At 47.8% G+C, this 71,675-nt stretch overlaps 1 protein-coding gene across 1 annotated transcript; it reads left to right on the top strand.

Moving 5' to 3' along the window:
* The first annotated feature begins 29,199 nt into the window (after positions 1-29,199).
* Positions 29,200-67,345, top strand: LOC309326731 (polyunsaturated fatty acid lipoxygenase ALOX15B-like). The gene is made up of 14 exons (XM_081835686.1): positions 29,200-29,629; positions 45,729-45,933; positions 47,655-47,736; positions 51,505-51,627; positions 53,973-54,076; positions 54,810-54,982; positions 55,851-55,994; positions 56,347-56,550; positions 58,475-58,561; positions 60,973-61,142; positions 61,947-62,068; positions 63,828-63,928; positions 65,131-65,301; positions 66,952-67,345. The coding sequence occupies exons 1-14, from the start codon at positions 29,333-29,335 to the stop codon at positions 67,129-67,131; spliced, it is 2,163 nt and encodes a 720-aa protein (XP_081691812.1). The 5' UTR covers positions 29,200-29,332; the 3' UTR covers positions 67,132-67,345.
* The last annotated feature ends 4,330 nt before the right edge of the window (positions 67,346-71,675 follow it).

Raw genomic sequence — 71,675 nt, 5'->3', positions numbered from 1 at the left:
GTCTGTTCTTAACCTGAAACTGTTCTTAACCTGAAGCACCACTTTAGCTAATGGGGCCTCCTGCTCCTGCCGCGCCTCCGCTGCACGATTTCTGTTCTCATCCTAAAGCAAAGTTCTTAACCCGAGGTAATATTTCTGGGTTAGCGGAGTCTGTAACCTGAAGCGTCTGTAAACTGAAGCATCTGTAACCTGAAGCGTATGTAACCCGAGGTACCACTGTACCACTAAACATTTTTTTAGGAAAAAAAGCACTGCATGTTGCTATGTAGCTGCATTGTTTTTTACTTCCTGGACCTCCCACAATCGTGTCATAAAGTAGTTGTGTTCTCTTATAAATCAAGCACCGCTGCCGTTTGTTGCTTCTTCTTGTTTTCCAACGGATCAGTAGAAAATTCAATTGCGGCGTGAGCAAATTTTTATTTAGAAAGTGCGGCCCAGAGAAAAAAGATTGAGAGCCACTGAGTTAAAGGTGCAGGGAATGTGGATGGCCCTCACACTACTTATCATAACCCCATGCAAACATCTCTTCTGCAAGCCGAGTTGCACCCAAACTTCCAAGAAGCATAGCCATTGAATTTTCAAATTACAGTGGTACCTCAGGTTACAGACGCTTCAGGTTACAGACTCCGTTAACCCAGAAATAGTACCTCGGATTAAGAATTTTACTTCAGGATGAGAACAGAAATCGCGCGGTGGCAGCAGCAGGAGGCCCCATTAGCTAAAGTGGTGCTTCAGGTTAAGAACAGTTTGAGGTTGAGAACGGACCCCCGGAATGAATTAAGTACTTAACCTGAGGTACCACTGTATAACAACAAATTTTCCACAAATCTTAACTGAACAGTTTATATATCCATATTTCTCCCCCTTTCCCCTCTTTGGCTTCCCCCGTATTTCCGTACTGATTTATTAAACAAATTCTATACCCTGCTGATTTTACCTCTTATATAGCTGTGAAAGTTTAGTCAAAACCTGCCAATGGGTCCAAATCGTTATACTGCCTTTTTATAGTTTATAAATGGTTCCCACTCCTTTTTGAAATCAACGTTGTCTCGCTCATGTATCCTTTCTGTCAGCTTAGCCAGTTCCGCGTAGTCCATAAGCTTGGCTTGCCATTTTTCCTTTGTTGGTGTTTTCTCTGTTTTCCATGCTATTCTTGCTGCTGTTAAATAAACAACCTCCAATTTCCCTCTCTTATATCGTGATCCAAAATTCAGAGCAGGAAAGATTCTGGTTTTTTAACAAGGGTTTTTTTTCCAACATTTTTTTCAATTCATTATATATCATTTCCCAATATTCTTTAGCCTTCTTGCATTTCTGTCACCTCTTTCCACCCCCCACCCTGGCAAACCCCAGACCTGTTTTGAATCCAGATTGTGGATCTGTAACCACCTACTGACGACCGCCCCACTAGCAATGCGATCAGAGCCCGAAATAAATCAATAAGAAAGAACTACCACAGCTTAATTTACATTTGTTTATTATTATTAACAACTTGCACATCATGTGCTTTCCCGCGAAGGTAAAGGGGACCGACGGTTGCCAGAGGATTTGTACACGAGGGGATCCACTCTGGGGGAAATTCCTACTAAGAAAATATAGCTGTGATGGCCGGAAGGGGGTTAAGTCCTGGGTTCAGATCCTGCTCACCTCCTTCTTATAGTCCAGAGGGAGGTAAACCTTCTCACCTGTCAGCACCTAAGTGTGAAGCTTTGGATTGGGGCGTTTAGCACAGAGGAGCCTTGTGTGTTTGCAAACGCACATCTCCCTCTCGCACACTTGGCACATGCTGTGTGAATTAAATCAACTGGGCAGGGTGTGTGTGAGAGAGATAATGGATTCCATTCTTCTTATCGTGGGGGAAGACCCTGTTGCAACAGTTTAATAAAGATCAGGCTTACTAGCTGCTTTGCTTCTCAATATTCTCTGGCTGGCCTCTGTTATTTTCTCCTACCGATAGGGAACCCACGTAAGGAGTCTATAAGGGCTCTTGGATACCCCATAAGGGGAAAAGGGCAGATTTTGTTTACAACAGATGTGGGGATGAGGGAGACAGGAACTGGAACAGTTTAATCCCACCTGGAAGGGGAGTGTCAGCCAGCAGAGTGAAGAAATTCACGGCCAGAGATCTTGTGGGTGCAAAAGGACAGCTAGTCCTACAAATCTAATGCTAATGGGATTTGACGACTGTTTCTTATCTACCGTCCTGGAGAGAGGGAGATTGGGAAAGTCGGGTGTTGGCAAAAGGGGCACAAATAATCCCCACCTTCCTCTTTGTAAACTGGTAAAACAGTATCCTGCCTCCACAATTCTTGCAAGAAGAAGCGGTAAATCCAGAAAGCCATTTTGCATTAATAATAATAATAATAATAATAGTAACAACAACAACGTAACTGCAACTACCCACACATATATCAAAGAGCAAATGTTTCTGTAAGGGCTGCTATTCTGACAGAATCCTAATTCAGGAAGACCCTAGAAAAGAAAAGGTGTGTTTATGTGGGATACAGATCCAGCCCACTCCCTCTTTTAGGAGAAATTGCACCTGTGACGACAGCATCAGCCTTGTGATTTTCCACTTCCCTGCTCTCCTGGGGTGCGTGGCTAGGGACCCAAGGCGAGCCGAATTCCACACAGTGTATTGGCAAGAGTTCTGGGAACTCCCCTTTCCAGGAGGAAGAGAGGGAAACACAAGAACAGTTTGCATTAGCAACACAACATGGAATCAGAAATGGACCCATACACACACAAGGATGAACCTGCAGCTCTTCAGATGTTGGTGGACTCCATCTCCCATCCGACACCCACCAACGTGTCTGACGGTCAGGGATGATGGGAGTTGTAGTCAAGGACCGTTTGGAGTGCGACGGGCTCCTCACACCATTTGGGACTGAAAACTGAGCTCCTGGAAGGTCAAATCCACACAACACGGGTTGCTGTATTTTCTGGAGACGTCAATATTTTGGTCTCCATGGGGTTTGCTATTTCTACAGAGGGACCCCCAAAGGCTCGGCAAGGACCAGTTCACCCAACCATTCTGGCGACAGAGGAACTGTCACCTTTCCCAGAGGAACAAAGATCCTATAAAATGCAAGCTGGCAATCAGTTAATTGTGCATCTGGGGGTGAACCTTTGCCACACAAGTAATGTTTTCAGGAGGTGGCAAACGGTGACTTCATCCCTGGCGGGCAAGCTTTCGGAAAACTAATTTCCCCCACATGGATATCAAGGGAGGAAAGTCAACCTCACCCAAACCTTTCTCACATTTTATGCTAAAATTAGCCGGGAGGCTCTCTAAGCAACCCTATACATGTCTCCTCAGAAGTTGGGTCCAACGGGGCTTCATCCCAGGTGGCCAGGCCAAGGATGGAGACCTTCGTAGGCCTCAGGAGCGAAGATTCCTTCCACCCCTCAAAATGGCTGCCAGAACGTTCTCCCATTCTCCCATCCCCTTCATGCCATGTTGGCAATGTAGGCGCAGAGGGCATCTCGGACCCTCTCGGACCTGGCTGCTGGCTTGATGCGGGTGTCTGGTCTCTGGAGAGGTTGCTCAAAAGTGGCGGCCAGCTGCTTGGCCTCGGCCTCCCACGTCTCCTCGTAGGCCTCGCCTTTCTCCTCACAGATGTTGTGCAGGACGCAGCAGGCCGAGATGAGGCGGGGCAGGTTCTCCACCGCGCAGTCGTTGCGGCCCGTCAGGCACCGCCAACGGCCCTTCAGCCGGTTGAAGGCCTCCTCCAAGGGCTCCTGGCACCGGCTCAAGGTGGCGTTGAAGGCCTCCTTGGCGCCGTCCAGGTCTTCTGTGTAGGGCACCATCAGCCACGGGAGGAGAGGGTAGGCCGGTCCGCCCAAGATGACCCTGGGCACAGAGACTCCATTGATGTCCGTGGGGCCCAGGGCAAAGAGGGTCCCTTCCTGGCCTTTGCTGAACAAGGTGGACTTGTTGAAGATCTTGGCTTCATGCGTCTTCCCTGGCCAGCCAGCACTCAGGTGGGTGAATTTGCCCTGGTGGTCCACCAACGCCTGCAAGGCCATGGAATAGTACCCCTTGGAGTTGACGTACTCCGCTGCCTGGTGCGGCGGGCACAGGATGGGCATGTGTGTGGTGCCCACCACCCCGGCGCAGTTGGGGAAGCCCATCTCCTCAAACCCAGCCATGATGGCCGCCAGGCTGCCGCCCACGGTCACCGTGGCGCGCATCAGAACCCTCTGGATGGCGCGGCACACTTCCAGCACCACCGAGCCAGCGGTGGACCGGCCCACGCCAAACTGGTTCCCCACGTCGCGGTAGCAGACAGAGGTGGCCAGTTTCCACAGGGCGATGGCCACCCTCTTCTCCACACTCAACGGAACCCGCATCCGCGTCTTCTGGCGCTGCAGGGCGGGCGAGAGGCGGGCGCACAGCTCCAGGAAGGTCGCCTTGCGCATGCGGAAGTTCTGCAGCCACTGGCTGTCGTCCCACGTCTGCAGGACCGTATGGTCCCACCACTCGGTGCTGCGTGGTCGGGCCCAGAAACGCCTTTCCACTGAGCGGAGGCGCCCGCCACGGCGAAACCCGGCGCTGGCGGCTTGCCGGGGCAGCAAGACCTCTTCCTCTCCTCCTTCCTCCTCTTCCTCTTCTTCTTCCTCCTCCTCCGACTCTTCCTCCTCTTCTTCCTCGCCCCCTCGCTGCCCCAGAGAGTGTAGGAACGCCCAGCGGCGCCGGGAGGCGGCTGCGGACGACGCTTCTCCGCTGGCTCTCAGGTACTCCATCATCAGCGCGCCCGACTGCACCACGCACAAGATGGCGGCTTCTTTCTGGGTGGAATCCATGCTTAAAATTAGGAGAGAGGGAAAGGTGGGTGGACGAGGGGCGAGGGGCCAGCTTCCGGGTTGGCAACAAAGGCACAGAGATTTCTGGCAAGGACAGAGAGAGGTACTCAATCATAAGGAGGAACCCCAGTCCCTCCCTCGGACCTGCGTGAAGGATCCCACAATCCTCAGTGCCGAAAGGCTCCCCCAAAAATGTAGCTGGGCCCCGGGGAGGAAAAGTAATAATAATAATAATAATAATAATAATAATAATAATAATAATAATAATAATAATAATAATATAATAATAATAATAATAATAATAATAATAATAATAATAATAATAATAATAATAATAATATAATAATTATAATAATAATACTAATGTTTTATTTATACCCCGCCCTCCCCAGCCAAGGCCGGGCTCAGGACGGCTAACAAGCAATAATAAAAACAAGTTGAATGAATACAACTTAAAAACAAAATTAAAATACAACATTAAAATATTGAAACATTAAAATATTAAAATGCAGCCTCATCGCAGGAGGAGAAAGGAAAAAGAAAAAAGAAAGAGGGGGAGGGAATCAAATTGGCTCCAAGCCAAAGGCCAGGCGGAACAACTCTGTCTTACAGGCCCTGCGGAAAGAAATCAGATCCTGCAGGGCCCTGGTCTAATGAGGCAGAGCGTTCCACCAGGCCGGAGCCAGTGCTGAAAAGGCCCTGGCTCTGGTTGAGGCTAATCTATTATTATTATTATTATTATTATTATTATTATTATTATTATTATTTATTTGTACCCTGCCCATCTGGCTGGGTTTCCCCAGCCACTCCGGGCGGCTTCCAACAAAGATGAAAAATACACTAAAATGTCACATATTAAAAACTTCCCTGAACACGGCTGCCTTCAGATGTCTTCTGAATGTCAGGTAGTTGTTTATCGCTTTGACATCTGATGGGAGGGCGTTCCACAGGGCAGGCGCCACCACCGAGAAGGCCCTCTCCTGGTTCCCTGTAACTTGGCTTCTCGCAGGGAGGGAACCGCCAGAAGGCCCTCGGCGCTGGACCTCAGTGTCTGGGCAGAACGATGGGGGTGGAGATGCTCCTTCAGGTATACTGGGCCTTTGAGGCTGTTTAGGGCTTTCAAGGTCAGCACCAACACTTTGAATTGTGCTCGGAAACTTCCTTAGAGCCTGGGACCTCTAGGGTGTTGCTATTTATGGACCTTGAGGCTCTCCGTGGGGCATACCGGGATATATAATGGAAATAAAAACACAGAAAAGCAAAACAGGCCAAATGTAAGTGATGTCGTTGTGCCCTCCTGTGGGCGGTGGCTGGATGCGCAGCTTGTCGATGGACAAGTCAAACTTCCAGTTGGAAAAGCAAGTTTGTTTGCTCGACAGGGTTTTTCCCAGCTAACCATGTAAGGAAAAACTGTCCCTCTGTGCCAGGGGTCAGCAAACTTTTTCAGCAGGGGGCCGGTGCACCAGCCCTCAGACCATGTGGGGGGATGGACTATATTCCGGTGGAGTACAGGATAAGGTTTAAGGTGCTGGTTTTAACCTTCAAAGCCCTATACGGCCTAGGACCCTCGTACCTACGGGACCGCCTCTCCTGGTATGCCCCACAGAGGAACTTACAGTCTTCAAACAAAAACATCTTGGAGGTCGCAGGCGACAGGGAGGTTAGGCTGGCCTCAACCAGAGCCAGGGCTTTTTTGGCTGTGGCCCCGATCTGGTGGAACGCTCTGCCACAAGAGATTAGGGCCCTGCGGGACTTGACGTCTTTCCGCAGGGCCTGCAAGACAGAGCTGTTCCACCAGGCCTTTGGCCAGGGCACAGCCTGACTCCCTCCTTTGGCAATCTTCATGGAACTCTAGCCCAATGGTTGCCATTAATCTGATTTGAATTAATTTCATAATGAAATGATTTTAGAATGTTTTATCATTTTACTGTTGTTAGCCACTCTGAGCCCGGCTGCGGGGGGCGGGGGCGGGATATAAATAAATTTATTATTATTATTATTATTATTATTATTATTATTATTATTATTATTATTATATTTTGGAGAGGAAAAAAATGAACAAATTCCTATGCCCCACAAATAACCCAGAGATGCATTTTAAATAAAAGGACACATTCTACTCATGTAAAAACACGCTGATTCCTGGACCATCCGCGGGCCGGATTTAGAAGGCGATTGGGCTGGATCCGGCCCCCGGGCCTTAGGCTGCTTACCCCTGCTCTGTGTGTTCCATCACAGAGCCTCCTTCCTCTAAAGCATCAGAATTTTGGGGGAAGAGGGGATGGTTCCCGTACTTTAAATCTAAGGGTTCCTGTACAGAAGTTGCTGGACTACAAATCCCATCGTGCCTGACCGTTCTCCAGCCTCGCTTGGAGCGATGGGATCCAGACACCGCAGGATCTAGTGGGCCACAGGCTGACCACCCCGGCTTTACACTGCATGCAGAAAAGATTTCAGAAGGAGCAGCTTCTCTCTGTGTGAATGGCAAGCAGGAGGAGAGGGCTATCGATGGCTACTAGCCAGGGTGGCTACTCTCTGCCTCTACAGTCATGCTTCCCAGTTGCTGGAAATTGGAGGGGAGAGGGCTCTGGCGCTTGGATTCTAATTGTTGGGTTCCCATTGGGGCACCTGGTTGGCCACTGCGGGAACAGAATGCTGGACCAGGCGAGTCATTGGCTTGGTCCAGCAGAGGTTTCCTTATGAACGGGATGGGAGCCTCATCCTCACCTCTGGTCAACATCAGGATGGCCAAAGGTGGTTCCCTCCCTCCGAGAAGCCAAGTTACAGGGAACCAGGCAGAGGGCCTTCTCGGTGGTGGCACCCGCCCTGTGGAACGCCCTCCCACCAGATGTCAAAGAGAACAACAACTACCAGACTTTTAGAAGACATCTGAAGGCAGCCCTGTTTAGGGAAGCTTTTAAAGTTTGATGCATTAAGGTAAAGGTAAAGGGACCCCTGACCATTAGGTCCAGTCGTGTCCGACTGTGGGGTTGCGGCGCTCATCTCGCTTTACTGGCCGAGGGAGCCAGCATACAGCTTCTGGGTCATGTGGCCAGCAGGACTAAGCCGCTTCTGGCGAACCAGAGCAGTGCACGGAAACACCACTGGAGTGGTACCTATTTATCTACTTGCACTTGATGTGCTTTCGAACTGCTAGGTTGGCAGGAGCAGGGACCGAGCAACAGGAGCTCACCCTGTCGTGGGGATTCGAACCGCCGACCTTCTGATTGGCAAGTCCTAGGCTCTGTGGTTTAACCCACAGCACCACCTGCGTCCCACAAAAGTCAAGTTGCATTGGCTGGGAATTGAACTCGGGCCTCCCGCGTGGCAGGCGAGAATTCTACCACTGAACCACCAATGCTTCCTTGTTTGATGCATTACTGTATTTTAATATTTTGTTGGAAGCTTCCCAGAGTGGCTGGGGAAGCCCAGCCAGATGGGCGGGGTATAAATAATAAATTATTGTTATTATTATTATTACCCTAACAGAGGGGTGGGGAACCTCTAGCTTTCCAGCTCCTGTTGTCATTAACCATCAGCCATGTTGGCTGGGCGGATGGGAGTTGTTGTCCAACATTATCTAGAGCAGGCATCCCCAACCTTCGGCCCTCCAGATGTTTTGGACTACAATTCCCATCATCCCTGACCACTGGTCCTGTTAGCTGGGGATCATGGGAGTTGTAGGCCAAAACATCTGGAGGGCCAAAGGTTGGGGAAGCCTGATCTAGAGGCTCTCCATTGCCATCCTAACACGGTTCTTTCTTGAATGCAGAGGTTCCTTAAGATCTGATTGGTTTCCCCATTTGGAATGCTGTCATCCCCACGTCCTTGTCTAATAACCTCCCTCCTCTAGGTTCCCCTCACCGTCTTGTAGGTAGGTACACACACGGTAAGATTCACCTATATGAGCAATCTAGAGATCTTTGTTCCTGTGCAGAAGTGTATGGTATTGGCACTGACTCTTTGCTCGTGACAGACTTGCAGTCTGGACTCGGACAGTAAGGCAATTGCTCCTGGCCACTGGTAAATTATCTTACACAACGTGTAAGCCCCTTGGAAATTCCATCATTCTAGGATGGTGGTTACCAAACTTTATGGACCTCCTGAAAATTAGCTGAGGGTCTGGGTAAAAAGGTAAAGGTATCCCTGCCCGTACAGGCCAGTCGTGTCCGACTCTAGGGTTGCGCGCTCATCTCGCTCTAGAGGCCGTGAGCCGGCGCCGTCCAAAGACACTTCCGGGTCACGTGGCCAGCGTGACGAAGCTGCAGCTGGCGAGCCAGCACCAGTGCCGCACACGGAAATGCCGTTTACCTTCCCGCTATAAAGCGGTCCCTATTTATCTACTTGCGCTTTGACGTGCTTTCGAACTGCAAGGTGGGCAGGAGCTGGGACTGAGCAACGGGAGCGCACCCCGCCGCGGGGATTCGAACCGCCGACCATACGATCAGCAAGTCCTAGGCACTGAGGTTTTACTCACAGCGCCACCCGCGTCCCTTGAGGGTCTGGGTAGGACCACTTAATATTTTTCCTGTCTGCTGTGGAAGGTATAACGCCTGTTGCTAGTTTGCTGTAGGATTTTTAATTCCATTTTTAATGCTTCTCTCATTTCTTACAGCATATTTTATTGCACCAGACCCTGAAATTAGGACACAAAAAAATACCATATGAGAAATAAGAGAAGCAATAAAAATGGAATTAAAAATAAATACAATCATTTAATGCGGACACGCCGTGGACCATCGGAACGAAGCTTGTGGACCACTGGTGGCCTACAGACCATTTTGGTAACCCATGTTCTGTTCTTTGTATATACTGTGCCATCCTGGCAACATTGCAGGGGACGGACACTCTCCTCTTGGCCCTCGTCTCCACCTGCAATGCAGGCAGTGTGGAATTTATGTATACGCTAAACAAGCTATAGCTTAGGGACCCACTCTCTTGGGGGTCCCCCCAAAAATTAAAGAAAAAAACCTGGATGTACATTTCCAAAATATAAGATAAAAAACAAATAAATTAAAACCTACATACAGCAACAGTGTTTTGTGTTGTGTTGTACTATTAGGTCCATAAATTAGTATATGGCATATATTCCAACACAAAAAACAGTGACAATTTGTTGTTGGCAAAGGACCGCTGGACATCTAAAGGGCTCCATTATCTTCAGTAGCTGAGGGCCTCATCAAACCTATATCTGGCCCTGAATGCAGGGGAACAATCATACTGACCTTCCTTACAGGGGTGTTGTGAAGGGCCTTGGAGACTGCAAAGCGCTATATTTACAGATACTGTTTGCAGCTGTCCTACTTATAATCAATATTATTATCACCCTCCTATAATAATTGCAGTGACTTTTTTTTTTTGGCAACACGGTTTAAAAAATAAAACAAAACAAAACCTGGTTCTACTACGGTTCAAAGCCCCTTCTTTCTCTCCCCCCGCCTCGCCTGCCCTTTCCATCACCCTCCCTCCCGCAAATTTCCAGTAATGGTTACAAAGCATTTGAACAAACCTGCTTTTTGGTTTTCCCCCTGCTGTCGCTGAGTCGATCGGCTTGCAAGCGGGGCTGATGATTTGGGGGCACAGAAGGGGCGGGGAGATAAGAGGCAGCGGAAATGGAGGAGGGAAGCTGAACGTTGGGGGGGGGGGAATTAAAAAGCGCCGGCAACTAGAGGGTTAACGCGACCCTTTACAATAACAACAGAATGAAGCATAAAGGAAAGGCGTGGGAGTAGAGGGAGTGCAAAGGGTTGGAACGTTCAGTTTCCCTCCCGGCCAATCAGCTTCGCCAGCCCCGCGCGAGTCTTTTCTTTTGTTCTCTGAATGGGGCCTTGCTTACAAAATGAGGAGGCGGAAATGCAAAGCAGGAGCCGAACGACGCGACACCATTGGCCGGCGGAGTCCCCGCCTTCCCTCTCCGACGAGCAGAGAACGAATAGCGTTCGACTGTCCCGCAAGCCGAGGTTCCATGGTGTAATGGTTAGCACTCTGGACTCTGAATCCAGCGATCCGAGTTCAAATCTCGGTGGGACCTTTCACTTTTTCTTCCGTCATTTCATATTAATCCCCTGCCTGAAAGTTACAAAGAAAACATTTAAGAGGGTTTTTAAAAAAAGAAGGTAAGGAGAGCCTGGATGGACCAGCAAACTGAAGGTCCTTCTAATCCACGATACTGTAGAATGATGGGTTGATTTTTATTACAATTCCTTTCTTGAACCGCAAAGGGCACTTATAATGGATCACAAACAGGTCAAACCAACCTTGTTGTTGTTGTTTAGTTGTTTAGTCGTGTCCGCCTCTTCGTGACCCCTGGACCAGAGCACACCAGGCCCTCCTGTCTTCCACTGCCTCCCGCAGTTTGGTCAAACTCATGTTTGTAGCTTCGAAAACACTGTCCCACCATCTCGTCCTCCGTCGTCCCCTTCTCCTTGTGCCCTCCATCTTTCCCAACACCAGGGTCTTTTCCGGGGAGTCTTCTCTTCTCATGAGGGGGCCAAAGTCTTGGAGCCTCAGCTTCAGGATCTGTCCTTCCAGTGAGCACTCAGGGCTGATTTCCTTCAGAATGGAGAGGTTTGATCTTCTTGCAGTCCATGGGACTCTCAAGAGTCTCCTCCAGCACCAGAATTCAAAAGCATCCATTCTTCGGCGATCAGCCTTCTTTATGGTCCAGCTCTCACTTCCATACATCACTACTGGGAAAACCAGAGCTTTAACTATACGGACCTTTGTTGGCAAGGTGATGTCTCTACTTTTTAAGATGCTGTCTAAGTTTGTCATTGCTTTTCTCCCAAGTAGCAGGCGTCTTATAATTTCGTGACTGCTGTCACCAGCTGCATTGATCATGGAGCCCAAGAAAGTAAAATCTCTCACTGCCTCCATTTCTTTCCCTTCTATTTGCCAGGAGGTGATGGGACCAGTGGCCATGATCTTCATTTTTTGATGTTGAGCTTCAGACCATATTTTGCGCTCTCCTCTTTCACCCTCATTAAAAGGTTCTTTAATTCCTCCTCACTTTCTGCCACCAAGGTTGTGTCATCTGCATATCTGAGCCTTTCCAATCTTTTGGACTCCCAGAAGCAGCAGCGAGCGCAGGTGGGGTGGAAGGAGAATGGGGGCTGATGGGAGGTTGGAGATAAATTAAATAAATAACGATTGCTGGTGCCCATTTTGGTTATGCATTTCTTTATTGATTGATGGTGCACACACTTCTCCCCTTTCCCAATGAATTCCCCCGTCCAACGACCCTGTGAGGTAGTTTAGGCTGAGAGGCAGCGACTGGACAGTGTCACCCAGTGAGCTTCATGGCATAACTGTCAACTGTCCCTTATTTGGTGGGAAACTCCCTTATCCCAGCGCTGTGTCCCGCTGCTGTCCCTTTTTGATGATGTCCCTTAAATTTCCCGGGTTTCAAAGGAAGCAGCTCCTCTCCCTCTCTCCCTGCCGGCCAGGGAGGAGGGAGGCTCCAACTGTGTTGCTTGGCTGCTTTGCTCACCCAATAAGGAGTCTAAGAACGACTGGGGGGTGGAGCTTGCATGCCTTGTGCCGATCAAATCGGCCACCTTGCCTGGGGACTCGCCTTTGCTCAGCGCTTCCCAGCGGAGAGGGGACGGTGGTTTCCCTTCCTGCATCCCCTTTGCCAGGTTGCTGCGCTGTGGGAACCACCGCTTGAGGCTTCGTTTGGCTGCTGGCTGGGCTTTCTGCCTTTGGCTCGGAGGGGCTCAGAAGTTGAACATACCTGTGCTCTGAAAATCCCTTATTTTGGCTGCTGATCCCTTATTTTTGAGGCTGCTGGTCCCTTATTTTCAAATCTGTAAGTTGACAGCTATGCTTCATGGCCGAGTACTCAAATTCTGGTCTCCCAGGGCCTGTAGTTGGATGCTCTAACCACTACACCACACTGTCTCTAGTGGGGTGCAAAGGGAGGAGACCAACACTAGGTGGAGCCAGAGCCAATGACAAGACCAACCAGGGCCAATGGCAGGCAGAGCCAACCGTCTGCTAGTTTTGTCCCGCATCCTCATCCCTTCTTGAGTTATGCAAGGGCAGCATCATTGAGGCTGTATTACTTTTATTGTTGTTTGACGCTCTGAGCCCGGCTTCGGTTGGGGAGGGCAGGATGTAAATAAAATTTTATTATTATTTATTAAGGAGGAGGGAGCAGGCAGGTAGACGATCTTTGGGGTGCATATAGGTAAGGTTAGGCAGGCAGCTTAACCTGTTCTTAACCTGAAGCACCGCTTTAGCTAATGGGGCCTCCTGCTGCCACCGCGCCGCCGGAGCATGATTTCTGTTCTCATCCTGAAGCAAAGTAGAGACATCACCTTGCCAACAAAGGTCCGTATAGTTAAAGCTCTGGTTTTCCCAGTAGTGATGTATGGAAGTGAGAGCTGGACCATAAAGAAGGCTGATAGCCGAAGAATTGATGCTTTTGAATTTTGGTGCTGGAGGAGACTCTTGAGAGTCCCATGGACTGCAAGAAGATCAAACCAATCCATTCTGAAGGAAATCAGCCCTGAATGCTCACTGGAAGGACAGATCCTGAAGCTGAGGCTCCAAGACTTTGGCCACCTCATGAGAAGAGAAGACTCCCTGGAAAAGACCCTGATGTTGGGAAACATGGAGGGCACAATGAGAAGGGGACGACAGAGGACAAGATGGTGGGTCAGTGTTCTCGAAGCTACAAACATGAGTTTGACCAAACTGCGGGAGGCAGTGGAAGAAAGGAGTGCCTGGCGTGTTCTGGTCCAGGGGGTCACGAAGAGTCGGACACGACTAAACGACTAAACAACAACAAGGCAGGCAGCTGGGGGCAGGCTGAGGCTGGTGGGGCAGAAGCCTCATTTTCCCCATTGGGGAAGTCTCCAGTGCCTTGCAAGTTCACTGGGCAAGGAGGAAGAGGGAGAGAGGTATTGGGGTGAGGGGACAAGAGAAGGAAGTGGCGGAGGAAGGAAAAGCTTCAGGGAAGAGTGTCACTCTCTGTTCTACCTCACAGGGTTGTTGTGGCGATTAAATGAAGAAGGGCATCAAAATAAAACAGACCACTCTGCAGGAACTGGCACATTTAGGCCACTGCGTTTCCAGGAGAAAAATTAGCAGAGAGATCCAGTCACAGCAGGTCTCTCATAGACACTTGATCACCATGAGAAAATGCGAGGGAGGAGTGTCTCCTGCGGGCAGGGAAGAGCAGCACATGCCAGCTTCTGAAATTTCAGTGGACTTCAATAAATAAACTGGAGCGGATTTAAGGTGCGATCAAGATAAGGCGAAGCCTGTTCAGCAAAGGGCAGATATGTGCAAACGCAGGAAACTGTGGTTTAAGTCTTCTCTCGGCAGGAGATTAAGATGGCAAGGCGATTGCTAAGCAAAGTGGGGTTCAAGCTGGGACTTGATGGAAGGAAGAACAATGGTGGCCTGCCAGGGCCGGATTTAGGTTTGATGTGGCCCTAAGCTACTGAAGGTAATGGGGCCCTTTATATGTCCAGCTGTCCTTTGTCAACAACAAATTGTTGCTGTTTTTTGGGTTGAATATATGCTAGAAAGTGGTACCTCAGGTTACATATGCTTCAGGTTACAGACGCTTCAGGTTACAGACTCTGCTAACTCAGAAATAGTACCTCGGGTTAAGAACTTTGCTTCAAGATGAGAACAGAAATCATGCTCTGGCGGCGCGGCGGCAGCGGGAGGCCCCATTAGCTAAAGTGGTGCTTCAGGTTAAGAACGGACCTCTGGAACGAATTAAGTACTTAACCCGAGGTACCACTGTATGGTCATTTATGGACCTCATAGGTATCTAAAGCCATTTGCCCATGTTGCCATGTAACCAGTCCATACAGGATATAGGCACCCTATATATAAAAAGGTAAAGGACCTCTGATAGTTAAGTCCAGTCGCGAACGACTCTGGGGTTGCGGTGCTCATCTCGCTTTACTGGCTGAGGGAGCCAATGTTTGTCCGAAGACAGTTTTTCCGGGTCATGTGGCCAGCATGACTAAGCCGTTTCTGGCGAAACCAGAGCAGCGCACGGAAACGCCGTTTACCTTCCCACCTGAGCGGGACAAAAAATGTTCTTGATGCTCTTCAGTGGAGTTCTATGAACATCTGGAATTCCAGGTTGGGTTTGACTTTGCCAGGCTCCTTCTGTGTCACGTTCCTCTTGCACGTTCCGGTATTTCCAAACAACACCTTTGTTTCCATTTCACAATGTTCTTTGGAAACCCAAGGTAGCTGGATTCTATTGTCTTCTCCTCCCAAACAAACAAGAGCTTATAGTCCGTGGTGAATGTGTCTCATCCACAGTGATTTTTCAAACCACCGGCTTTCAAATATAGGAACATAAGAGCCTGCAGGATCAGGCCAATGGCCCATCTAGTCCATCATCCTGTTCTCACAGTGGCAACCAGAGGCCTGTGGGAAACCTGCAAGCAGGATTCGAACTCAAGACCTTCCCCCCTCCTCCTCTGGTTTCCCAGCAACTGATACTCAAAAGCTTCGCTGCCTCGAACTCCAGAGGCAGAGCTGTAGCCATGGGCATAGTTGTCAACGTTTCCCTTTTTTTAAGGGAAATTCCCTTATTCTGAATAGGATTCCTCGCAAGAAAAGGGAAAAGTTGACAGCTATGGCTATGGGATCTGAAGATCATATATGTTAAAAGGGAACAGACAGTGTCGTTTCCCGCCACGAATGACGCAGCAATAGCATCTGAGGCTTAATGGACCCCTAGCCATTATGGTCAGTTTTGCAACAGATGACGATGAAATATTAGTAATATTAGTAATATTTGTTCCGGCCGTCAGGGAGATAGCAGAGCAGGCGCTTGCAAGCAAACCTCTGGGTGTGTGGCGAGTCCCCCCCCCCCCCATGGAAATAATGACACAGAACACAATTATTAAGGTTAATGGGCTAAATAAGGCCACAACTTTATTGATTACAGGTAATGAGCGGTATTGGCTTAGGCATTGGTCCTAACCGACCATATCCGACTTCAGCCCGTCTGCTTGAAGTCCGGGAAGGGTTAACCACCAGTAGGGGGAGTCCTGCTGATGCACATCAACTAGGAACTCCTCCAGGTTCACTGATAGGGGGCGTGCCTTAGGCCCTCACCTCCCCAGGCTTCGGACAGGGCCCCCCCCCCGGAATCTTTTATCGGACTACCCTTCAATATGCGGGGCAGGTGATGGCGCTACCTCCCCTCTTCCATCTACAGAACTATTCCAATGCCTAACCGCCAATACCCAGAAAGTTGTGACAATTTGCTATGAGGCAGGCGAAAACCAGGTAAAGGTAAAGGGACCCCTGACCATTAGGTGCAGTCGTGGGCGACTCTGGGGTTGCGGCGCTCATCTCCCTTTACTGGCCGAGGGAGCCGGAGTACAGCTTCCAGGTTATGTGGCGAGCAGGACTAAGTTGCTTCTGGCGAACCAGAGCAGCACACGGAAACACCATTTACCTTCCCGCAGAGCAGTACCTATTTATCTACTTGCACTTTGACGTGCTTTTGAACTGCTAGGTTGGCAGGAGCAGGGACCGAGCAACGGGAGCTCACCCCATCACGGGGATTCAAACCGCCGACCTTCTGATCAGCAAGTCCTAGGCCCTGTGGTTTAACCCACAGCGCCACCTGCGTCCCGAACACCAAGTGGCAGGTGCCAGTTTGCCAAGTGGAAAAATTCCTACCAGGCCAACCTCAATGGCGACCAACCAAGGTCCATAGCACAGTCAAGGAACGAAAACTTTATCCGGCGGGGAAAGCAGGAACAGCTGGCAGGCGGCAAAGAGGGAGATCCCCGGCCATGTCCCGCTTTAAATAAGGCAGGCCACACCCCCAGAGCTGGCTGATTGGCTGGCCAGGAGGAGACGTGGCCTGGGTTCTGGCCGCCGCGGGCATGGTGGGGCCGTGAAGCCTGCAACCCCCCCTCCTCCATAGGGCGCAAGTGGCTTTTCTTGACCCAAAATGCAGCGCCAAGAACTGAGGAGATTTCACCCCTCCCATATCCAAGAATCTGCTGATGTTCTCTGCTGATTCTCCAGAGAGGAGGGGGCGGTTTCTGCTCTCTACTTATTCCGCTCCAGCCTCACATCAAAGTGTTGGGGAGAGAGAGAGAGAGACTGAGTGTTAGAGAGAGATCGTGTGTGTAGATAAGGTTGCTGCTAAGAGCAGCTGCAGACACTCAGTGCAGTTCTGCATTTTTCGTTTAGACCTCATTTAGCTCTGTATATAGTTGTGTATTATAGTTGTAGGTAGAATAAAGAAGATATTCTACAGAGCTGCTCTCTGAGTCGTTTATACTCTGCTATACTCTGCTGTGCGACGACTGTCTTCTTGTGGGAGTGAATCCGGTGCTCACAACTCTAAGCTGTGAGTCCACAGCACTTTGACCTGTTTCTGTGCAGAAGGTGGTCTCTGGAAGTGCTACCCAGCTCGCCCAGCCCAGTCGGGGCTGAAGTGGATGAGTCCAGTTGGTGGCACTGGCTCAAGGGCGATGCTGACAAGGACAGCAGAGAAGTCCAGGTGATCTGCTGGAGACCTCAGCAAAGCTGGTACACCTTCCAGATGTTTTGGGTATGACTCCCATCCAGTTCCAGCATCTGGAGGGCAGCAGGTTGCTACTTTCCTGCTGCGTCACGCTTTTGTTCTCCATCTGCTGGGCCGGTGAGTCACGCAGCTTGGGCAGCTGGAGTGTGAAGAAATGCCCGGAGCCATCTGCATTTCACGTGTCCTTGGGTGGGGAAGGAATTGAGCAAGAGGAGGCCTCTGGGATCCGAGCTACGTTGGTGCAACCAGGCAACGTGTCTTTTTCCGAGCCGAACATCCGCAGGTTAAAGGCGACGAATTGAACGACCTCCTTCCCCGGGAATAATAATAATAATAATAATAATAATAATAATAATAATAATAATTTTTTATTTGTACCCCGCCCATCTGGCTGGGTTTCCCCAGCCACTCTGGGCGGCTTCCACAGAGACCAAAAATACACTAAAATGTCACAAATTAAAAACTTCCCTGAACAGGGCTGCCTTCAGATGTCTTCTGAATGTCAGGTAGTTGTTTATCGCTTTGACATCTGGTGGGAGGGCATTCCACAGGGCAGGCGCCACTACCGAGAAGGCCCTCTGCCTGGTTCCCTGTAGCTTTGCTTCTCGCAATGAGGGACCTGCCAGAAGACCCTCGGCGCTGGACCTCAGAATGTCTTGCGCCGAATCTGCTCCCCTTTGCACCAGCTTCGGAAACGTAGGTGTTATGTACTGAGTTGAATAGGATCCAAAAGCATAGCTGTCAACTGTCCCTTATTTGGCGGGAAAGTCCCTTATCCCAGCGCTGTGTCCCGCTGCTGTCCCTTATTGATGATGTCCCTTAATTTCCCGGGTTTCAAAGGAAGCAGCTCCTCTCCCTCTCTCCCTGCCGGCCAGGGAGGAGGGAGGCTCCAACTGTGTTGCTTGGCTGCGTTGCTCACCCAATAAGGAGTCTGAGAACGTCTGGGGGGTGGAGCTTGCATGCCTTGTGCCGATCAAGTCGGCCGCGTTGCCTGGGGACTCGCCTTTGCTCAGCGCTTCCCAGTGGAGAGGTGACAGTGGTTTCCCTTCCTGCATCCCCTTTGCCAGGTTGCTGTGCTGTGGGAACCACCGCTTGAGGCTTCGTTTGGCTGCTGGCTGGGCTCTCTGCCTTTGGCTCGGAGGGGCTCAGAAGTTGAACATACCAGTGCCCGGAAAATCCCTTATTTTGGCTGCTGATCCCTTATTTTTGAGGCTGCTGGTCCCTTATTTTCAAATCTGTAAGTTGACAGCTATGTCCAAAATGCAGCAGTCTGATTGGTCCTAGAACAACAGGATCCAAAATGCAGCAGCCTGATTGGTCCTAGAAGAATAGGATTCAGAATGCAGCAGTTTGATTGGTTCTAGAACAATGCAGCAGTATGATTGGTCCACAAGAGCCACCCAATCCAGCTCCAGGTGGAAGTGAATCCGCAACCTGATTGGCCTACAGGTGAATCCCGGAATTAGCCAATCACGTGGGGCCCATTGTGTAAATAATGTATATAAAGCAGATATTTTGGGGGGAACTTTCATTCCTCACTACTATGAGCTGAATAAAGAGCATGAAATCCACACTCAACTCTGAGTATATTTCAGTAGGAATCATCCAGTATGATGTCCTGAGAAGCTGAAGGTTGGGAGATTTGGGACAGAAGGGGAAAAAACCTTCTTCACCCAGCAAATAGTTCAACTGTGGAACTCACTGCCTCAGGAGGCTGTGATGGCAATGCTCCACCTCCACAGACAGGCAGCGACGCTTCTGAATACCAGTTGCTGGAAACCGCATCTTTACCTTCACCTTTTTAGTATAGCATGAGAAAGCTTGATTGCAATTTTCTTTCAAGATCAAACCAGTATTATTTTGATCCGTTGTTGGGGTGCGGCCCTAGAAGGCGTGGGGCCCATAGGCTGGCTTCTTCTCTTCCTATTTGATAATCCGGCATGGTGAACAAGACTGGAGCAGGGAGGGATGTGGCCTGGGGCAGGATCCAAGGGCCAGGTGGAGAGTCCTCAGGGGCCGCGTTTAGCCCTCTCAACAAAGCTAGGTGGCATAGCTGTCAACTGTCCCTTATTTGGCGGGACAGTCCCTTATCCCAGCGCCGTGTCCCGTTGCTGTCCCTTATTGATGATGTCCCTTAAATTTCCCGGGTTTCAAAGGAAGCAGCTCCTCTCCCTCCCTCCCTCCCTGCTGGCCAGGGAGGAGGGCGGCTCCAACTGTGTTGCTTGGCTGCCCAGCCCACCCCCCTCCGGCCTCCTCTCACCAGCCTCGGCCCCCGGGAGCCCCTCCCTGCTGGGATTGGCGGGAGCCTCGGGCCCTTCCGCCGCCATCCTCCTCACGGCCACCAAACCGAGCATCTCTGCCTGGGGCCTCCCCTCTGCCCGTCGCCCCTGTTCCCGATAGGCCATACTGTGGCTGTGCTGCCGAAGGACCCGGATGAGATGGGCAGCCTGGCATGGCCTATGAATTGCTGAGGAGCCTTGAGAGGAGAGCGAGGGCAACCATAGAGAAAGCAGTTCAGAGAGAGGAGGAGGAAGCGGAGGCAGAGGCGGAGGCGGAGGCGTGGGCCGGTGTTCCAAGGGCTACAAGGGAAGGACCGCAAGCGCTTCTCCCATAGATTTGTAGTGGTAGACTAGCATAGATGGTCTGATCTGCGGGTTTACTTCAGGCGCTATTTTCCCCCCCCTTCCTCCCGCCCCGTCTGATGGAACTGAGAGCTGCAGATGGAGCACGAGAGAAAAGATACAGAACTGCAGCAGCATCTTCGTAGCTTGGACTTCATTTTGCACGAAAAGTGGTTGCTGCTTGTAGTTATTTAATTGCAGTGTTTAATCGGCTGGTGTCTTGAGCAGCAACCTCTGGAAACGAAGGGCTAAAAACCAGTGCTGCTCTCCAAAATTATCTGGTCCCTTTTAACTTCGTATTTCAGCTGGTTGACTAAAATCCCTTATTTTGGCTGCTGGTCCCTTATTTTCGAGGCTGCTGGTCTCTTTATTTTCACAACTGTAAGTTGACAGCTATGCTAGGTGGACAAGTGATCTGACTCAAACTGGCTTCTCGCAGGTGGTCAGGCGAGCAGAGGGCAAACAGAGGCGAGCAGCTTTTGCCAACCTGGTCTTACTGGATATTCTGGACCATTTGTGGTTATTTCCTCATGTTGAGAAGACTTTTCAGGCCCTATATCCTCAATTATAATTATATTTAAGCAGAGTAGTCATAATACCGCACTCTCCTCCTGCAGGTCCTTCAGCACGGAGGCAAATCAGTTTGTCTGGTGGCAGAGGGCACAACCGTCCTGGCTACAGATCATCCACAGCACTCTCCTTCTCCATGAATCTGCCCAATCCTAAAGCATACCAGGTTGGCGGCCATCCTTGGCCCCTGTGGCAATGAGTTCCATAGTTGAACTGCGCAAAGAAGTACTTTCTTTTATCCTCCCTTATACCCGAAAGCGCCTGGGCACCACCCCATTGCAATTTGCACAGAAATGAACAGCTGCTAATGTAAATCCATAGGTGCAAATTCAGGGTCGGAGGGGAAACCACCGTAGGAGCAAAGCAATAAAAATTATAATTTTTTTGTTTGAAGAAAGCAGAGATCTAAGAGCTAGGATCAAAGCCCTGAAGCTCATGGGGCACACGACCAGGCCACACAACACAGCACCACCCCTGTAGCATGGAATTTAAATTCAAAAGAGTTTGTGTACTTCACAAACATGATGATGAGTCATGAGAACATAGCATTAAGGATCAGAAGGTGCGTTAAATTGGATTTCCCGGAGAACCACACTAGTGGGAAACTCCTGCCATAGTCTTATGCATGCAGCCAAACCAGTGGATCGGGGATAATCCATTATGGGCTTTACCCGATCTGCGCCCACTTGGACATTTAGATTTATGGAACTGACACCTCTGCAAGTGCTGCATAGTGTTTGTTCCACTCTTGCAAGAGATGGGATTTTCAATGTGGCAGCGCTGGACTTTGGAACTCCCTGCTTATGGGTGCAAACCAGCACATTCACTCTACTGCTAAGAACATAAAAAGGGATTGCTGGATCCGGCCGGCAGCCCACCTGGTCCAGCATTCTGTTCCCGCTGTGGCCAACCAGATGCTTGTTAGGCTGGCCTCAACCAGAGCCAGGGCTTTTTGGGTTGTGGCCCTGATCTGGTGGAACGCTCTGTCCCAAGAGACTAGGGCCCTGCGGGACTTGACATCTTTCCGCAGGGCCTGCAAGATGGAGCTGTTCCACCAGGCCTTTGGCCAAGGCACAATCTGACCCCCTCCTTCGGTAATCCTCACAGAACTCTAGCCCAATGGTTGCCATTAATTTGATTTTGAACTGATTTTAAAATGAATTGATTTTAGAATGCTGTGTTACTTTTATTGTGGATAGCCGCTCTGAGCCCGGCTTCAGCTGGGGAGGGTGGGATATAAATAAAATATTATTATTATTATTATTATTATTATTATTATTATTATTATTATTAACCCGCAAGCGGGATCCGAGTTCAAGAGCCCTCTCTCTTCCTGCGTTTTCCAGCAACTGGCAGTCAGGAGGATTCCTGTGTTTTCCAGCTGAGGAGGCAGAACAGAGCCATCCTGGCTAAGGTAAAGGGTAAAGGGACCCCTGACCATTAGGTCCAGTTGTGGCCGACTCTGGGGTTGCGGCGCTTATCTCGCTTTACTGGCCGAGGGAGCCGGCGTACAGCTTCCGGGTCATGTAGCCAGCATGGCTAAGCTGCTTCTGGCGAACCAGAGCATCGTACGGAAACGCCGTTTACCTTCCCACCGGAGCGGTACCTGTTTATCTACTTGCATTTGACGTGCTTTTGAACTGCTAGGTTGGCAGGAGCAGGGACCGAGCAACGGGAGCTCACCCCGTCACGGGGATTCGAACCGCCAACCTTCTGATTGGCAAGTCCTAGGCTCTGGTTTAACCCACAGCGCCGCCCGCGTCCCTGAGCTTAATACTATACTGCACTAAATATTTAAATGTTGCTTTGATTGTCCGTGGCTCTTCCTGCCACACTTGCTACACCCTTTGAGAACCACGGCTTCAACCCATCAGCTAACTTTTGTATCTCTCCGATGTGTAGACTGATATTCTCAGATTGTGGGTTTAACTGTCCAGGGGTCAGAATAGAAGTGGATTTTTTTAAATATTATTTTTTGCCCTGCCCTTTTGGTGACATTTCAGTGATTTCTTTATAATGTTTCTGGGTCACTTCTAAGCTTGGCGTAATGCAAATATACAGTCACACACATACTGAACGTGCATAAATTTGGTGGGGCTGCCTGTATTATGAGGGTGCTAGGCTGGCAGGAGCAGGGACCGAGCAACGGGAACTCACCCCGTCGCGGGGATTCGAACCACCGACCTTCTAATCGGCAAGCCCAAGAGGCTCAGTGGTTTAGACCACAGCGCCACCTGCGTCCCTTAATTGAGGCGTAGACAACCTTTTATCTGCATTCCCTACTGGGCAACTCCCTATAGAGTGGGTGGACCCCATAGGTGCCAACTCCCTGGGTGCCCGAGCGCCCACAGATTTCCCCGTGAAGCGGCTGGGTACCCAGAAATTTTGATGCCTCGGTCATGCATCCTGCATGACACCCATGAACCCGGGCACCCACAGTCACGGGGCCAAGTTAGCACTCCTGATGGGTCCAAACTAGCTGTGAAAGAGAAATGATCCCCAAACTGACAGTGCCACCCCACTCCCCCTTAGCCCAGGGAAGAAATACAATGCTCAGGAACGGATCACTCACAAGGAGTTTTTGAACTCAATCTACGGAGCACATGAAATTAGACCACATTTCCACATACAGTAGTACCTCAGGTTAAGTACTTAATTCGTTCTGGAGGTCCGTTCTTAACCTGAAACTGTTCTTAACCTGAAGAACAACTTTAGCTAATGGGGCCTCCTGCTGCCGCCGCGCCGCCGGAGCACGATTTCTGTTCTCATCCTGAAGCAAAGTTCTTAACCTGAAGCACTATTTCTGGGTTAGCGGAGTCTGTAACCTGAAGTGTATGTAACCTGAAGCGTATGTAACCCGAGGTACCACAGTAATGTGGTTTGAGGCATAGAAACCAGTATTCTGAGAATCTCGGCTTTCTTTAAAAAGCGAAACAAAACCAGCCTCTTGCCTTTACACTGGCCCAGCAGGTTTCAAAGTGTTCAACCCACACTTGGAAAAATATTGATCACCAAACGGCTTTATTGTTGTTGCCTCTCAGTAGGTCTTGTGGAAGAGGAACAAATTATTTAAAAAAGCAAATATATGCCAGAGCTATTTGCACAAACGTTTTGGATTCATCCTAGCAACAAACAACGGTCAGATTAACCGTTAAGCAAATTAAGCCCTTGTTTAGGGCGTTAAGGGAAGGGTGACGCCAAAGAAATTTTCCATTGCCAGATTTTTAGCATTAAGGGTCACAAATTGCCCAGCTGAGTGTTCATTTTCTCAGTTGAAGTATATTAAAAATCCCAGCAGAATAACAAGGCAGGCTAGCTGGGTGCCTTATCTCTAAGTTTAGAAGCCGATGTGTTGCATAAGATGAGTTTTGAGGACCTGATCAAAGACTTTGCAATTAGAAAAAGTAGCAGAATTTTTTTCAAATAGAAATAAACCAAAAATAATCATGGTTTTCCATCTGTTTCATTTTGAAAGATAATGATAATGATAATGATAATGATAATTTATTTATACCCCGCCCATCTGGCTGGGTTTCCCCAGCCACTCTGGGTGGCTTCCAACAAAATATTAAAATAAAATATTCTATTAAACATTAAAAGCTTCCCTAAAACTTCATCTTACAGTTTATTGTTGTTTATGTTTTGAATTAGATATATACGGGGGGGCCCCAAAATCTTTTAAGGGCTTAATCCGGCCCTGTGTCAGATAAGGCATAGTTGTCAACTTTTTCCTTTTTTGAAGGGAAATTCCCTTATTCCAAATAGGATTCCTCGCAAGAAATGGGAAAGTTGACAGCTATGCAAATAAGGACGCCCAGCTTCTCGGAGATCAGCCCAGCCACGGAATAGCTCCAGAGGCGACTCACACAAGCAAGCCAAGCCGCATACTTCGTGTCACCTCAGACAATAACAAAAATCCCTAAGCACTTAGAGCCCTTGGCCAATGTGATGAGTAGCTGACAAAATCCCTTCCCTATTCTAAATATGCAAACGACTCAGAACTCCTCCTGGATTGCGATGGGAAGTTACCCACTGAGTCATCCCGAGGGAAATTTAAGTGGATCTGCACCACGGGTCAACATCCTGCCCTGGTTTAGTTGGTTCCCGGTTTTCCAGAGGAAGCAGGTGGCAGGTGGAGGGAGACATGCTGAGGAGAGTGGCTGTGGGTTAACAGGACAAATAAATGGGTTAACAGGACACTGGAAGAGGAAACGGGGATTTTGGCTGTGCCCTGGGAGTAACTGCTCTTGCCTTCTAGAATCATAGAATCATAGAATCCTAGAGTTGGAAGAGACCACAAGGGCCATCAAGTCCAACCCCCTGCCAAGCAGGAAACACCATCAGAGCACTCCTGACATATGGTTGTCAAGCCTCTGCTTAAAGACCTCCAAAGAAGGAGACTCCACCACACTCCTTGGCAGCAAATTCCACTGTCGAACAGCTCTTACTGTCAGGAAGTTCTTCCTAATGTTTAGGTGGAATCTTCTTTCTTGTAGTTTGGATCCATTGCTCCGTGTCCGCTTCTCTGGAGCAGCAGAAAACAACCTTTCTCCCTCCTCTATGTGACATCCTTTTCTATATTTGAACATGGCTATCATATCACCCCTTAACCTCCTCTTCTCCAGGCTAAACATGCCCAGCTCCCTTAGCCGTTCCTCATAAGGCATTGTTTCCAGGCCTTTGGCCATTTTGGTTGCCCTCCTCTGGACACGTTCCACTTTGTCAGTGTCCTTCTTGAACTGTGGTGCCCAGAACTGGACACAGTACTCCAGGTGAGGTCTGACCAGAGCAGAATATAGTGGCACTGTTACTTCCCTTGATCTAGATGCTATACTCCTATTGATGCAGCCCAGAATTGCATTGGCTTTTTTAGCTGCCGCGTCACACTGTTGGCTCATGTCAAGTTTGTGGTCAACCAAGACTCCTAGATCCTTTTCACATGTACTGCCCTCAAGCCAGGTGTCACCCATCTTGCATTTGTGCCTCTCATTTTTTTTGCCCAAGTGCAATACTTTACATTTCTCCCTGTTAAAATTCATCTTGTTTGTTTTGGCCCAGTTCTCTAATCTGTCAAGGTCGTTTTGAAGTGTGATCCTGTCTTCTGGGGTGTTAGCCACCCCTCCCAGTTTGGTGTCATCTGCAAATTTGTTCAGGATGCCTTTGAGTCCATCTTCCAAGTAGTTGATAAAGATGTTGAATAAGACCGGGCCCAAGACAGAACCCTGTGGCACCCCACTAGTCACTCTTCTCCAGGATGAAGAGGAACCATTGATGAGCACCCTTTGGGTTCGGTCAGTCAGCCAGTTACAAATCCACTGAGTGGTAGCATAGTCAAGTCCGCATTTTACCAGCTTCTTTACAAGAATATCATGGGGCACCTTGTCAAATGCCTTGCTGAAATCAAGGTAGGCTACATCCACTGGGTTCCCTTCATCTAATCTCCTGATATTTCAAGAATGTTAGAGGAGGCCAACTGCTCCCAGCTAATTCAGGATCTTGTCCTCACAGCAACCACCCAGATCAGGGACGGATTTTAACAACAACAACAACAACAACAACAACAACAACAACAACAACAACAACAACAAATTTTTATTTATACCCCACCCTTCCCGGTTCAAAAACCGGGCTCAGGGCAGCTAACTTTGGTAATTTTTGGGTAGTCTGGGGCTCTGAACGAGGCCAATATCTGGTGCCCCCAAATGGGTCTTCTCTCTCTCTCTTTTAATACTATTTTATTAATTTTAACAATAATAACAAAAAAAACATAAAAATAACCGTACCTTAATCCTTAGATCAGGGACGCGGGTGGTGCTGTGGGTTAAACCACAGAGCCTAGGACTTGCCGATCTGAAGGTCGGCGGTTCGAATCCCCGCGACGGGGTGAGCTCCCGTTGCTCGGTCCCTGCTCCTGCCAACCTAGCAGTTCGAAAGCCCGCCAGTGCAAGTAGATAAATAGGTACTGCTCCAGTGGGAAGGTAAACGGCGTTTCCGTGCGCTGCTCTGGTTCGCCAGAAGCGGCTTAGTCATGCTGGCCACATGACCCGGAAGCTGTACGCCACTCCCTCGGCCAATAAAGCGAGATGAGAGCCGCAACCCCAGAGTCGGCCACGACTGGACCTAATGGTCAGGGGTCCCTTTACCTTTAATCCTTAGATCAACTATGTATACAATCCATAACAATTCCCAAAAATGGGATTTCTAGAATCCTTGGACTCCCCTCCCCTCCCCTTCTTGGTTCTTTTGTTTTACATCTAATCATGCATGTCCATGATCTCTTCAATTCGCAATACTTTCCAGTTTTATACATTCTTCATCATATTACAAGTGTTTTTCGAAGTCCTGCTAATGTATAATATGGTACATCATGCTTTGAAAGTATGCAAGAACAATTTTCCATTTTCCAAATTATTGTCCGCTTATTTTCTTGAGTTTCTAATTAATTGATTATTACTGCATGGTCCATTAATTAATCTCCTTTATCTTCTTTGGCAGAGATGTCTTCCTTTTGAAATTCTGGGATGATCGTGGCCAAGTATCTGCTATCATATACAGGGGGAGATTATTTTTTCTCTTTGAAAACATTCAGTCCTGTAGAACCCAACGTCAAGTCTTCCGTTTTTTTAACAAAGGTTATTTAAAGCATTTTCTTCAAATCATTATATATCATTATCCAAGCTTTTTTTAATAACCTGACATTGCCACCACATATAGTACCCTCTCAAATGGGTCCGGAATGGGTTTTCTCAAAATGATGGGTCTTCTCAATTTTGCGGCCCCCTCGACTCAGCAGGGGAACCACTCACACCCCGTGAAAGAATATGATCAAATTCAAGTATATAAATTGAATTGATCATCATCATCATTGTCCTGGGACGATGAATTTGAAAGATTGTGCCTGCCATGAATTCACATTCATTCATTTATGATTACATTTGCTGCTCACCTTTCATATCAGGGGTGAGGAGACTTTGGGGCTCCATGGGTCAAGGTGTTTATGAGGACCCAGCCTTGTGGGCCAATTTTGACCGCTGGGCAGGGCCGCTCGCCTGTCAATCACCTGACGTCTCATGGTCACCTCATGGTGACGTCTGGTGATTAGGCGCTTGGAAGTGTGCTTACTAAAAATATAGTAGGTCATAACGATATATGTAGTGCCTTTTTTTCTGGGGGGACACATACCCCTAAACATTTTGTGAATCTAATGGGAGAAGAAACTATTTTTTTAAAAAAATAGTTTCTTCTCTAGCATGGTGACTCGTCTGTTCCGTTGCTACCCCCGATGGCGGCCTTTTGTCCATTTACTGTATTTATTTTTCCCAGTTTGAACTATAAAATGGTGATTTTCTTGAGTCAAAATGAGAGTAGCCTTAAACATTTTTTTTTAGGGGGAAAAAGCACTGCATATACGTATTTGGATAATAATAACACTTATATATTGATGTACTGTGGTACCTCGGGTTAAGAACGGCCCTGTTTACAAACTATTCGGTATAAGAACTCTTCAAAACCGGAAGTAGTGTTTCGGTTAGTGAACTTTACCTCGGTCTACGAATGGAAGCCGAACAGTGGAAGGGCACTGGCGGCGGGAGGCCTCGTTAAGGAAAGCACGCCTCAGTTTAAGAACGGTTTTGGTTTAAGAACGGACTTCCGGAACTGATTAAGTTCGTAAAGCGAGGTACCACTGTGCTAGACAAACATGTGGAATTGTAGTTGTTTGCATATACAGTGGTACCTCGGGTTACAGACACTTCAGGTTACAGACACTTCAGGTTACAGACTCCGCTAACCCAGAAATAGTACCTCGGGTTAAGAACTTTGCTTCAGGATGAGAACAGAAATCGTGCTCTGGCGGCAGCAGGAGGCCCCATTTGCTAAAGTGGTGCTTCAGGTCAAGAACAGTTTCAGGTTAAGAATGGACCTCCGGAACGAATTAAGTGCTTAACCCGAGGTAACCACTGTATAGTGATATAATATACCTTTTACTTTTTATTCCATTCTTAATTTATATATTTCATTCGCTTTTTATTTCCATTTTACTTTGTTCAGTTGAAATATTCTGTAACAACAACAACAACAACAACAAATATACCAAAAAGGGGATGGCAATGGGAAGTCAAGGACTCGCTCCCATTAACCTCCATCTTCGGGGCTCTGCCTCGTGGCACTGCCAGTCGGGCTGCCCCTAGATTTGGGACCTGGGATGCTCCTGACCTGGCAACGCTAGCAACCAGGTAAACAGAGAGGGGCACTGAATCCCCCAAACTCCCCCCCCCTCCAATTGCTCTGGAAGGAGTTTGTGGAGCTGGGCTTCAGCTTGGGGACAGAACACCTCCTTTGCCTCCAAAAGGTCGCAGGTTCGATCCCCGGGATCTCCAGATAGGGCTGGAAAAAGGCTCTGGACATAGTCCTGAACCCTTGTCTAATTTCCATCGGTGAAACCCCCCCTTTCTCTCTGGCTATCTTCCCATCTGCTTTGCTCCATCCACCTGCCTTCCAGTCCTGCCATCGCCCTCATCCCTCCCTGCTGAGATGCACCTGCCACGATGGGAGGTCGCCACCCACGATGGAGAGATGGGTGGTCCATTTCCAGGTGCAGCTTGGCTTTCACCTTTGTACGCGGGGAGGATGGAGGAGAAGGCCTGTGTGTGGACGTATATATATAAATGATCGCCTGTGCTGCAGGAGGTTACCTGTGTGAGTCGAGGCAGCGAGAGTGGGTGGGAAGACTTGGACTGAGCCCTGTCGCTTGGAGGCACCTGGGCGTAGCTCAGCCAAAAGGGAGACGAGCCGGTTCCTGGAGCAGATGTTTGCCTCGCCTGCGCACCACACTTATAAGCCAGGCTCCCGGGTTCTTCCCGAAGCTTTTTCTGGCTTCTCTTCACCCCGATCTCCGCAGGGTCCAAACGTGGGCAAGATGGAACAAGTGGGGATCTTCTCCTCCAAGCCGGCCGAACCAGTTATCTACAAAGTCAAAGTGACGACCGGGCAAGGTCTCCTAACTGGGACCTTTGACTCCATTTCCATCACCTTGGTGGGGACCAACGGAGAGAGCGCCAAGCAACTTCTGAACCAGGTCGGAACCAGTTGTGCCAAGGGATCGGTAAGCTCTGGGGTTTGGCGGTTCGGGGAGAGGGTGGTCCGCCAACTGCCCATAACAAATAGCATCTCCTTTTGCAAATGTCTTTTGGATGACCTTAAGGGAACTTTCATCTCTAAGCAGCTATGATTAAACAAACGACAATAAAACAAATTGCTTCTAAGTTTTTAATTCGCACGCGATTGACGATAAGCCACAAATGACAGCTCCGGGACCCAAACGAATTTGCAGGAGAGCTCAAATTAATACCCGGGTATCCTTTTGAGTCTGACGTTTCGCAACGTTTAGCTTTCGAATCCTGATCGGAAAACTCTCCTGATCGAAAGAACTCTCTCGTTTCGCTCTACACATAGCAGCCGGAAAGGTCTGTGCTGAACGCCGGGTTTTTGGGGTGAAAAACGGGGGGACGATCTCTGGGTAGCTGCTTAATTTTGCGTTTCATATGCAAGGAGTCTGCCCAAAAATGTTGAAGGCCTTTAAATCTAAATTGATCCAGCCTCGCTTGTGGTTACTGAGACTCGGAGCGGTGGCCATCAGACATGGGGACCTAGGAGGCTGAATTATACTGAGCCAGACCCGTGGTCCATCTAGCCCAGTATTGTTTACACTGGCTGGCAACAGCTCTCTAAGATTTCAGATGGGACCTCTCCCAGCCTTACCTGGAGAGGCTGAGGATTAAATCAGGGACTTTCTGCATGCTTTCTCCTCCTCTGATATTTTCACACGAATCAGTAGGAACCTTTTACACCCTCTTGTGCTAGTGTGAATGTTGTTAAGCAGAAGAGAAAGAGAGAGAGATTTGTAAATGGATGTATATTCTCGCCAATAAGGGACGTGGGGGGCGTTTCCATGCGCTGCTCTGGTTTGCCAGAGGCGGCTTAGTTATGCCGGCCACATGACCCGGAAGCTGTACGCCGGCTCCCTCGGCCAATAAAGCGAGATGAGCGCTGCAACCCCAGATTCGGCCACGACTGGACCTAATGGTCAGGGGTCCCTTTACCTTTAACTATTCTCTCCAATATAGATAAATAAAACCTATCAAAGTCAATGGGCCTAAGTTAACCGCAAGGACCATGAATTCCAACAGGGTCTACCCTGCGTGGAACTGATACAGTCCAGGAACTGATACAGTCCAGGAACTGCAAACTTGCCATACCACTTATTTATTTATATTATTGGTTGCGTTTAAAATTGTAGAGTTGGAAGGGACCGTGAGGGTCATCTAGTCCAATGCAGGAATCTTTTGCCCCACGTGGGACTCGAACCCACAACCCTGAGCTTAAGAACCTCATGCTCTGCTGACTGAGCTATCCGGTGGGCTGTATCCCACCTTTATCTCTGAGGAGCTCAGTTGCGGCCTCAGTTGTGAAATGCAACTAACCATGGGCAATATCATCTGCTCAACTGGATTGGAAGCGCAGACGGCACAGGACAAGGGTCTGCTAGCAAGGTTGAGATACATTGACAAAGGGTAAGTCTAGGACTTGCTGATCGAAAGGCTGGTGGTTCGAATCCCTGCAACGGGGTGAGTTCCCGTTGTTGGGTCCCAGCTCCTGCCCACCTAGCAGTTCGAAAGCACCTCGAAGTGCGAGTAGATAAATAGGGACCGCTCTCCAGCGGGAAGGTAAACGCCGTTTCCGTGTGTGGCGCTGGTGCTGGCTCGCCAGCTGCGGCTTAGTCACACTGTCCACGTGACCCGGAAGCTGTCTTTGGACAAGCGCTGGCTCCCGGCCTCTTGAGCGAGATGAGCGCGCAACCCCAGAGTCGGTCACGACTGGACCTGTTGGTCAGGGGTACCTTTACGTTTACCTTTAAGTCTAACTCTGCCACCCGAGGCAGTTTGCCTCTGAATATCCCTCACTGGGAATCGCAAGCCAGAAGAGCACACTGCTCTTGAACCTCAGGTCCTGTCTGGGGGCTTCGCAGAAGAGGCACGATCTGGTTGGCCACTGTGAGAACAGGATGTGGGACCTGAATTGGTCCAAAGTTGCAGAAATGAACTCAGTAACTCATTGAAGTCTAGAAACTTGGTTAGTCTGCATATTGGCAGGCGCATCACTCGATTACTTCTCGCTCCCTAGCGATTTGATGACTGTAAGAAGTGACTCAAAGGCACATGGCAAGTTGCCTTAGATCACGCCAAGCTACTGACTCCTCAGACTGGTGGCGGCTGTCTGGATCGTGGCCCGAGAGAGAGACCTTCCCCAGGACCTGTTGCTTGATGCTAGAGATACTGGTGGGGGGCAGGGGGACTTCCAGATGCGAATCACATGCTCTCTGCGATTGAGCGTTGTGTCCTACCCTTCCATAGCTCAGTCAGTAGAGGAAGCCTTGATTAACTGTTGTTGTTGTTTAGTCATTTAGTCATGTCCGACTTCGTGACCCCTGGACCAGAGCAGGCCAGGCACTCCTGTCTTCCACTGCCTCCCGCAGTTTGGTCAAACTCATGTTGGTAGCTTCAAGAACACTGTCCCACCATCTTGTCCTCTGTCGTCCCCTTCTCCTTGTGCCCTCCATCTTTCCCAACATCAGGGTCTTTTCCAGAGAGTCTTCTCTTCTCATGAGGTGGCCAAAGTCTTGGAGCCTCAGCTTCAGGATCTGTCCTTCCAGTGAGCACTCAGGGCTGATTTCATTCAGAATGGAGAGGTTTGATCTTCTTGCAGTCCATGGGACTCTCAAGTGTCTCCTCCAGCACCAAAATTCAAAAGCATCCATTCTTGGGCGATCAGCCTTCTTTATGGTCCAGCTCTCACTTCCATACATCACTACGGGGAAAACCATAGCTTTTACTATACGGACCTTTGTTGGCATAGTTAAAGCTATGGTTTTCCCAGTAGTGATGTATAGAAGGGAGAGCTGGACCATAAACTACAGGACCCAGAATCCTTTGAGAGAAAAAATGGGCTTTGGATGGGCTTTAAAGGCCTAGTGCGCGTGCAACCCAACACTCCTGTGTTTATTGACTTCCGATTTTAAGCTATTCCACAGGCATTTGGCTATGTCTAGTTTAAAATTATATTATTAAAAATCACCTCTTCACTCCTGGCAATGGGTAGGTAACATGAGAAACGGGGATTATTGCTTTGTTCTGTTTCAGCTGTTTATTTTGTGCTTTTTGTCTTCTGAACTGCTCTGAGATCTTTGAATGAAGGGCAGAATATAAATTTTAACAACAACAACAACAGAGTCATGCTGGATCAGGCCATGTAGTCTAGCATCCTGGTAGACATCGATTACCGTCTCTTCCATGAGTTTGTCTAATCTTCATATAACCCTTCCATAATGATGGCCATCGGAAATAATTGTAGGGTAATAATAGGTTGTATCAAATGTTAGTCCTACCGAGAGTATGCAGATGGAAATCAATGGACATGACTAACCGGGGCCAATTAATTTCATCGGATCTACTCTGAGCAGGAGGGATGCGGGTGGCGCTGTGGGTTAAACCACAGAGCCTAGGACTTGCTGATCATAAGGTCGGCAGTTCGAATCCCCGCGACGGAGTGAGCTCCCGTTGCTCGGTCCCTGCTCCTGCCAACCTAGCACTTCGAAAGCACGTCAAAGTGCGAGCAGATAAATAGATACCCCTCCAGCGGGAAGGTAAACGGCGTTTCCGTGCGCTGCTCTGTCCTGCTGGCCACATGCTCTGTCCTGGCTTAGTCCTGCTGGCCACATGATCCGGAAGCTGTATGCCGGCTCCCTCGGCCAGTAAAGCGAGATGAGCACTGCAACCCCAAAGTCGGCCACGACTGGACCTAATGGTCAGGGGTCCCTTTACCTTTACCTTTACTCCGAGTAGGACTTAGTTGGATACAGCCCAATCTCAGAGTATTTACTGATGATGGCTCTTCAGAAATGCTTCTGATAGTTGGATATGTTTTTTGGAAGTCTAACCTGATTGGCCTTTGTTTCCAATGGGATAGGTGAAGGAAAAAGGGGAGGTGTTGGAGATCTCTGGAAACAGAAATGAAGTTCACATTTGAAACTCACAGAATCTTTTTATATATATAATATTTTTTATTAATTTTAACATATAAATTATAATATATACCACAAAACTTCACCACTTATACAATCTTTTTTGGACTTCCATCAGCACCTCTGATGATCCACCGTTTTAACCACTTCTTATGCAATTCTTAAATTCATATTGCCTTTAATTATTTTAACTAACCATCCTCCCCTTTATCCATTTTGGCAATAGTTCCAATAATTCACCTCACAAAACTTCTTGCAAACCTACAAACATAGTCTGATCATCACAATTACTTTTCAAATATTCTGTAAATTTACACCAGTCTTCTGTGAATTTCTGGTCCCGCAGATTTTGAATCCTTCCTGTTAGTTTATCTAGTTCTGCATAGTCCATTAATTTCATCCTCCATTCTTCTATCGTCGGTAATTCTTCTTGCTTCCATTTTTGTGCCAATAATATTCTTGCTGCCGTCGCTGCATATAAAAACAGCTTACATTCTTTTCTATTTATATCACTTCCTACAATGCCCAGTAAAAATGCTTCTGGTTTCTTTATAAATGTATATTTCAACATTTTTTTCATCTCATTATATATCATTTCCCAGAAGCTTTTCACTTTTTTACATTCCCACCACATGTGATAAAATGTTCCTTCTTTTTCTTTACATTTCCAACATTTATTACTAACTTTATACATTTTAGCTAATTTAGCGGGTGTAAATACCATCTATACATCATTTTCATCACATTTTCTTTTAAGGCAGAAACTCACAGAACCTTAGCATTGTAGACTTGGACAACTGCAATGCGGGAATTGCAGCTACAGAATCGCCGTGATTCTCACGTTTGCATTCTGGACAACTCAAAACCGAAATGCTTTTGAAGGGGGGATCCTGTCAACTGCCTTTGTACATTCCTGTCCATTCCCTTCACGAGAAGAGCAGGGGAAATGGCTGCATTCTTCCAGGGCCTGCTGAAGGCATTGCAAGGGTTTCCTGTCTGTCTCAATGCAGGCGCTAATTGACTCAGCATTGCTGGTTGTGTTATCTGCCAATTACTGTTTTTGGGAAACGCTGAGTTTAATTTGGCACGCATTCTAAGCCCTTAATTGAATTGTCACGGCCTGTCCTCCTTGCAGCCGGTCTTTGACACCCGCTTCCATTCTCCTTTTTCCCCTTCCTTACGCCCACGTGCACGAAGATTCACATATCTGATTACTCTCAGCTTTCAGCTGATGCAACAAGGCACTTCTTGTTGCTGCTGTTGCAAAGTTCAGCCACGGAAACCTCAAAGAGGCACCCAGGGAATACACGAAGCACACCGCTTGTTTTGAACTGTCTATGCATGTGTGCATGATGGGGAAGAGAGATGCAAATAATTTGAAGTTTTTTCATTGTGATTGTCATGGAGCAAGCAGAGAGAGAGAGTTTTTCTGCCTTTCTCGTAATATCAACGAAGCTGAATGTTAAAAGATTCAGGTCTGATAAACGCTTCTTTCAGTGCATGTTTTAACTATGGAATTTGGACGGCTTGAAAAGAGAATTAGATAAAGCCACAAAGGGCAAGTCCAGTGCCGGATTTATGTATAAGCTAAACAAGCTACAGCTTAGGGGCCCACTCTCTTGGGGCCCCCCCCAAAAAAATAAAGGAAAAAATATATAACTGGATGCACATTTCCAGAATATAAGATACAAAGCAAATAAAATAAAACCTGCATACAGCAACAGTGTTTTGTGTTGTGTAGGCTTCTCAGATGTACGTCATGGGCCCCACCTGCTAGCCTGCTCCCTAAAATATCACTGGTTTGCTCCTTTCTATATATAGGGTGCCTCCATTCTGCATGTGCAAATGGCTTTAGATACCTATGAGGTCCATAAATGACCATATAGGTAAAGGTAAAGGGACCCCTGACCGTTAGGTCCAGTCGTGACCGACTCTGGGGTTGCAGCACTCATCTTGCTTTATTGGCCAAGGGAGCCGGCGTACAGCTTCCGGGTCATGTGGCCAGCATGACCAAGCCGCTTCTGGCAAACCAGGGCAGCGCACGGAAACGCCGTTTACCTTCCCGCTGGAGTGGTACCTATTTATCTACTAGCACTTTGACGTGCTTTCGAACTGCTAGGTTGGCAGGAGCAGGGACCGAGCAACGGGAGCTCACCCCGTCGCGGGGATTCGAACCACCGACCTTCTGATCGGCAAGTCCTAGGCTCTGTGGTTTAACCCACAGCAACACCCGCGTCCCAAATGACCATATAGCATATATTCAACACAAAAAAACAGGGAAAAATTGTTGTTGACAAAGGACAGCTGGACATATAAAGGGCCCCATTACCTTCAGTAGCTTAGGGCCTCGTCAAACCTAAATCCAGCCCTGGGTAAGTCTATGAATGGCTCTTAGTCATGATGCCTGCTCTTGCATTCGAATCCTGCTAGCTGGTTTCCCATAATGGGCATCTGGTTGGCCACTGGGAGAACAAGACGCTGGACTAGGTGGGTGCCATTGCCCTGATCCAGCAGCAGGCTCATCTTATAGAATCGCAGGCCTGTAGAGTTGGAGAGGTCCCCATGTGTCATCTAGGCTGACCCCACCCACAAAGCAGGAATCGCAACAAAAAACCCACCTGATTTTATGCTTTGTCTTGCTGTAGCATTACAGATCTGGAGATAGGTGCCTCAGCGTCAACAACAACGCGAGAGAGTCTGGTTTATTTATGGGCGCATGGACTTTTAAATTTGAAAACTTTATTACGTTTTACGGATTATGGGGGGAGGCGGAAATAGCATTTCTTCTGCTTCTGCTACGGCGGAAATCACGAGCTTTCTGGTACAGACCGGAGCTAATTTGACAGCCCTTGGACTGGTGATCTGAGGCCACCAATTTTCTCTGCTTTGCTAGTGAGTCAGCGTTGCTTCCCTGCCTGTCACATTGATGGGAACTGGCTTGGCAAGGGTGCAATCAGGGCACACATCTTAATGCGTTACGGACTAAATCACATGAATACCTGGAGATCTTTGATCTCTTCCCCTGCCATGCAAAGAGCTTGATGTACACGAGATAGCCAAGGCGTGTTGAGCAAACTCAGGTCTCGTGGCCGAGCAGTAAATCTGTGTGTGTGGCCGCTGGGGGCGGAATGAATGAACTTCGGTGGTACCACGGAATGCTCACCAACATTCCAGCTGCCATCGCAGAATGTTAATGGAGCACGATTGCCACGAAGGAAGTGGATATAATTTCGAGAAGTATGTCACAGAAGCGTGGGAAGGGCTGTGTGCTGTAAACAGGTCAGGGAAGTTTGGGTGCTGGGGGACTGCGAACCAGGAAGATATTTCAGCAGGATTCTGTAGTGGAATATTCATTCCACATCTACATTCGCTTGCATGTCTCTTCGGCAGGGGTAGGCAAACTAAGGCCCAGGGGCCGGATGTGGCCCAGTTGCCTTCTAAATCCGGCCTGCGGACGGTCCGGGAATCAGCACGTTTTTGCATGAATAGAATGTGTCCTTTTATTTAAAATGCATCTCTGGGTTATTTGTGGGGCCTGCCTGGTGTTTCGACATGAGTAGAATGTGTGCTTTTATTTAAAATGCATCTGGGTTATTTGTGGGGCATAGAAATGCGTTCATTCCCCCCCCCCCAAAAAAAAATATAGTCCGGCCCCCCACAATGTCTGAGGGACAGTGGAGCAGCCCCCTGCTGAAAAAGTTTCCTGACCCCTGCTCTTGGGTATTTCCAAATTTTATTGGGCAAAATATTCCTGCATTGCAGAGGGTTGGACTAGATGACCCTCAGGGTCCCTTCCAATTCTAGGATTCTGTGATCTCCTGGCAAGGCTGGGAGAGCTTCCTGTTTGAGGTCTTGGAAAACTGCTGCCAGTCCGTGTAGACAGTACTGAGTTAAATGGAATTCTACGATTCCACTTACTGGAGTTTTTCTATATATTGAGCCTTGGCCAAGGAGGCTCCAGGCCTTATGCGTGGATTTCCTTCCCACCCTCCCCTCCATTTTGCCACCACAACAACCCTGTGAGGTAGGTAGCTCTGCCTGAAATAAATTTAAGGCTCGAGACCACACACACACAATTTCACAGCAGGAAAGTGGGTGGAAAATGGATCTTTCCAGTCTACGGGTTGGTGGCCCAAGATAATTTTCTGCCTGAGGCGCACCAGCAAATGGGGACTTGCGCTACCAAAATCTCCACCCCTGCGGCACACACAAACACACCAAGCCAAGCTGCATTAGAGGCTATCCCAGGCCATAGCTGTCAACTGTCCCTTATTTGGCGGGAAAGTCCCTTATCCCAGCGCTGTGTCCCGCTGCCGTCCCTTTTTGATGATGTCCCTTAAATTTCCCGGGTTTCAAAGGAAGCAGCTCCTCTCCCTCCCTCCCTCCCCGCCGGCCAGGGAGGAGGGAGGCTCCAACTGTGTTGCTTGGCTGCGTTGCTCACCCAATAAGGAGTCTGAGAACGACTGGGGGGTGGAGCTTGCATGCCTTGTGCCAATCAAATCGGCCGCGTTGCCTGGGGACTCGCCTTTGCTCAGCGCTTCCCAGCGGAGAGGGGACGGTGGTTTCCCTTCCTGCATCCCCGTTGCCAGGTTGCTGCGCTGTGGGAACCACCGCTTGAGGCTTCGTTTGGCTGCTGGCTGGGCTTTCTGCCTTTGGCTCGGAGGGGCTCAGAAGTTGAACATACCTGTGCTTGGAAAATCCCTTATTTTGGCTGCTGATCCCTTATTTTCGAGGCTGCTGGTCCCTTATTTTCAAATCTGTAAGTTGACAGCTATGTCCCAGGCCAACCAACTTATAATGACAGCTGAGGCCAAAAATCCCAAGAAGCACCTCTCCGGCTACAAAACTACAACAACACAACTTGAATATCTAAAGAATTTGATGCCCACTATCGCCTGCCTGATTCAGCTGCCTCAATCTACCTAATGGCAGGAGTGGCTGTCCCCAGTCTTAATTCAGTAATGTACCTGCTACTCTTAACTGGTTCACAATAATTGCTTTAAGGCGGGTGCGGAGAACTGAGGTGAACTTGGATTAGGCCGTGTAACCGTTTGTTCACTGGTTGGCACCCGTCTGCCTCGGGAGACAATGGAAGATCATATTGTATATATATAAAATTATATATATAAAATTATATATATATAATTATTTGGTTTTATAGATATCAAATGAAAACAATAGTATACTCAAATTTTTGAGATTCCCCTGAGTCTCCCGGCTTTCCTCCATCCCCTCCATGGACCCTACTGTCATCGTTTTCAACGGCGTATTATTTCATCCTCTATATTTTAAATCTGTCTGTATTGTCCAAAGTTTTCGTTACATTATAAAACTTAAAGGTTAAGGACCCCTGGACGGTTAAGTCCCGTCAACGGCGACTATGGGGTTGCGGCGCTCATCTCGTTTTCAGGCCGAGGGAGCCAGTGTTTGTCCGCAGACAGCTTTCCGGGTCATGTGGCCAACAGGACTAAACTGCTTTTAGCGCAACAGGACACAGTGACGGAAACAAGAGCGCACGGGAATGCTGTTTACCATCCCGCCACAGCAGTACCTAGTTATCTATTTTCACTGGTGTGCTCTTGAACTGCTAGGTTGGCAGGAGCTGGGTCCGAGCAACAGGAGCTCACCCCATCGCAGGGATTCGAACCACCAACCTTCCGATCAGCAAGCCCAAGAGGCTCAGTGGTTTAGACCACAGCGCCACCCTCATCCCTGCAAGTGTTATTCAAAACCTGCAATTGTTTTCATTTTTTTGCTGTGGTCTCTCAAATACATTGTACATCTTTTCCATTCTTTTTTGAAACTTTTGTCCTCTTGGTTTCTGAGCTTTCCAGTCTTTTTTTGCGATCTTGGCGTATTCCAGCAACTTGATTTGCCCTTCATCTCTTATATAGGGACTTCATCTTCTTTCTATCTTTGGGCTAAAAGCATCCATGCAGTCGGCGTTGCATGCATGAAAAGTCTTTTCTGCTCTTTGGGATCTTTGTACCTAGAATCCCTTTAAAAAAAGCTTCAGGTTTAATTATAAAAGCTATTTTAAATATTTTTTCCCCATTTCATTATACATCGTTTCCCAGAAGGCTTTTATTACACGTCCACCACATATGATGAAAGTTGCCTTCTTGTTCTTTACATTTCCAACAAATATTTGTACTTGTCCTGTGCATTTTTGCTGATTTAGTAGAAGTCAGATACCATCTATACATCATTTTCATATAGTTTTCTTTCAAGATACAACACGCCGAAAAATTTAAATGCGTTTTCCATAACTTTTCCCAAGCGGTTAATTGAATATTATGTCCCAAATCTCTCGCGCAATGTATCATTACTGATTTAACCTGTTCATCCTTTATGTGCCATTCTAAAATTAATGTATACATTTTCAACAGGAATTTTACATTATTTTCTAACATCTTTTTCTAATCTTGAGGCTTCACAACTGAATCCTTTCTTTTTATCTGTCTTAAAAGTCTCATTTAATTGGTGATACTGTAACCAATCAGTTAATAAATGCCTTATCTCTCCAAAATCTTTCAGTTTCACCTGATGTTTTACTTCAGTTAACAGCTCTATATAAGTCACCCATTCATTTCTCATATTTACTTTTTTCGGAGATATTGCTTCAATTGGGGAAAGCCACCATGGTGTTTTCTGTTCTAGTAAAGGAAGTTGATTTCCTTACTAGATTATTCTGAAAACCTTTATGTGCTTTTGCTTTTTCATACTATAGGTATGCATGCCATCCAAATCTATTATCATGTCCTTCCAAATCTAAAACATCTACATTTTCCAATAATATCCATTCCTGGAGCCAGCGGAGACAAGACGCCTCATAAAATAGTTTTAAATCTGGCAAGGCGAAGCACCCTCTTTCCTTAACACCTGTTAACAATTTATATTTTATTCTTGGTTTCTTCCCCTGCCAGATAAATCTTGTAATATCTTTTTGCCATTCTTGGAAGCGTCCAGAGCTGCTGACCACAGGTATTGATTGGAATAAAAACAACATTCTCAGCAATACTTTCATTTTTATAACTGATATTCTTCCCCATAATGATAGGTTCATCCTTCCCCAAATCTCTAAGTTTCTCTTTATCTCTATGTAGTTATCTTTAAAAATATTAATATTCTTAGCTATCAACCAAACACCTAAAAATTTGAATTTTTTCTCTATACATAAGCCCATAGTTTGTTGTAAGTCCTTTTTATATTGTTCTGTCACATTTTTCACCAAAACTTTAGTTTTGTTTTTATATAGCTTATAAGCTGCTACCTGGCCAAATCCCTGGACCTTCTCCAAAACTTTTGGTACACTACTCTTGAGATGTTCCACCGTAATCACAAGGTCAAGGTAAATTTAACGCACATGACTCCCCCGCAAAGAATTATGGGAACCGTAATTTGTTAATTGCTGGGAACTGTACCTCTGCGTGCGAAATTTTGTGGGGTGGGCTGTGTGGGATGTGCTTTACGTGACTGATTATTTATTATCATTATTTATTCAATTTATACACTGCCCTATACCCGCAGATCTCATGGCAGTTCACAAACAAGACCACAACATATAAAATCAAACCAAAAACAATAACCAATTTATTTTAAAAACCCCAAAGAGCCAAGGCTGTTGGCTTTCAATAAGATCAACCAAAGGCCTGGTTAAAAAGCAACATTTTTGCTTGGCACCTAATAAAGGCGCCAGGCGAACTTCCCTGGGGAGAGCATTCCACAGATGGGGAGCCACTGCAGAGAAGGCCCCGTTCTTATGTTGCCACCCTCCGGACCTCTCGAGGAAGAGGCACACGAAGGAGGGCCTCAGAAGATGATCTCAGGGTCCGGGTAGCTTCATATGGGAAGAGGCGGCCCTTGAGGCATTGCAGTCCTGAACCGTTTATGTGTACAATTGATCTGGATCGTAAGATAGGTAAAGGTAAAGGACCCCTGAACGGTTAATGTAATGGTTCTAAGGGGGTTGCTCGTGCGTAAGTTGCCGCCACTCCTGGCTAGGTTGCCTGGTTGAACCCTTTCTCTCTGGACAGACTTGCACTCGTGGCTGTCTCAGTCGCTGGCAGAATCCGTCAGTGGGCGTTTCTTAAACTTCTTCCAGCAAAGAAGTTCTTTGACGCCAAGTCTCCTCCTACTCTCCCTGCGCGGAAGTCTTCTGCGCAGCGGAGTGCGTGTGCTCTCCCCACTGGTCTCCGGTGAAGAGTCCTGGAGCCTTGTCTCTGATTTCCCCCTCTGCCCCCCTTCACCCCTGGTGTTACGCTGATTTCCTTCCCCAGCAGATGGGCTGCCTCTCTCCCTGCTGGGACCCTCTCCGGCATCGCTCTGGAGCCTTCCCTCCGCCTCTGGCTCTGATGGCAGTTCCCTGACAGTTAAGTCCAGTCAAAGGCGACTATGGCGTTGCGGTGCTCATCTCGCTTTCAGGCCGAGGGAGCCGGCGTTTGTCTGCAGACAGCTTTCCGGGTCATGTGGCCAGCAGGACTAAACCGCTTCTGGCGCAACGGGACACCGTGACAGAAACCAGAGCACACAGAAACGCTGTTTACCTTCCCACCGCAGTGGTACCTATTTATCTACTTGCACTGGCGTGCTTTCGAACCGCTAGGTTGGCAGGAGCTGGGATGGAGCAACGGGAGCTCACCCCGTCGCAGGGATTCGAACCGCCGACCTTCTGATCGGCAAGCCCAAGAGGCTCAGTGGTTTAGACCACAGCACCACCCACGTCTGGATCGTAATCAACCCTAGGAAGGCCCATTTTGTCACATACACACACTCAAACCACACTGCCTCGCAACTGCCTTGCAACAGGAAGAAATTAAAGAGGTCAATTGATCCATTTTGGGAATGCAGGGCCTGTTGGATTCCAGCCTGATTGGCAGAGGAGCCCTGTTAACAAACAATAGTGGCGCCTCTCATTGTTCAGTTGCCTTCTTCGATCCACCCTGTCACTTGCTTCCGTGATGGGCAGCCATGAGCCAGCGCACTGGAGTTTCTCTCTCTCTCTCTCGCATGTGCTTCGACCCACGTGCCATTCCAGCGGCAAGTACAGTCTGGCCTGGAATCTGAAGGAACGTGACAGGAAGGCTTTATGGCTACCGTCAAGCGAAAGCGAATCCTCAGCAGCAACTCCAAGTTGATTCACGGCCGCGCGGCAAGGCCTGTCCCGAACTCGGTTTGCGAAGGATGCCGGTGCTGGGTTAACCAATGGGCAGACTCAGGGCAGGAACAAAACAGCTCCCCCCCCCCCAAAAAAAAGTGTGTTGTTGTTGTTCTGAAAGAACTGGATGTATCCACACAAAATCAAAGCAGTCAAAATCAGGGCTTTGTTAGGCTTCCTTATCTACTCCCCCACTTTTCTGCTCTCCTTTTATTCTTTAACCCCTCCTAGGACAAGTCGTGAAGTTGAGGCTCCAGTACTTTGGCCACCTCATGAGAAGAGAAGGCTCCCTGGAAAAGACCCTGGTGTTGGGAAAGATGGAGGGCCCAAGGAGAAGGGGACGATGGAGGACGAGATGGTGGGACAGTGTTCTCGAAGCTACCAGCATGAGTTTGACTAAACTGCGGGAGGCAGTGGAAGACATGAGTGCCTGGCGTGCTCTGGTCCAGGGGGTCACAAAGAGTCGGACACGACTAAATGACTAAACAACAACAATAAAGGCACACAGGGATCTGCTTTATATTGTTAACGGAGGAATCTGAGGGCTCCCTTGGACAAAAAACAAGGACACCAGCCAGGAATACTGGAGCAAAACAGCAGCCAGTAGGCTTGGTCGTTATTGAAGACTGTGGCGACAGGACTCCCACCTGCCACCAGGTGGAACAAGATGGAAGCCCCGAACAAAAGAGAACACAAACTTTTATTAGCTGCTAATCCCCAGGTTACACCCCCCCAAACTACATCACTCATACATCATGAAAGGGGAGGTCTGGTGGCAGTAATCTGAGCATCCTGGATCCTGCCCCATGGTTCCCCTTGCCCTCCACCAAACACCCATCAAGTGAAACAAAAGAGATCTTTACATTTCCCTGTTTCCCAGCAAAGTGAATCACACCCTTTTGTCTTCATCTGGGTTTGTTATTTCTGGAATGGCTACCTGTCTGGCACTCAGGTATCAGGATGCCAGGGATTATCACTCAGGCAGAGGGGCTGCTGAGGAGCTGAGCTCACGTTTATATGAATTTCTGAAGTTTTCCCAGTGAGCCAGTACAGAGATACATTTATCAGTGAATTGTTACATTTGGTATCGTGCAGCAGAGGCCCTTTGAATAGAAGAAACTGTGATGAAGTGTTTTGTGGGGACAAATCACCAAAGTCACAAAAGCGATTGTGCTGATTTTGGTAGTGGGCTGCATGTGCATGATATCTGCTGGAGGGGCAACCCCCCCAAAACCTATACATAAATTCCTGCAACAATATGCAGTCAGGTCATTGGTCCATTTAACTTAGTACTGTCTACACAGACTGGCAGCAGCTGTCCAAGACCTCAAAAAGAAAGCTCTCCCAGCCTTGCCAGGAAGATCACAGAATCGTAAGAAGGGACCTTGAGGGTCATCTAGTCCAACCCTCTGCAAAGCAGGAATCTTTTTGCCCAGTGTGGGGCTTGAACCCACAACCCTGAGATGAAGATTCTTGTGCTCTACCGACTGAGCTATTCCGCAGGCCAGAGGACTGAACTGCTGCATGCAAGGCCCTGAGAGACATCTCCTCCCCAATAGTTTTGAGATAAGCTTCGTGCCCTAAGTTTTTATTTTCTCAGGTGTTAAAAGTGTCCTGTTTCCGGAATGTTCCAGTAAATCAATGGGATGTTTGGGGTCATGTTGACCCCCAAACTGTTCCAAGGAACGTGGAAGCTGGCGGCTGACAGGATTTCCACTGCCCAACAGTGGAAAACAATACAAAACTTTAACAGTTCCGTGTGGTATAAGAACTTGTAGGCCTTTGTGAACCCTGAACATTTTTATTTAGTGTGGCAGGAACTGTAATCTGTTACACTTTAGATTTGGACATGCAAGAATTTATCCCTGTGTTGCCTAGAGAAATACGGGTGCATGATTTAGGATTCGGGTGCCATAACGCTTAGGATCCTAGAATTGTTGGAAGGGACCCCGGGGTCATCTAGTCCAACCCCTGCGACGCAGGAATCTCAACACACAACACACACACCCCAATTCAGTTTTAAGCCCTGCTTCGCTTTGCAAATGCTCTAGCAGTTTACGATTACATCATTATATGCCCTGCTTGGTATTGCCGACGCTAAGTAGATCTTTTATTACTGTTTATTTGTATTGGTTATGCAAGACTCCGTTTAAAAAAGGAATTAAAAAGTGTGTCACCCTAAGCGTTCTGCATTGTGTGGAAGCAGCGTGAGCAGCGGGGAGCCGGCTGCACATTCCTCGCTTTGGAGAAAACATATACGGAGGTTCCATTTTCATAGCTTTCCACCCAAAAGTTTCTAGCCCTCAGGGCGTCTTATGCTGTGGGCACACAAGTTATTTAGTTGCAATTCCTGCATTGCAGGAGCTTGGACCCGATGACCCTCCACCCCCATCGTTCAGCCCGGACACTGAGGTCCGGCTCCGAGGGCCTTCTGGCGGTTCCCTCCCTGCGAGAAGTGAGGTTGCAGGGAACCAGGCAGAGGGCCTTCTCGGTGGTGGCACCCGCCCTGTGGAACGCCCCCCATCAGACGTCAAGGAAATAAACAACTACCTGACTTTTAGAAGACATTTGAAGGCAGCCCTGTTTAGTTTTTAATGTTCGATGTTTTCTCGTGTTTTTAATATTCTGTTGGGATACTGTTGTTGTTGTTGTTGTTTTTATTATCCTGTTCTCACAGTGGCCAACCAATTTGCAGTTGCAATCTGCCCGTTATTTGCAATCGCAGCCTGTCCGTTAGTACTGCAACTTGGCGTTTGGTGTGAGTTTTGCAATCACATTTTGTGGCAGAATCCATCCCAAGTTTGGACCAGAACTGAAATAATTCTGCCTTCCTTCCTTCCTTCCTTCCTTCCTTCCTTCCTTCCTTCTCTTCTTCTTCTTCTTCTTCTTCTTCTTCTTCCTCCTCCTCCTCCTCCTCCTCCTCCTCCCTTCCTCCTTTCCTCCTTTCCTCCCTTCCTCCCTCAACAGGTGGAGGAGCACGAAGTCTTTTGTGACCATGACCTGGGCCCGATCCTGCTGATCCACCTGCACAAGGACCCTTACTCTTTCTTCCCCGAGAACAGCTGGTACTGCAATTCTGTCGAAGTGACATCTCCGCACGGTGAGGTCTATCGCTTCCCCTGTTACCAGTGGATAGAGGGTTACTGCACCAAGTCCTTCAGAGAAGGAGCAGGTGAGTATTCCTCAGTCCGCTGCCCCCCCCCAAACTGTCAGTATATGGAAACATCACCGCTGCAGACAGCCAGTTTGTTGACATCACATGATGCGCCTATCTGTGGGAAAGAAGAATTTCCCAGGAAGTTCACAGGCTGGATAAGTCTTTGTGAAGAGAGTAACTTGAAACCTTCCGAGTGCGCATGTACAGGAAGTTTGTCAGACTTGCTGGAAGAACTGACCTGAAAGGACGTGTTTTTCTCCAGTGCTGTAATGTCAGAAACAAACATCATGTAAATATATTTCTGACTTATTTTCTTTCCCCTGCGGAAGCAGGAGGGAGGGGTTGTGCATTTTGCCCATGCTTGGGAAAATGTCCCCTACCAAAATCTCCCTGGTCTGTCTGGATATCAGCCAGAGGAGGTTACCGGTAAGCAAGCTCCGAGGACAGTGAGAGGGGCCAGCCTCCATGGAAGGGGCTTGCAAACCAACACAAACATCCTGGCACTTGCTGGAGAGGCAAGCTCCCATCCCATAATGACATCAATGATTCGTCCTGAAACGAGATTTGAAATTCAGAATGAGACTTTGTATGTTTGCTTGCTTGCTTTATTTTTGCAGACAACCCCCCCCCCAAAAAAAAACCTCATTTAAATCAGATGTATTTATTTCGTTTTTACCTCCTGCTGAGGACCTCATAGCAGGATGCATGGCTGTGATTGACAGGGCCAGCTCAGCTGTTTGTTGCCATCCCATTAGACTCTTCCTGCATTCGTTTATGGCTTTTATTGGGTAGGTGAGGGAATGTATTAACTACATTTGATCCCTCTTCAGACCCATGTGCGTGGGTTGAGACAGAGGGAAAATGCGGCCGCAAGCCTTTTTCAAAGGACAGGGCTTTTTGCAGTCTCTTTCACAAGAGAAAGCCCTCTCAGCAGAGTCTAAATCTCATTTTAAGCAGTTTAATTAAAAGCATAGAGATAGGCTGATCTTCCCCTTTTGTTTCCCTGTTTATCAAAGAAACAGGCTACAGACTGGAAACTAAGTTTATAAAATGTATAGTTTACTCAGTCAAGCATTTGACCTTAGCAGCAACAGCAGTGAAAGACTAACACAGTTAAAATACTTGTATTTACAGCAAAAACAGCCTCAGGCATGTTTGTGATGCTTTGAGCAGAAGTCCACTATCATGGCTGGTTGGAGAGAGAGAAATACAACCGTACCTCGGAAGTCAAACAGAATCTGTTCTGGAAGTCCGTTTGAGTTCCGAAACATTTGACTTCCAAAGTACGGCTTCTGATTGGCTGCAGGAAGCTCCTGCAGCCAATTGGAAGCCGCAGAAGCTCCATCGGATGTTCGGCTTCCAAAAGAACGTTTGAAAACTGGAACACTCACTTCCAGTTTTCGATCATTCGGGAGCCGAAATGTTCGACTCCCAAGGCGTTTGGGAGCCAGGGTACGACTGTACTCCTCTGCTTCTTCCCTCCCAGGAGAGGAGGGGAAATGACATCACACAGAGCCTTCTCTGCCAATTACATTTCTATGGTCTGAGTCGGCAGCAGTACAGCTCTATGGTATTAACCCTTTCACACGCTAACTAGCAAGAACGTGCATTGTTAGATTTGACTGCCTATCTCCCACATCCGTAAGGATGTGTAAAAAGTGGAGAAATGTGAAAAATTGGGGAAAGCCAGGGAAAGTGTAAAAACCACTTGGCTTTTTTCTTCCTTTTGTGTACAGCCAAAACACCAGCGGACGACACTCATTATCTCCAGCGGAGGCACCGCCGTGAGGAACTGGTGCTGAGTCATACAAAATATGGGTGAGTAGAGAACAAATGTACAGAGAGACTTACCTACCTACCTAGGACGGCCTACCTAGGACCCTTGTACCTACGGGACCGCCTCTCCCGGTATGCCCCATGGAGAGCCTCAAGGTCCATAAATAGCAACACCCTAGTGGTCCCGGGCCCTAAGGAAGTTAGATTGGCTTCAACCAGAGCCAGGGCCTTTTCTACTCTGGCTCCGGCCTGGTGGAACGCTCTGTCTCATGAGACCAGGGCCCTGCAGGATCTGATTTCTTTCAGCAGGGCCTGTAAGACAGAGTTGTTCCTCCTGGCCTTTGGCTTGGAGCCAATTTGATCCCCTCCCCCTCTTTCTTTTTCCTTTCTCCTCCTGTGATGAGGCTGCATTTTAATATTTTAATGTTTCAGTATTTTAATGTTGTATTTTAATCTTGTTTTTAAGTTGTATTCGTTCAACTTGTTTTTATTATTGCTTGTTAGCCTCCCTGAGCCCGGTCTTGGCTGGGGAGGGCAGGGTATAAATAAAAATTATTATTATTATTATTATTATTATTACCTACCTTCATTCCTCAACAGGTGGAGGAGCAGCAATGATTGTTGCTGTTCTTGTTTTGCAGGAGGTATCTTCATCACATGTGTTAATTTTGCTATCATAGTGTTTGAAATCTAACTACCCAGAAGTATCCTTACATCAGGCATGGAGAACATGGTCAAACCTGAAGGCCACATTCACTTCTGGGAAAACTTACGGCAGCCACCTTTTCCTTTCCTTTCTTTCATAAAAATTATACACCTCTTGATTGTAAAAAAACAAACAAACCTCAAAATGGCATACAAAAAGATAAGGCAATAAAACCAAGATTTACAACCCTACTGTAACACATACAAAAGTTAAAATACTAAAACAGATTAAAGTTATCTGTCGGTAAAGTAAAGGTAAAGGGACCCCTGACCATAAGGTCCAGTTGTAATCGACTCTGGGGTTGCGGCGCTCATCTCGCTTTACTGGCCGAGGGAGCCGGAGTACAGCTTCCGGGTCATGTGGCCAGCATGACTAAGCCGCTTCTGGCGAACCAGAGCAGCGCACGGAAACGCCGTTTACCTTCCCACCGGAGCGGTACCTGTTTATCTACTTGCACTTTGACATGCTTTTGAACTGCTAGGTTGGCAGGAGCAGGGACCGAGCAACGGGAGCTCACCCCGTTGCGGGGATTCGAACCACTGACCTTCTGATCGGCAAGCCCTTGGCTCTGTGGTTTAACCCACAGCCTTGACTAAATAAGAACATTTTTAGCAGGCACCGGAAAGAGTAAAGCGAAGGTGCCTGTTTGATCTCATGAGTTCCAAAGTGTAGGTGCTACCACACGAAAGGACCTAGTTCTTATAAATGCAGAAAACAGGTATTGTGTGGCACCTGTAGCGGTGCCAGTTCTGTCAATCGAAGTGGTAAGCCGACCTGGTAGGTGCATGTGGTGGTCGGGACCAGAGGCAAAAATGGGTGGGGCCAAAATTAAAAATTTGCCTTTGTAGAATAGATTTGTTGCCACACACACTCCCACAGCCCTCTTTGTCCTTCTCACGGAACGACGATTCCCAGAGCAGCTTAACAGTCAATCCCTTTTCCCAGGCAACTCTAGGAATTGCAGCTCTGTGACGGGAACAGACAGGGGCATAGCTGTCAAGCGTCCCTTATTTGGCGGAACAGTCCCTTATTCTAGCTCCATGTCCCGCTGCTGTCCCTTATTGATGATGTCCCTTAAATAAGCTACTGAAGTTAATCGGGCCCTTTCTATATCCAGCTGTCCTTTGTCAACAACAAATTGTTGCTGTTTTTTGTGTTGAATATATGCTATATGGTAATTTATGGACCTAATAGGTATCTAAAGCCATTTGCACGCAACAAAATATGTATTTTATCAAAGTAATTGTTGATCCCTTACTTTGGCTGCTGATCCCTTATTTTCAAATCTGTAAGTTGACAGCTATGGACAGGGGTCTCCTAACATCTTTCAAGATCCTTAATCAGCCATAGTTCCCAGGATTTCTTGGGGGGGGGGGAGCCATGACAGTACAAAATGACATCCCAGCGCTTTGATCGCAGAGTGCAGATGGGGCCTGACAACGGGCCAAATCCTGCCTTCCTTCAAACAGCCGCCATGCCCACCACCAGGCAATTTGTTCTGCACTCCTGTTATGTATTCAGTGGTCTGTGTTTGCTAAAGCTTGTGTCTGGACTAAGGATTCTGAGCTCCTGTGTTCTGATTCGCTACATGATATCCAATCACAGAACGTTTCAGGATTTGGGTCTCTGCCATTGGCCCTTGAACTCTGAGTCGTAATTCGCAGTTTGGAACTTTAGACAGCCAATCGCGTTGGGAGGGGGAGTGGCCCCCGGCTTTCAGAAATGCATATAAGCAGTTGCTTTGCCTCTGTTTCCCAGTTACAGTGGTACCTCGGGTTGCATATGCTTCAGGTTACATACGCTTCAGGTTACAGAGTCCGCTAACCCAGAAATAGTGCTTCAGGTTAAGAACTTTGCTTCAGGATGAGAACAGAAATCGTGCTCCGGCGGTGCGGCGGCAGCAGGAGGCCCCATTAGCCAAAGTGGTGCTTCAGGTTAAGAACAGTTTCAGGTTATGAACAGGACCTCCAGAACAAATTAAGTACTTCACCCGAGGTACCACTGTACGTGGCATGCATGTGTTTGAGTAGCCGGACAATCTCTGTTTAAAAGCATGATGGGCAGGGAGGGCTGATTTTCGGAACAACTTCACACTCCTGTGCAGTCTCAGCTGCTCCCAGCTTCTGATCTGTATCCCTGGCCTTGTCCCTGAACCTTGAAGCTCCTCTCCTCGTGCTTTGATCCTTGCTGCATCTCTGGGCTTTTTCCTGCTCTTCACTTGTTGCTGAGCCTGCCCTGGAATAAAGCCTGGCTATTTGACATACAAGGAAGGGCACGTGCCCTCATCCTTGGGCCGGAGACTGGGACAGGTGTAGCTTAAAGCTGTCGTCCAAATCCTTTCCTCTACATCTTTTGCCCTAATCTGCACCATCAGACCCTCAGGGGACTTGAAACCACATAACGCTGGACTTATATTTATTAGAACTTCCTAGGCATTCCTCCTATGAGCCACAGGAACGGCAGAGGTGCAAAGCAGATGGGCGACCTCAAAAGGCAAGACCATGGGTGGGCCAACTAAGGCCCGGGGGCAGGACGCGGCCCAATTGCCTTCTCAATCCGGCTGGAGGATAGTCCGGGAATCAGCATGTTTTTACATGATATTAATATCATAATAATAATTTATTATTTATACCCCACCCATCTGGCTGGGTTTCCCCAGCCACTCTGGGCGGCTTCCAACTGAATATTAAAAACAATATAGCATTAGACATTAAAAACCTCCCTAAAGAGGGCCGCCTTCAGTTGTCTTTTAAAAGTAAAATAGTTGCTTATTGCCTTGACATCTGCTGGGAGGGCGTTCCACAGGGCAGGCGCCACCACCAAGAAGGCCTTCTGCCTGGTTCCCTGTAACCTTACTTCTCGCAATGAGGGAACCGCTAGAAGGCCCTCAGCGCTGGATCTCAGTGTTCGGGCTGAACGATGGGGGTGGAGACGCTCCTTCAGGTATACAGGACCTGTACATGAGTAGAATGTGTGCTTTTATTTAAAATGCATCTCTGCCTCACGGCATTCTGTAGGAATTTCTCATTGGCAAACACCGTTCACAGGACTGCCTGTCCATCGTTCATTCATTCTCCCTCTCTCTTATCAATTTATCTACACAGGTGGAAGGAATACATCCCGGGAACTCCATATTGTGCCGATATCGATACAGACATGACGATGGAGTACAATATCCAGTACTCTTTCCCCAAAACCACTGCCTTTTTCGGGCGTGGGACCCTCGCGTAAGTCTTGCATAACCTGCCAGCACTTCTTTTTTCTTTCTTTCTTTCCTTTAAACATCTTTATTGAAAGTTCAAAAAGTATATAATTATATGCGCCCTAAACATAAAGGTAAAGGGACCCCTGACCATTAGGTCCAGTCCTGACTGGACTGGGGTTGCGGTGCTCATTTCACTTTACTGGCCGAGGGAGCCGGCGTACAGATTCTGGGTCATGTGGCCAGCATGACTAAGCCGCTTCTGACGAACCAGAGCAGCACACGGAAACGCCGTTGACCTTCCCGCCAGAGTGGTACCTATTTATCTACTTGCACTTTGACGTGCTTTCGAACTGCTAGGTTGGCAGGAGCAGGGACCGAGCAACGGGAGCTCACCCCGTCACGGGGATTCGATCTGCCGACCTTCTGATTGGCAAGCCCCAGGCTCAGTGGTTTAACCCACAGCACCACCTGTGTCCCATGCCCTAAACATGGCGAGACGTAAATAAAAGAGAGAAAAAGAAAAGGAGAAACCCATGTAGAAGGGAAAATAAAGGAGGGGAGGGAAACTATATTTTACAAGGTTGTTATTGTACTTCACCAGATCTCAACCTATTACACTATTTGTAAGAGTGGATTCCAAATATTTTTGAGTTTGTCCATGGCAAGTCTGCGTTAAATGCAAGTTGTTCATATGTTGCGAGCTTGTATACGTCTTCAATCCAATCGTAGAAGGGAGGCGCATATTTATTTTTTCCAGTTCATCAGTATCAGTCTTTTTGCTGTGGTGAAAGCACAGAGAGTCCACTCATATTGTCTTTTTGTAAGGTTCCATGTGCTGGGTATATAGTTCAAGAGGATATTTTGCTCTCTAAATGTATGGTTGTTCCATACAGTTCTGTTGATAGTTTCAGTTAAAGGTAAAGGTAAAGGGAACCCCTGACCATTAGGTCCAGTTGTGGCTGACTCTGGGCTCATCTCGCTTTATTGGCCGAGGGAGCCGGCGTACAGCTTCCGGGTCATGTGGCCAGCATGACTAAGCCACTTCTGGCGAACCAGAGCAGTGCACGGAAACGCCATTTACCTTCCCGCCGGAGTGGTACCTATTTATCTACTCGCACTTTGACATGCTTTCGAACTGCTAGGTTGCCAGGAGCAGGGACCAAGCAACGGGAGCTCACTCCGTCGTGGGGATTCGAACCGCCGACCTTCTGATTGGCAAGTCCTAGGCTCTGTGGTTTAACCCACAGCACCACCCATGTCCCTGTTTCAGTTTCAGTTACCTTCTACCAAAAGTATCTGAAGAAGTGTGCATGCACACGAAAGCTCATACCAATAACAAACTTAGTTGGTCTCTAAGGTGCTACTGGAAGGAATTTTTTTATTTTGTTTCGACTACGGCAGACCAACATGGCTACCTACCTGTAACTAGAACTTCTTCCAAAAATCTTTCAATTTAGAACAATGAAAAAACTTATGTTTTAGAGAAGCCTTGTCCCTATTGCATCTCCAACAGTTAGATACCATAGATAGCCCTTTTTAAAAGAAACGTAATGGGGTCCAGTATATTGTAAATATTATTTCTTGTTGTATGAGCCTGTGAGCACTTCTTAAGCTGGAGATGACTTCGGCAAAGGAAGGTTTTATCTCCCCTGCTAGTCAAAAATATGGATTCAGTCTTAGGTGGTTGTTTTGATTTCTTTAAGGCTCTGATGCCTCGGTGAGATACTTGGACCTTGGCTTGGTTGTTGAAAAACCTGCGTACAAATATTACATAATATAACCTATTCATTTCGGGAGGAGTGGGATGTGTGACCCTCCAAGGGTGGTTACACTCCAAACCCTATCGGCTTTGACCCTCAAGACCCCTGGAGATTGTTTTCCAACATTGCAACTTATATACTTTCCAACTTTTCCCCATTCAAAACTGGGACGCTCATCTTCCGGGACGTGTTCCCAAATGAGTCACATGACCTGTGCCTTGCTCTCATCCTGATAAGGTACTTTTTGGGGCGACAGCGCAGTGCAAGGGCACGCTAGATCACAGCACCCAAAATGGCTGCCGAGATCTCATGGGGGAAAAATGGGATGTCCTGTTTTCTCCCGGGGCGCTTGGAAGGTATGAAGTTGGTGGGCATCGCTGTTTCTTGTGGCAATGAGTTCCCTAGTTTAACGATGCAAGATGTGAAGAAAGCCTTTCTTTGGTCTGTTCAGCCGCCTCCCTTTGCACAAGACCTTGGACAGCAGCTGCCAGCCAGAGTTGGCAGCACTATGCGTACAAGGAAGCTTTGCTCAAGGGCAGTTGTTCCTCCTCCTCTGTAATGACATGCCTCTTCCTTGACAAGTTCTCTTTCTGCGTCTCCTCCTCAGGCTGTTTGAGGCCAAAATGAAGGGCTTCCTGGACAAACCTTACTCCTGGGAGAAGCTTGAGGACATTCGCAAGGTCTTCTGGTTCTATCACACCTCTGCCACAGGTCAGTGAGGGCTGAGGAAGCTGCCTCTCTTCAAAGCAAACCCTTTCCATGAGAGGTCCGGAGAGTCGCAATATGAGAACGGGCCTTTTCGGTGGTAGCTCCCTATTTGTGGAATCCTTTCCCCGGGGCGGTTCACCTGGCACCATCATTGATGAGCTTTACTAGAGTGACTCGGAAACTACAATTAATCCAGAATGTGGTAGCTGGACTGGTGACTGGATTTAGCTGCTGGCACCACATACAACACAGGTCCTAAGAGATCTATATTGGCTCCCAGTACGTTTCCAAGCACAATTCAGTGTGTTGGTGCTGATCTTTAAAGCCCTAAACGGCCTTGGCCCAGTATACCTGAAGGAGCGCCTCCACCCCTATCGTTCAGCCCCCTAAGGTCCAGCTCCGAGGGCCTTCTGGCAGTTCCCTCCCTGCGAGAAGTGAGGTTACAGGGAACCAGACAGAGGGCCTTCTCGGTGGTGGCGCCCGCCCTGTGGAACGTCCTCCCATCAGATGTCAAGGAGATAAACAATTATACAACCTTCCATAGACATCTGAAGACAGCCCTGTTTAGGGAAGTTTCTAACGTCAGGTGTTTTCTGTGTTTCTGTATTCTGTTGGAAACCATCCAGAATTAGCAGCTTGTCATTATTATTATTATTATTATTATTATTATTGGCAAAAGCGCTTCTTTTCCAGCAGGCTTTCAACGATCTGTGTCTCTCTTTCTTCCCTTCTCCAGAGTATGTGTTCAGGCACTGGAAAGATGACGATTTCTTCGGCTACCAGTATCTGAACGGAATCAACCCTGTGTTGATCCGGAAATGCACAAAGATCCCGGAAAACTTCCCCGTGACCCAGGAGATGGTGGCCGGGCCTTTGGGAGAATCCACTACCCTCAAGGAAGAGTTGGAGGTTGTTCATTGCTCTCCTTCTCATTGGCTGTATTGCAGAGCCACATTCGTGTGTGTGTGTGTGTGTGTGTGTGTGTGTGTGTCCCCTTCTCTATGCATATATACAGTGATGCCTCGTAAGACGAAAAACTCGCTAGACGAAAGAGTTTTCCGTCTTTTGAGGTGCTTCGCAAGACGAATTTCCCTATGGGCTTGCGAGTTCTTGCAAGTTCTTCGTCTTGCGAGTTCTTGCAAGTTTTCCCCCTTCCCCCCCTTTTTCTAAGCCGTTAATAGCCGCTAAGCCGCTAATAGCGCTAAGCTGCTAAGCCGCTAATAGGCGTGCTTCGCAAGACGAAAAAACTGCAAGACGGAGAGACTCACGGAACGAATTAATTTCATCTTGCGAGGCACCACTGTATGTCTAAAATATCCATAGCCCACCTCTCTAGTAATAGTATCCAAGGCAGGTACTGTATTTTTTTGCTCTATAAGACGCACCAGACCACAAGATGCACTTAGTTTTGGGAGGAGGAAAACAAGAAAAAAAATATTCTGAATCTCAGAAGCCAGAACAGCAAGAGGGATCGCTGTGCAGTGAAAGCAGCAATCCCTTTTTCTGTTCTGGCTTCTGGGATAGCTGCGCAGCCTGCATTCGCTCCATAACACACACACACATTTCCCCTTACTTCTTAGGAGGGAAAAAGTGAGTCTTATAGAGCAAAAAACACGGTAACCAAAATAGTTCTAAAGAACCAAAAATGCAGCCGTCACCAGAGGAGGTGGATGGCTGGGGATGATGGCAACTTTAGTCCAAAATGCTGGGCGGGCTGACGTCAGATGGGAGTCAAATTTTCCTCGCTTCTCCAACCCGCTCCAACTCTGTTTTTCAGAAAGGAACCATTTACCTAGCAGATTACAAGTTGCTGGAAGGTATCCCTACCATCCTGGTGAATGGCAACGAGCAATACATTGCTGCCCCTCTGTGTTTGCTGCACCAAAAGCCTTCTGGAGAAGTCATTCCTCTAGCCATCCAGGTAACGATTAAAAAAAAACAAACAGGGAAAAATTCAGCCTGTCTTCTAGACCAGGGGTAGGCAACCTAAGACCTGGGGGCCGAATGCAGCCCAATCACCTTCTCAATCCGACCTGCGGATTTTTACATGAGTAGAATGTGTCCTTTTATTTAAAATGCATCTCTGGGTTATTTGTGGGGCATAGGAATTTGTTCATTTCCCCCCTCCAAAATATAGTCTGGCCCCCCACAAGGTCTGAGGGACAGTGGACCGGCCCCCTGCTGAAAAAGGTTGCTGACCCCTGTTCTAGACAGTCTGAAGACACCTTCCTTTGCCGTTGCATCTTTTATTCCGTTGTGATTCCCTCTTCCAGCTGAGCCAGCGCCCAGGCCCCCAAAGTCCCATTTTCTTACCCACCGACGAAGAGTGGATATGGACCTTAGCCAAGACCTGGGTGCGAAACTCCGAATTCCACATCCACGAGGTGAACACCCACCTGCTCCGTGGACATCTGATGGCGGAAGTCTTTACGGTGGCGACACTGAGGCAGCTCCCCATGTGTCACCCCCTGTACAAGGTGAGAGAGCCCAGAGGGGTGGAGTTTGGGGCATTTAGCGGCAAGTACAGGGAGGGATATAGGGACATGGGTGGCGCTGAGCCTAGGACTTGCCGATCAGAAGGTCGGCGGTTTGAATCCCTGCGACGGGGTGAGCTCCCGTTGCTCGGTCCCTGCTCCTGCCAACCTAGCAGCTCGAAAGCACTTCAAAGTGCAAGTAGATAAATAGGTACCGCTCGGGCAGGAAGGTAAACGGCGTTTCCGTGCGCTGCTCTGGTTCGCCAGAAGCGGCTTAGTCATGCTGGCCACATGACCCAGAAGCTGTACGCCGGCTCCCTCGGCCAGTAAAGCGAGATGAGCACCGCAACCCCAGAGTCGGCCACGACTGGACCTAATGGTCAGGGGTCCCTTTACCTTTACCTTTACGGGGAGGGATATTTTCGATATCCTCTTTTATCTTTTGTAGCAAACGAACCCCATCTGGGGGAAAAGGCTGCCTCTCTCAGAGGAAAAATTCCTTCCAGTAGCACCTTAAAGACCAACTAAGTTAGTTCTAGGTATGAGCTTTCGTGTGCATGCACACTTCTTCACGAAAGCTCATACCTAGAACTAACTTAGTTGGTCTTTAAGGTGCTACTGGAAGGAATTTTTTTATTTTGACTATGGCAGACCAACACGGCTACCTATCTGTAACTCTCTCTCAGAGGAGGCAGCGATGCTACCAGCCTGGATGGCTTTGAAAGAAAACTTTGCCCCCTCTTATAAAAAAAATAAATAACTTGTGGTTATCTCGTGAATCTGAAAGTTAGAAGATTGGGGACAAATAAAAAAAAGTCCTTCTTGATGCAGTGAATACTTAAACTGTGGAACTTGTTCCTGCAGGAGGTAGTCAAGGCCAAGAATCTAGAAGGCTTTAAAAGAGGACTGGGATAATTCATGGAGGGGGAAAGGGCTGTTGTCCGGGATTGGACTTGAGAGGGGTGGAGGGGCTGCGAATCAGGGGGAGAGCATGCTATGACTTCAGTTACAAGACCTTTGTCTCTGCGTACTTTGAGACACCAACCCCCCCCCCATCCTTACACGTTTTTTGGGGACAGGGGGTGGGCTGGTGTGGAGGACTTCCTAGTCCTGAATGGCGCAACTGTGCCCCTGAAGGACCAGGTGCGCAGCCTGGGAGTCATTCTGGACTCACAGCTGTCCATGGAGGCGCAGGTCAATTCTGTGTCCAGGGCGGCTGTCTACCAGCTCCATCTGGTATGCGGGATGAGACCCTCCCTGCCCGCGGACTGTCTCGCCAGAGTAGTGCATGCTCTAGTTATCTCCCACTTGGACTACTGCAATGCGCTCTACGTGGGGCTACCTTTGAAGGTGACCTAGAAACTACAACTAATCCAGAATGCGGCAGCTAGACTAGTGACTGGGAGAGGCTGCCGAGACCATATAACACCGGTCTTGAAAGACCTACACTGGCTCCCAGTACGTTTCCGAGCGCAATTCAAAGTGTTGGTGCTGACCTTTAAAGCCCTAAACGGCCTCAAGGCCCAGTAGACCTGAAGGAGCGTCTCCACCCCCATCGTTCTGCCCGGACACTGAGGTCCAGCGCTGAGGGCCTTCTGGCGGTTCCCTCATTGCGAGAAGCAAAGGTACAGGGAACCAGGCAGAGGGCCTTCTCGGTAGTGGCACCCGCCCAGTGGAATGCCCTCCCATCTGATGTCAAAGCGATAAACAACTACCTGATATTCAGAAGACATCTTAAGGCAGCCCAGTTCAGGGAAGTTTTTAATGTGTGACATTTTAGTATTTTTGGTCACTGTGGAAGCCGCCCAGAGTGGCTGGGGGGACCCAGCCAGATGGGCGGGGTACAAATAAATTATTATTATTATTATTATTATTATTATTATTATTATTATTATTATCACATGTGTTCCCTTTCGCCCCCCTCCAGCTTTTGATTCCTCACCTCCGTTATTCCATCCATATCAACGTGCTGGCCAGAACCTACCTTATCAGCCAAGGAGGTACCTTTGACAAGGTAAGTGGGAGACTCGTGGGACGCCCTTGGAGGAATGCTTGGTGAACCCACCGTGGAATGCCTTCCAGGCCAGCTCTTCAGGCCCCAGGACATACGGTGATCTCTGTTCTTCCACATCCTACCCATTCGACCACAGGGTGATTCGCAGCTGACTTGGGGAATCTTTTCTGGGGGTGCCTCTCTGTTTTGCAGGGCTCTGAGGGCAGTCCTCTGTTCTGGGGGTGCCCTACCTTTGAAGGCTGCCCGGTTTGGTTTAAGGATACAGAACCCAAAGGAGGAGGTTCATAGAATCATAGAATCATAGAATCCTAGAGTTGGAAGAGACCACAAGGGCCATCAAGTCCAACCCCCTGCCAAGCAGGAAACACCATCAGAGCACTCCTGACATATAGTTGTCAAGCCTCTGCTTAAAGACCTCCAAGGAAGGAGACTCCACCACACTCCTTGGCAGCAAATTCCACTGTCGAACAGCTCTTACTGTCAGGAAGTTCTTCCTAATGTTTAGGTGGAATCTTCTTTCTTGTAGTTTGGAGCCATTGCTCCGTGTCCGCTTCTCTGGAGCAGCAGAAAACAACCTTTCTCCCTCCTCTATGTGACATCCTTTTATATATTTGAACATGGCTATCATATCACCCCTTAACCTCCTCTTCTCCAGGCTAAACATGCCCAGCTCCCTTAGCCGTTCCTCATAAGGCATCGTTTCCAGGCCTTTGACCATTTTGGTTGCCCTCCTCTGGACACGTTCCAGTTTGTCAGTGTCCTTCTTGAACTGTGGTGCCCAGAACTGGACACAGTACTCCAGGTGAGGTCTGACCAGAGCAGAATACAGTGGCACTATTACTTCCCTTGATCTAGATGCTATACTCCTATTGATGCAGCCCAGAATTGCATTGGCTTTTTTAGCTGCCGCGTCACACTGTTGGCTCATGTCAAGTTTGTGGTCAACCAAGACTCCTAGATCCTTTTCAATGGGGAGATTTGAAGTTTCCTCCCAAGGGAGTGAGCAGGTTGAGCCATAGGCCTCCCTGCCAGATTTAAAAGCATTGGGGATCGATCCCAGGTTAGTCTTACTCAGAAGCCGATAGATGTAGCTAACTTAAGCCTGTTCGTTTCAATGGATGTGCTCTGAGTACAAGTTAACAGGGTACAAACCAGTTTAGTAAAAGGTAAAGGGACCCCTGACCATTAGGTCCAGTCGTGGCCGACTCTGGGGTTGCGGCGCTCATCTCACTTTATTGGCCAAGGGAGCCGGCGCACAGCTTCCGGGTCATGTGGCCAGCATGACTAAGCCACTTCTGGCGAACCAGAGCAGCGCACAGAAACGCCGTTTACCTTCCCACCGGAGCGGTACCTATTTATCTACTTGCACTTTGACGTGCTTTCAAACTGCTAGGTTGGCAGGAGCAGGGACCGAGCAACGGGAGATTCAAATCGCCGACCTTCTGATCGGCAAGTCCTAGGCTCTGTGGTTTAACCCACAGCACCACCCGCGTCCCACAACCCAATTTAAATTATAGCAATTATTTCCTCTCTCTTTTTTGCAAATTAGTTTTTATTTGGTTTTTTAAAAATATAAAGTTATAACAAAATCAATTAAAAATCTGTATAAAGAGTTTGCTCTGAAGCTCACGACTACCCCCCACCCCCTCCATGGGTCCTAATATGAATCAGTCCATAATACACATTTTTTTATCCATCTAAATTGTCCATAGTTTTTGTTACATTTGTTGTTGTTGTTTAGTCGTGTCTGACTCTTTGTGACCCCCTGGACCAGAGCACGCCAGGCACTCCTGTCTTCCACTGCCTCCCGCAGTTACATTACAAGTGTGATTAAAATCCTGCTAATGTTTTCATCTGTTTGCAATGGTCTCCTGAATAAATTATAAACAGATTCCCATTCTTTTTTAAAGTTCTTGTCCTCTTGGTTCCCGAGCTTCCCAGTTAATTTTGCCATTTCAGCATAATCCATCAACTTGGTCTGCCATTCTTCCCTGGTCAAGATTGTTTCTTCCTTCCATTTCTGGGCAAATAACACCCGTGCGGCTGTTGTCGCGTACATGAACAGTCTTTACTAGTCTTTTGGGATCTCGGTACCTATAATTCCTAATAAGAAAGCTTCTGGTGTTTTTTTTAAGCAAATGTTATTTTAAACAATTTTTTCATTTCATTATATATCATCACCCAGAAAGTTTTTGTTACCTGACACTTCCACCACATATGACCAAAGGTACCTAAATTATAGCAATTGTTTCCAAGTCTATACTTGTAGATCAGCACTGGCAAGTGTTAGATTATACACAGGGCTGCCTCTGAAAATAGTTTGGAAACTTCAGCTGGGGCAGAATTCAATGTGCCTCATTTGGGAGTGTGCTGAATGGTCTTCTCTCCTCCCCACCCGTTTTCCGCCGCAGGCCATAGCGACCGGGCGCCGAGGGTTAGCTGTGCTTCTTAAAAAGTGCCTGGACAACCTGACCTACACGGATCTGTGCCTCCCTGAGGACATTGAGGCCCGAGGAGTCGGCTCGCTTGCCGATTACTACTACAGGGACGACGGGCTGAAGATATGGGATGCCATCGAGAGGTAAGAGAAACAGGATTCGCTGTGTGCTTTCAGCGGAATGGCTGGAGTCTTCTTCATACATCAGCCCCATGCCCACCTGCCTGTGCACGCCTGATCTCAAACTCTGCTCCCAGTTTCCAGAGTGGTTTGCCGCCATGTATGGGGTGGGGAGAGCTGCTACTCAAGAGCAAGGCATCAAAGCCCATGTAGTGCACAGACACAGACATGAATCCTGGGAATGGTAATTCCCACCAAGACCATATAACACCGGTCCTGAGAGATCTGCATTGGCTCCCAGGATGTTTCCGAGCACAATTCAAAGTGTTGTTTCTGACCTTGAAAGCCCTAAATGGCCTCAAAGGCCCAGTAGACCTGAAGGAGCGTCTCCACCCCCATCATTCAGCCCGGACACTGAGGTCCAGTGCTGAGGGCCTTCTGGTGGTTCACTCCCTGCGAGAAGTGAGGTTACAGGAAACCAGGCAGAGGGCCTTCTTGGTGGTGGCGCCCGCCCTGTGGAACGCTCCACCATCAGGTGTCAAGGAAATAAACTTTTTAGAAGTCATCTGAAGGCAGCCCCATTTAGGGAAGTTTTGTATGTTTGATGTTTTAATATTCTGTTGGGAGCCGCCCAGAGTGGCTGGGAAAATTGTTGTTGCTGTTGTTGTTATTGTTATTATAGTTCCCGCCTAATAGAGCTACAATTCCCAGCACCCTTAAGCTCCTAGGATTATTTGCAGGATGCCGTGAACTTTAAATGTGCTTTAAATGTGTATTGTGCACACAGCCTGTCTGGGGAGCCGGCCTAACTTCTCATTTTCCCCACAGCTTTGTCTCTGGCATCGTGGAACTGTACTACAAAAGCAACTTGTCTGTCCAGAGAGATTACGAGCTTCAGGCCTGGATCTGCGACATCTTCACAAAGGGCTTTCTGTCCAAGCGGTCATCAGGTACTCCGCCAAACCCATTTCCTGCTGCTTCTTTTTTCTGCTCACTGTTTTCCTTCCTTCGGGACTTGTTTAGACAGCCCATCACACTTGGGGAAGCCTATAAAAGGTATCCACTTTCACTCACGCCCCTTAACTTAGAGGAGGAGCGCAAAACGTAACGCTGCCACACGGCTAACAATACCTCTTGTGTGCAGTCAGCTGCGATGCACCATTTCATGGAATCACAGAATTGTTGAGTTGGAAGGGACACCCAGGGTCATCTAGTCCAACCCGCTGCAAGGCAAGAATGTGCATTTAGCACGCACACCTGTTTTATTATGCTCTTCAGCCATGTCTGAGCCCCAATGCAGGTCACAGTGTGAAAACGCATGAAGGAAGCTGCAGTTAGATTGGGGGTGCTTGAAGGGTGTTGCAATAAAAAAATTAAGGTCTTATATATAATAAATGTTCATAAATGTACCAAGCAAACACGTACATAAATATATAAACCACATGTCTGAAACAGCACAGGAAAACAGCCCTGGAACCACTTTGACTCCCAAACTGACCAAATGATTTCTCTGCAAGGTCAAGGAAAATGGAAAAGCCTCCCCATTGTCTTTTCATTCACAAATCCTGTCTTAAGGGTATGTCCGTGTATGAATAGGGTGAGCCTGTGACCTGGCTCAGGAACTAAGCATTTATCATTACAAAATACTAGCCAGGCTTCCCAGGGTATCCAATCAAGTGAGCATTAACAGGTAACCTGCCAGACAGGAGGTAAACAACGCGCTCAGATTTCTGTTGTAGACCGCCCTTCGTGTGATGTAGGTATGATGTGTCTCGGGGTGGTCTTGGACTCCAGGGCTGGCAATTTAAAATGTCTATATAAGGGCAGGTACACCTGGGTTCTGGGTCCTCCTCCTTTCCTGCGTGTGAGGGGAGCACCCTGTTGCAACAGATCAATAAAGATCAGGCTAACTAGCTGCTTTGCTTCTCAATATTCTCTGGTTGGCCTCTGCTCTTTTCTCCGACTGATGGAGAACCTGCAAAGGACTCTATAAGGGCTCTTGTGTCCCCCATAAGGGAATAAGGGCAGATTTTTGTTTATTACAGTGTGTAACAGCAGAGTCTCCAGACCCCTGCCAGTTAAAGCTGTAGATCAGGTTCCTAGGCCCTTTCCTCCAGTTGATGGGGGGGCAGAAGGAGAAGCTGAGGGACTTGGAGTGACGAGATTTTTGTTTGGGGGGGGCAGCCAAATGTTTTGTTGTTTTTAAAGGAAATCAGAGTTACTGAGCTTTCCCCCTTGGATGGAAGCCAGGGAGTCCAACACTAGATGGCGCCAGAGCCAACAGCAGGCGGATTCTAGTTTTGTCTCTGTCCTTTTCCCTACTGAAGTTCCGTAACGCCAACAGCGCTGGAGCTATTTTGAAATAGCATTGTCTTGTGTGTTTTTTTTGTTTTGTCTTTATTTAGGTACATAATTTGATATATAAACTTTGTATACATGTTGGAAATTATACCATAATATGCCCTGTAATGTAATATGATAGTGTATACATATGTGACATAAGAACGTTAATAAAAAAAGAAAAAAGAAAAAAAGTGGGACCCAAGATGCGTGGTTGGGTTAAATCCCAGGCTGGTGGGTTTGGGCAAAAGATGGCCGGGGCTTGAACTCGCTGGCTCTCACAGTCCCCTTCCAAAGTTACAGCTCTATGATTCTCCGTTTGGTTGAAGATACCTGTTGTAAAGGACTTGTCCTCTCGCTTCCCTCCAGGCATCCCTTCCTCCATCCGCTCTGTTCCGGAACTCATCAAGTTTTTGACCATGGCGATCTTCACCTGCTCAGCCCACCACGCAGCGGTGAACAGTGGGCAGGTAAGTGAATCTGCTCTCCTTACTTGCCTGAGCATGGAGTATCTGTGTCAGGAATGTTTAAAGGCGCTGATTTCCATTCTGAAACACTCTCGTCTCTTTTTTTGGTTTCACAAGTTCATTCACACAAATAAAACTCTTAGAAATATTAGAATTGAACACGAGATTCTTCCGAATCTTTGGACTTCCCTCTGCGGGTTCTTTAAATAACTTTGTTGTTTAGTCGTGTCCGACTCTTCGTGACCCCCTGGACCAGAGCACGCCAGGCACTCCTGTCTTCCACTGCCTCCTGCAGTTTGGTCAAACTCATGCTGGTAGCTTCGAGAACACTGTCCCACCATCTCGTCCTCTGTTGTCCCCTTCTCCTTGTGCCCTCCATCTTTCCCAACATCAGGGTCTTTTCCAGGGAGTCTTCTTCTCTTCTCATGAGGTGGCCAAAGTCTTGGAGCCTCAGCTTCAGGATCTGTCCTTCCAGTGAGCACTTAGGGCTGATTTCCTTCAGAATGGAGAGGTTTGATCTTCTTGTAGTCCATGGGACTCTCAAGAGTCTCCTCCAGCACCATAATTCAAAAGCATCCATTCTTCGGCGATCAGCCTTCTTTATGGTCCAGCTCTCACTTCCATACATCACTACTGGAAAAACCATAGCTTTAACTATACGGACCTTTGTTGGCAAAGTTAAATAACTTTATCAACTACATATTATAAGTTGATCCAAATTACAACCCTCCGTTCTATCCAAAGTCTTTGTGTCATTGCAAGAGTTATTTAAAGCCCGCCAGAGAGTTCAAGTGTTTAGTCTTCTTTTAAGTACATTCTATGTTTGCTCCATTCTCTACTGAAGTTCTATCTTCCTGATTTCTGATTTTCCCGGTCAGTCTTGCCATCTCTGCATTGTCCAATGATTTCTAATGCCAGTCCTCCCTCGTAGCTATCTTCTCATCTTTCCAGCTCCGAAATGTGCTGGTCACAGCGGTGCTTCTGTTCCACTGCAGTTCGACTTTTGCAAAATGCAAAAAAAAACCCCAAACCAATGCAATTTGTCTGGCTGCCTGACAAAAAAGATCCTTTCTGATCTTTGGGGATAGTAAAACGAAACAACAACCGAAAGGAGGAGTGTTATGTTCTTCTGCTTTTAAATCAACAGATATGCGCTGAGTTTGCAGACTCTGTTTAACTTTCTTCTGTCCTCCCCTGGGCTGCAGTTTGAAATGGGTGCATTCATGCCCAACTTGCCATCGTCCATGAGGAAACCTCCGCCGGACGTTAAAGCCCCAGTGACACCGAAGGAGTACCTGGACATCGTCCCCGAGATGAACACCACCAGCCAAGTCCTCGCCGTCATCTGGGTCTTGCGGAACGAGAATTTTGACATGGTAAGAATGTCCAGAATGCGGCAGCCAGACTGGTGTCTGGGAGTGCCTGCCGGGACCACATAACACCGGTCCTGAGAGATCTGCATTGGCTCCCAGTACGTTTCCGAGCACAATTCAAAGTGTTGGTGCTGACCTTGAAAGCCCTAAACGGCCTCGGCCCAGTATACCTGAAGGGGAGTCTCCACCCCCATCGTTCAGCCCGGACACTGAGGTCCAGCTCCGAGGGCCTTCTGGCGGTTCCCTCATTGCGAGAAGTGAGGTTACAGGGAACCAGACAGAGGGCCTTCTCGGTAGTGGCGCCCGCCCTGTGGAACGCCTTCCCTTCAGATGTCAAAGAGATAAACAACTACCTGACATTCAGAAGACATCTTAAGGCAGACCTGTTCAGGGAAGTTTTTAATGTGTGACATTTTAGTGTATTTTTGGTCTCTGTGGAAGCCGCCCAGAGTGGCTGGGGAAACCCAGCCAGATGGGCGGGGTACAAATAATAAATTATTATTATTATTAGTAGTAGTAGTAAGTTGACAGCTACGTCTCAGCCTAAGCCACCAGGTCAGCAATAAATCACATTTCACCAGTGAAGTGAGCTCGCTTCATTCAAAGCTCAGGAGACCAGGCCTAGTGAGCACAGCAACTCTTTGCCCCAATGAGGCAGCTGCAAGGACTGAAGGTCTGCTCCTTCCCACAGCTCCCTAAGTCCCAAGAAACCTGAGACTGCTTCCCTTTGTCTGTCTCTGCTCCACCCTCTTCATCCACACCTTTTATTTTGACAAAGTAATAATCATAAATAAATAAGAATAAAAATATGCGCATCCCGCCACCGAGACCATTGTAACTATCCAACCTCCCAAAATTTCAACACCTCTTGCGATGGTTTGACCTCTTTCCGTTTTAACAGTACACATTCTGCAAACATAATAATAATAATAATAATAATAATAATAATAATAATAATAATTATTTATTATTTACACCCCGCCCATCTGGCTGGGTTTCCCCAGCCACTCTGGGCGGCTTCCAACTGAATATTAAAAACAATACAGCATCAGACATTAAAAACCTCCCTAAACAGGGCCGCCTTCAGTTGTCTTTTAGAAGTAAAATAGTTGTTTACCTTTCATGTCTCCTCAAAATCATTTCTCCTGCATATTGATCATGAATAGCTATATCCCACACCTCTTTATACCATTCATTCAACGTTTGTTCCCTACTAAAAAATCTACAACACTTAAAATATAAATCCGGGGACATTAAATGAAATCCGGGGACGGATTTTGTCCGGGGACAGATTTGTAAATCCCAGGACTGTCCCCGGGAAACGGGGACATTTGGTGTTGTTGTTTAGTCGTTTAGTCGTGTCCGACTCTTTGTGACCCCCTGGACCAGAGCACACCAGACCCTCCTGTCTTCCACTGCCTCCCGCAGTTTGGTCAAACTCATGCTGGTAGCTTCGAGAACACTGTCCCACCATCTCGTCCTCCGTCATCCCCTTCTCCTTGTGCCCTCCATCTTTCCCAACATCAGGGTCTTTTCCAGGGAGTCTTCTCGTGAGGTGGCCAAAGTATTGGAGCCTCAGCTTCACGATCTGTCCTGGACGTCTGGTAATAAACTAAAATGACCCTGCATCTCTTTCTCTGTTCCTGTTTGCAGAGACCTCTGGGGCAATACGACGACGAGCACTTTGTCGAGGAGGAACCGAAGCAGCTCATAACGGCTTTTCAAGAGCGCCTGGCGCACATTTCCGAAGAAATCAAGACCAGGAATAAGTCGATGAAGTTTCCTTACACCTACCTCTGCCCAGACAACATCGAGAACAGCACGTGTATATAGAAGCCGGGTTTTGCAGCGCAGTGCGTGCTTCCAGACCACACTTACTCTGCTGCGGTGCAGCCTTCCTCAACCCGGCGCCCTCCGGGTGCTCGATACTACAACTCCCACCAGCCCCCGAGTCCAAAACATCCGGAGGGCACCCGGTTGGGGTAAGGCTGCTTTTGAGTTTATGGAGAAACAGAAGCGCAGCCCCCCATCACTAGAGATTTCTTTGAGTGCGATTGTAAACACAGGGCAGGACCTCTGCAGCAGGCAGGCTCAGGCTGGCAGCATGCAACTTGAAGATTCACAGAACCCTTTAAAAAAGAGATCCACAAAATATAAAGTGCCTGTTTTGATTGGGGCGGCATCCTCCCTGGAGGAGCAGGGGTGCAGTTTGGGGCTGCTCCTTAGAATCACAGAATTGTAGGCAGATGACCTTTGGGAATCTCTTCCAATTCTATGATTCTGTGCAGGACGTATCAGGTTTAATCTCTGGTGTCTGACTGCTGCCAGCCAGTGTAGGCAGAAGTGATCTAGGTGGACCAACGGTCCGGCTCTGCAGAAGGCAGCTTCCTATGTTCTCGTGCAAGCTCAAGTCTGGACTACTGTAATGCGCTCTGCGTGGGGCTGCCCTTTAGGACTAGTCTGGAAATTGCAGCGGCTGCGCTCTTCCTTGCGGAGGCGAGGCCAGCTGAAGCTTCTCCTTCATGTTACATTTCCTGTATCATTTCATACCCTTCCTTTCCCTCGTGCCGTAATGGGATCAGGGGTTTGGAGAGGGAAGAACCACTTGCAGACAGCCAGGTTGGCGCTTGGCAGCGTGATTCGAACGCAGAGCTGTGTTTTATTTCCATTTAGCAGTGGGGTGGTGGTGGTTAGAGATGTTTAGACAAAAACGCATGGGGAGGTCATTAACACACACACACACACACACACACACACACACACACAAAACAGCAACCCAAACCCATTTCAGTCTGTGAAAAGGAAAAAAACGTCAATCCAGATAGCTTTGCGCCCTAGCGGATTTTCCAAACGAAAAACTCAATTTTCAAGCGTACATAGTTTAAACCCATTGTGGGTTTTGTGTCCCTTTGATTCCAGTAAGACTTCAAAATATTATTATTGCTATTTGTTAAGTATGTATACTGCCCGTCATCTGAAGACCACGCGGCAGTTCACAACATAAAAATGCAAAATGCAAAAACAAAACGAAAGAATAACTCCCCACCCAGTAAGAGCTTGTGGATGCTGGATTGCAAATGAACTGCTTTCAGGTCAAGGCAGAAAATGCTGCGTAAAAACAAACAAACAAACAAATTTATTGCATTTTGAAAATGACAGAGAAAGAATAAATTAAAAATTACACCTGAATACACAAAAAGAAGAATAAAAGCAAAGGGGGGAATACAATAATAAAGAGAAGAAGAAAAAGAATTAATGACATACACAAAATTGTTCAAAGGATACAAACCATAATTTGAATATTCTATACAAAAGTCTCCCAGAAAGAAATTATGTTTATATTTCTTTTCCTCCCTTACAATCACTTGCTTTCTGTTCCAGTAAACTTGTTTGAATCCCTGTTATGTTAGTTGACTTCCCTCTATCTCTTTGCGGCTTTGACACTTCTCCTTGGTTACCAACAATCTGCATTCCTTTATTCAAATCAATTTTTTCCCATTATATCTGTGAAATTCGCCTAAGCACAACCAAGCATTATTTTTGGAACCATGTTTAGTCAGGTAGTTTTTGAAGCAAGCCCATTCCATTTTTTTACCTTGTCGCCTGAGTGATGCTGTTTTTAAGCCTCTAGTAGGCATTTCTGCCACCAACCGGCCAACTGTTGGTTGCTAGGGCAGGCTGTGTGTGTGTGTGTGTGTGTGTGTGTGTGTGTGTGTGTGTGTAGCCCTGCAGAAGTGTGGCTGGACCTGATGGGAGCTGGAGTCCACGATCCTCAGCAAGCGTACACTAGGACCGTATCTTAACACACGTTCAACTCGCACGATTTCAACTGTGTATGGTTGAAATCCCACATGCTAAATGCAAGCAAGGCAGGGAGCTCAAGAGCGCTTTCTGCATCAATAAAACTCCATGCAGTTCTTTCTAGGTAAAGGTAAAGGGACCCCTGACCATTAGGTCCAGTCGTGACCGACTCTGGGGTTGCGGCGCTTATCTTGCTTTACTGGCCAAGGGAGGCGGCGTACAGCTTCCGGGTCATGTGGCCAGCAGGACTAAGCCGCTTCTGGCGAACCAGAGCAGTGCACGGAAACACCGTTTACCTTCCCACCAGAGTTGTACCTATTTATCTACTTGCACTTTGACGTGCTTTCGAACTGCTAGGTTGGCAGGAGCAGGGACTGAGCAACGGGAGCTCACCCCGTCGCGGGGATTCGAACCACCGACCTTCTGATCAGCAAGTCCTAGGCTCTGTGGTTTAACCCACAGTGCCACCCACGTCCCTACAGTTCTTCCTAGTAAGTACCATTATAATTATGATTACTTGTCAGCAGTTTGCATAAAACAATTATCTCTAAAGGTAGTGGCCTTGAATTTACGAGTCCGGCATAAGTGCCATCCGGCAGAAGGGAGCGTTTTGGAGACTCTCTGCAGCTGCCCCCTGGGCTCACTCGTCAACAGTTCTGATAATCGTGATGTTTCTCTTCCTTAATTTATAACTAGTATCTTGTCAACTTTGGCTCAACCTTGCGTTTGGCACTGCCTATCAAAGCGCTCAGCCCAGCCCAGCTTCATGCAGCCTCACAGTTTAGGGGAGTTAGAACAATAAAACAATGAGATAAAACAATAAATGAAAACAACAAAACGAAGCACTAAAAGAAGTTTAGAAATAAAATGTAAGAGAGGATGAAAACAAATGCTAAGGGTTGGTTATAGAGCAGAAGCTTGCCTTAGAGTTGGCCTTAGAGCTCAAAACCCGGCTTCAGGCATTAAGCATCCATTTTCCTGCCCAACCCTGTGATAGGAATTTTATGGTCTTAAATATATGGTAATGTTCATAAGTGTACCAACCAAGCACGTACATAGATCAGCACAGGAAGGCCAACCTGGAACCATTTTGATTCCTAAACTGACCAAATGTTTTCTCTGCAAGGTCAAAGTGGGAAACCTCCCCATTGTCTCTTTCCTCACAAATCCTCACACATTTAAGATATGAATAGGGTGTGAGCCTGTGACCTGGCCCAGGAACTAAGTATTTATCACTACAAAAAAATGGCGGGCTCCCCAGGCAATCCAATCAAGTAACCTGCCAGACAGGAGAAAAACAACAGGAGAAAAACAATATTCAAATTTCTGTTTTAGACCACCTTTTCTGTGATGTATGTATGATGTTTCTGGGGGTGGTCTTGATCTACAGGGTGGCAATTTCAAAAGTCTTTATAAGGCCTTGCATGCCATTTTTCTGGGTCCTCCTTCTTTCCTGCACGTGAGGGGAGCACCCTGTTGCAACAGATCAATAAAGATCAAGCTTACGAGCTGCTTTGCTTCTCAATATTCTCTGGTTGGCCTCTGTTATTTTCTCCTACCAATAGGGAACCTCTGTAAGGACTCTATATGGGCTCTTGGATACCCCATAAGGGAAAAGGGCATTTTTTGTTTACAACAACCCTATGCAGAAAGAGCTTTTCAGCTCTCTTTCTTGCTTGAGGGGGGCAGGCGAGACCCAATCTGCATCCCATCTCCAGAAAGCGAAGATTGCTTGGGGTGGGGCTATTCAAATAGACATATTTTTCCATCTGTGAGGCCCTGGGAACCAAACCCCTGCGTCAGATGCAATTGTACTGTGCAAGAAGCCATGTTGAGTGTGTTTGTGTGTGATTTATTCCGGATGCGCTCAGAGATTGCAGCCCGAACCCTCATCGTGCCCCAGCACTGAACTCTCGCCGATGGTCTTCTGCCAGAAATGTGATTAATGCTTGCGCTTTCCCTTTTTTCTCCGTTTCCCGGCATGCGAAACTCTGCTACCGTAATTCTAACCTCATTCCCCTAGCCTGCTGTTTACCAAGTAATGTCGGAGGTTAAAATACACTGGTTTTTTTGCCGCTGTCGATTTTGTACCTGTGTTTGTCCTATCGACTTTCTGATTAGCAAAACAATGGAAATGGAAGGTATAAAGTCGCAGGGCCTATCTAGCTCTTATTTCCGTGGCTGACGAAAAGGCAGGAGCACAAGAAAGCAGCTGGGACAGAGTCGGATCCTTCGTCCGTCTACTTCAGAAACGCTGACACACAGCCGCAGAGCTCCTCCTCCTATATATTGAGCATTCATCCTGATTTGATCACACAAAGTTTATGCAGAGGTTAGATTAAATCCTGTCTTTCCTGAGCACTTGTTCTGATTTGTTTTGCGGGGAGGCTGGAAGTCAACAATTTTATTGTGAGGTCCTTTAAATAAAATAAAATAAAAATACATCTTCCTGTTAATCATTCTGCACTTTGTAGTGTATTTGCTCATCATTTTCCAAACCACAAAAAGTTCATTTTTTAAAAAACAACATTATTGATTTGTTGCACTAGGGTGGACACCGTGTTTTGACCCAGTTC

This window comes from Podarcis erhardii, assembly GCF_964252035.2.
Source record: "Podarcis erhardii genome assembly, chromosome: 13".
Lineage (NCBI taxonomy): Eukaryota > Metazoa > Chordata > Lepidosauria > Squamata > Lacertidae > Podarcis > Podarcis erhardii.
The sequence above is the reverse complement of the archived record's forward strand: the minus strand, read 5'-3'. Positions and strand labels throughout refer to the sequence as shown.

Coding starts and splice junctions, on each gene's coding strand:
- LOC309326731 (XM_081835686.1), top strand. CDS start 29,333: ATGTTTGCCTCGCCTGCGCACCACACTTATAAGCCAGGCTCCCGGGTT. Junction 47,737..51,504: donor CTGAGTCATACAAAATATGG/GTGAGTAGAGAA, acceptor TTATCTACACAG/GTGGAAGGAATACATCCCGG. Junction 61,143..61,946: donor ATATGGGATGCCATCGAGAG/GTAAGAGAAACA, acceptor TTTTCCCCACAG/CTTTGTCTCTGGCATCGTGG.